At 37.4% G+C, this 68,504-nt stretch overlaps 4 protein-coding genes across 4 annotated transcripts; 3 read left to right on the top strand and 1 right to left on the bottom strand.

The window, feature by feature from the left end:
* Positions 1–573: 573 nt before the first annotated feature.
* On the bottom strand, positions 574–936 carry LOC108670541. Its single transcript, XM_018158007.1, has one exon. The coding sequence runs from the start codon at positions 934–936 to the stop codon at positions 574–576; it is 363 nt and encodes a 120-aa protein (XP_018013496.1).
* Positions 937–18,930: 17,994 nt separating this feature from the next.
* Positions 18,931–42,852, top strand: LOC125178217 (gamma-aminobutyric acid receptor subunit beta-like). Its single transcript, XM_047881438.1, has 7 exons — positions 18,931–19,033; positions 19,602–19,736; positions 27,303–27,494; positions 29,428–29,496; positions 35,669–35,961; positions 36,932–37,063; positions 42,664–42,852. Exons 1-7 carry the CDS (start codon positions 18,931–18,933, stop codon positions 42,850–42,852), a joined length of 1,113 nt encoding a protein of 370 aa, XP_047737394.1.
* A 12,035-nt stretch (positions 42,853–54,887) lies between these two features.
* LOC108670540 lies at positions 54,888–56,309 on the top strand. The gene is made up of 3 exons (XM_018158006.1): positions 54,888–54,963; positions 55,470–55,682; positions 56,041–56,309. The coding sequence occupies exons 1-3, from the start codon at positions 54,888–54,890 to the stop codon at positions 56,307–56,309; spliced, it is 558 nt and encodes a 185-aa protein (XP_018013495.1).
* Positions 56,310–63,394: 7,085 nt separating this feature from the next.
* LOC125178216 lies at positions 63,395–65,880 on the top strand (the record flags this gene model as incomplete). The annotated part of the gene is given in 3 exon segments (XM_047881437.1): positions 63,395–63,725; positions 64,959–65,171; positions 65,787–65,880. Coding segments are annotated over 3 exon segments (638 nt in total), but the record flags the coding sequence as incomplete, so codon positions are not given.
* Positions 65,881–68,504: the final 2,624 nt, after the last annotated feature.

Raw genomic sequence — 68,504 nt, 5'->3', positions numbered from 1 at the left:
GTTTTTGTGCTCATCTGAAAGTTGCAATTCTGCTCTTTCCAATGGTACCACTGCCATCGCTGTACGCCAATATTTACGTTCATGACGTCTCTTTAAAGGCTGTCTCTTATACACATCTAGATGTGTATAAGAGACAGGCTGTATGTTCACCATCAAATTTCCAAAATTCGCGTGTTGTGTGCTTTTCGCTTTAATCATAAATCTGCCCGACACACGTTTTTTGGGGCGAACCATAATTTATTTTCAACTTTTTAGTCCACAAGAAAAACGTGGTTTTTTAAAAAAGTTTTTTTAAGTATTTTTTATCAGCAATGTTGCCAGTGCGCTGTAAACGGCGTAAGGCTCGTTTCCTTCCTAGGTTTGCGCAAGCGCAGTCATCACCATGGGACACGGTGACGGACAGCTCCACCTTTGGAGCGATGAACCGCTATATTCGTTGCCATTAGGATGGTGTCTGTGAAGTCTCTTGTCATTTCGTCTACTGTCCAGTTCTAAGTCCAGTTCTGGTTTCGTCCAGTTCTAAGTCCAGTTTTGCCCAAGTCCAGTTCTGGTTCCGGCATGCGGGTTAGTGCTCTAAAGGTCTTTCAGTCGGCTCTTTTCATGATGTATCTGGGCTCTGGGTAGGGGCTGGTGGATCGCGAAGTCAATCTGTATAGGGAAGTGGTCGCTGCCATACGTGTCGCTCATCACCGACCAACGGGCGTTGTTGACGATGTCGGGTATGCATAGGCTCAGATCGATGGCTGATGTTGTGCCCGTCTGTACATGCAGGTGGGTGGTTTCGCCCGTGTTCAAGAGGCAGATGTTGCAGTTTGTTATAAAGTGTTCAATAGTCCTCCCTCTTTGATCTATGATGTTGCCCCAAGCAGTGTGCTTGCCATTGACGTCTCCGAGGATTAGGAAGGGTCGCGGCAGCTGCTCGTGCAGGTTCCGCATCTCCTCTTGGGTCAGTCTGTGCCCCGGTGGGATATTGGTATTGCAAATTGTATGGATTTTTTATTTATATTTGTTTCGAACCTTATTAGAACCTTAACTTTGAAACATAAATCTAGGGATAAACCTAAGCCAGATTCAAATGCTGTTAAACCCAAATCATTTCCACCTAAGCCTGCGAATCAAAACGCAGGTATTGCCTCTCATTCTAAAGATTTCACACGTAAAGTTTTGTAAGTTTTGTTCTGCTCCTGACCATTCCATGATGAAGTGTACTAAATTTCCAACCTTACAGAGTAGGTTGGATAGGTGTAGGGAGTTGCATCTTTGCACCAATTGCTCCAGCTCTAAACATCAGAGTCTGGAATGTAAAACCAAGCTAGATTATGATTGTGTCATTTGCAAGAGTAAGAATCACATTTCTGCTTTGTGCCCCAGGTATCGGGTTAGCCTTCAGAAGAACTGGTGTTTGAACTCGTCTTCTGCCTTCTGGTAAGGATGATCATCTTTTGCCCACCATTACCGTCACCCTTTCTCGTGGCAAACTTTCTACACCCGTGAGGTGTTTGATAGGCACAGGGTCCCAGCTATCTTATGTCAGTGCTGCTTGTTTAGATAGGATAGGATTTCCTAGAGGGTGCGGGTGAGAAGGATTTTGTAGTTAGTTCTTTCCTTGATAGTGGAGTACGTAAATTTGCTGAAGCTAGCTTGTGTCTGAACTTGAATGATGGGTTGGGTGAATTTCAACTTCCACTTTTGATAGATATGAACTTTGCTATTGAATTTAGCGTAGATTCGTTAGATGTTGCAGTCAATCACCTCAAGAAGTCTGCTACCTTAGCTGACGTTGCGTTTGAAAACCCGGCACATTTTCAGACTAATAAAATAGACATCTGAGGAGAGCAGTAGTAGTTGGACATCGGCGAGCTCTCGAAGCATAATGATGAAAGTAAAAAGAATTGCGAAGGAAGATCGAGAATACGAGATAGAACTGGAAAATTTGATAAAGAATGCAGTGAAAAGAGCTAAGAAAATAATTAGCACACTGCAACAACATGCAGAAGAATGCACTAAACTGTCAGGAGCAGAAGTAGTTTGTATAATTTAGAAGAAGAGTAGTTTGTATTGAAGAGTAGTTTCAAAATATTCCAGCTCTGAAGAGTAGTTTCAAAATATTCCAGCTCTGAAGAGTAGTTTGTACAATTTAGCGCGAACGACCTCTCGCAAGATTGGTTAGTTCACGCAAATGGTCTCTAGCAATCTTTGCTTCTTTAGCTGCTCATTGATGCGTTCTTTGTGTCTAGTGTGAATATAAATTGGATTAATTATTGGCGTATTAATATAAATAATTTACCTTCGAAATCGGTTTTAGTCATGACAGTATTTACCCTTGTTTCCACTTTTTGATGCAAATTTTTCGCGATCTAGGTGCTGAGTGGCCCAGTGGTTACTGCTCAGAATACCGTGACTGAAGCAGTAAAGCCCCTTGTGAACAAGGCGGCTAATACCGCCAGCGTAAAAAAAAACGCAGCGGTTCAACAACTACAATACAACTCTTCTGAAGCCGTGGCAAGGTAACATGGACATTCAACCGTGCGGATCAAATGAAGCAATAGAATTCTACGTCGCAAAGTACATGACTAAGGCAGAACTTACTGAGCTCGATGCCAGCGTAGCCCAAGCAACAGCAAATCCGCAGGGAAGAGAACATCGCACGAAAGCTCTTCAAGATAAGCATGCGGACACTAAATGAACAAGTATCGGCGTGTGAATGCGTATATCGTCTGTGTCATCTTCAGATGCAAGACAGCTCAAAAAAGACATGTTTCTGAACACACGCAAGCCTGAGCAACGCTACAGAATGTTTCAATTCAATGAACAAGGACTTGCTTCGCAGAATATGCTAAGAAAATCTTCGATCGCTACGAGCAAAGACCAGACGCACATCCGACTATAACTTCGACAATGTGAGCTTATTTGAATTTGCAATACTCTTCTAGCCTCATTGTCAAAAGCAGCAGAATGATAACGAGGAAGGCATTTATGAAGCCGCGTATGAGACTGAGCCAGAAAGCTGCAGAAGAAAGAAATTAATCACGCTCACGGATAACACGAAAATGGTAGTCAGAAATGTTGTAAGAGTCTCATTGTTCGTAGCAGCAAATGATACAGAAAACTACTACTACAGTCTCCTTCAGTAAATGCCATATCGCCAAGAAAAAGAATTGAACGAAGACCACGTCACATCGAAAGACACATTCCTAGCATGAGAAGAGCGATTGAAGGAAACAAGTCGACATACAGAGAACGAGATCGGCAATGGAAAAATGCATTCAATCACGTCTATACATTCGAAATACTCGAACATGAAGAATAAGAAGTAGCTGACAATGCTATCACAGATAATCAGTTCACAGCGGCACAGCGAGACATGAATAATAAACAACGAGAAATATTCGTACACATAACTCGCAGCATTCATGAACAAATTGATGGTAATACAAACCGCGAGAAGCTATTCATCACAGGAGGTGCCGGAACTGGAAAGACCTTGTCTTCAACCTACTCAAGAACCAAGTCAATAGATGATATGGAAAACATGCGTTTAAGTAGCAGCGTTAACTGGCGTTTGAGCACGATTAGTAGGCGGGCGGACATTACATAGCCTACTGAAGCTTCCTGTTCAGAAGACTGGAAGAGTTAACAGCTACATACCAGTGATATCACATCTCACAGGCAACTTCTTACGCACAAATGAGACTACAATGGAAAGATGTAGAGTTCTTCTTCATAGACAAGATATCCATGGTAGCCTATGAGATACTCTGTATGATAGACGCACGCCTGAAACAACGAAGAGCCCTTCTGTGCTATCTATGTCCTAGTCTTCAAAGATTGATGCAGCTCCCTCCAATTGTAGCCATTCATTAGGTGTTTGGTCAGCCACAACATATGGTACCAGCTACACATCTATGGCACATTTTCAGACTAATAAAATAGATGCAGAATATGCGACGGCAATGTGATACGACGTTCATCGATGTACTGTATGCACTAAGAATCGGAGAACTTCAAGCACATCACATGGGCGTACTGATGGGAAAAGTTAGAGAAACCCCTGGAGAGGTCTCCACTGAACGAGCACTGCGCATATATCCGACAAAGAAGCAAGTCGACGCACACAATCNGCACTCCAATAAGTGGGCACACTAGAATTCAAAACCACCAAACAAAAATGGTGAGTTTGCGTCGCAGAGATCGGTTCGACAACCTCACTCGTCCTAGTCCATATCACCACTGATCAGTAATTAATCAAGGATCGTCACTCTCGTGCTTATATTGTACTAAACACTGTTGTTAAATGTTAACAATTAGATTGGGGTTATTTCATCAAGCGGAAAACTTGCGGGTCCAAATATGGCGGGAAAGCTCTAGTCGCGCCGCTCTGAAGGTAATCTATATAATTCGCGCCTTCGCTGGAGGAAGTTCAAACTTCCGAAGTGGAACTTAATGCAGTAAGCCAGAAAACACCAGAAAAATACCAGATATAGGCAAATATACCAATATACCAGATCTAAAATATTCATACCAGACACCTTCTGAAAATACCAGATTGTGAAATTTGGTATAGAAATATACCATCTGGCAAAGCTGCTGAACTCGCCTGGCGAGACTCGAGCCCACTACTAGGCCCGCGGCTCTGGGCTCCTGCTCGGCGTTTAGGTGCGCTTGTTAATTTTAGGGGAGTACAGTCGAACTGAATAGTTGCTTCCATTTGTCGAAATTCCCTGCATACGCGTACAAGCTTATCTTCAAGCTTGCATCTCGTGACCTTGAGGATGTATATTCAAGACCTAGGTATCTTATGGCGAATTGACAATATTTATGGGAGATCTCAATTTACTCAGAAATATTTTAACTGAAACGAACGTGTTCAGAGCCTCTCAGCAGTGACACTCTTAACTACATTCTCGCGTTTAGGCGCACTTCTGAATAAACACAAAAGTTTTTCTCGCCATCCCATGACTGAAGCAAATGCAAATTGTTGACGAGTAACGTACGCACAGAATTTTTTCATGGACAGTCACGTTACGAAGCTGCACTCGCCAAGTAACGTAACGCTCAAGCAGAAAAAATTCGTTGGTGCATTTTAGTCCAGACTTGACGATGAACTACTTCTTCCAGTTTCAGTTAGGGACTCAACCAGAATTAAAGCTACTTTATACATGAAGATATTGGCGAATGAATCGCACTGTGGAGTGACTCTTTCGGTATTTCAAGTCACGACTATTTTTTCTATGCATCTAATTTAATTCTATAAATACTAATTTTTTATTATTTCCATGAGTAACGACAAACTAAAGTTTAAGCATTACACAGCTAGCTAGGCATACCTTGCAACGGCACGCAATACCGTAGAGAAGGGTTAAGGAACTCGACGGAAATAATTCATGACAACGGAAAGGCTTTCCTGCAGAAGGATTAACCCATGGAAGCATGGATTAACCATGTCCCCAATTTACGTTAGTCCTCATCTGGCCTCGTATTAGATGGAATAGGAATTGGGATGCGTGCTGCCATCCGGTCAAGACCTTTAAATCCGTCATTCACGCTGCATAAAAAACTTTTTACTATCTTGAAAAAAATTTTGAAGTTCACGTCGCACCCTGCAGTTAACAAAACATCAATTAATATGTATTCACTACAACCTAACAGGATTGGGTTCTGGCTCGTTACGAACCAGACTTCAACAGATTACAAATAATCGAAGCAATCCTAATTCAGCGCAGAAAACCACACCTAAATGACCAGTCGACTGGATATGAATGCACTTAGAAACTTCACAACTAGACTGACTGTACCCTGCTACAGGACTATACAAGAACCTTACTCTTGCTTCTTTTGCAGTTTTGCTGCGCCAATTAGTCGTCTTACAGCAGCCACCGTAGAAACATCTAGTCGGCTCGGGGGCGCTGCTGTAGGCCAGAAATGTTACTCTTAAATCAGCCCTGGAGCCAACGTCCAGGTTCATCATGCATCATCTCCGTAACCCTGACAAGCGACTCACACTCGAAAGATATAGCGCCGTAGTTCATCAGCCAATGCTTACGCATATGCTCCCTCATAAGCAGGCAGTTCCCCATCCAGCTGCACCTACTCCGACCTAACCTCTTCACGCTGTCCATGTTCATAACCTTGATGCCAATGACTGTCTCTACCAGCACACTTGAACCGCATTTCTAACTTTCTGCAGCAAATGAGGTTAGGTTAGGCCCGTTCAGGTTTGTTTTGTGTGGAGAAATGTTGCAATTTGTGTAGGTTAGGCCGGATGCAGTATGGCCATGCTTACCTTTAGCCAGATTATTTTGTAGCTTTGGCCATCCGGTGCTATGGCTTTGAGCACTTGACTTCATAATCTGTTATACTCTCCAGTGTTCTTACCTACGGAAGGAAATATGAACTAAGTGTGAAGTTTGGAACAGCTTGCCTCCGCCATGCGCCCCGTCTGCTCAGCTGCTCGACTAGCATGATATTTTCTGCACGATAAACAGTCTTTTACAATTTTCTTGCCGAATTTATTGCCGCCAATAATCCAATACTTTCGTCGCAAATGTGACAGCATTGTGGCACGGCCGAGGTGCCCGAGGGTGACGTGGCTGTCTCTCATCATCAACTGGACGATAGCAGAAGAGCCAGGGAGGATGATGGGATGCTTCGTCTCGTATTTCATTGAGCAGTTCTTAAGTCGGCCTCCGACACGGAGAAGGCCTTTTCGTCAGTGAATGGGTTCAAATTTCGAAAGATTTTGTTCATCGCGGATCGACCCTTACACGAAATTGCGGAGGTCAGTTCATTCGTTTGCACAAATTTCCGAATCGCTTCTTCCGCTTTGGCTATCTCATGGACACGCAGCCTGCCAAACTCTTCATTTCTTCCCCTCAAATGATTTACGAACCTTAGGAACCAGGCGACGCGACACCTCACACCGTACCAACTGGTGCTCGACTCCAGAAGAGTTTGGAATGGGGGTTTCACCGTGCATGTTGTGCATACCTTTATGTCCGACTTTACCTCGCAATCAGAGTCTTGTACGTGGTAAATTTGTGGGGTAGCTTCAAATTCAATTTTTGACAAGAAATCTGGTCCCTTGTTCCACAGATTAGAGCTGGCCAAGTTGTCAGGAGTAACTCCCCGGCGGCCGGCTTACGAGGTCAGCTGGGTTTTCCTTCGATGCCACATGGAACCTAGCCTGATTATTTTGTAGCTTTGGCCATCCGGTGCTATGGCTTTGAACATTTGACTTCATAGGCTGTTATACCCTCTAGCGTTCTTACCTACGGAAAGGAATATGAACTAAGTGTGATGTTTGGAACAGCTGCACCCGTCCCGTCTGCTCAGCTGCTCGACTTTCATCCCTGAAGTTGCCCAGTGATGAGCGAAACGCGTCGCCGGATTTTGAAACCTTTCTTGCGAAGAAATGTTAAGACTTGTTGATCCTGCCACTGTAACCATTATTAGAAACTTAACTATATCTATACTGCATTTACTGGCACAAACTTGTGCAGAGGTTGGCTGCGCGCAGGCACTGCTATTAGATTAAGAAAATATATTTGTGACGAAGCGATTTGGACCGCTGAAGATACTGTAGCTGTTTTTGTATGTCTACATTAAACTGCGTTTAACAAACGCAATCATATCAAAATGCATTTAATATAATTAGGTAGGAATATGCACAAATAATTTTTTAATGACTGTAACAAGAGGCCGCAAAACTATATAAGATTTGTAATGTTTCTAACTTCGCTAAAATTTAAATCTAATTTGGGCACATATATATTACCTCAGCTATAATTGTCGCACTTCAAACCGTTCTCCAATTATGCTCGAATCTTTTGTAAAGTCATTCCTTTACTTTAAATTCTATTAATGTAAAGATATTTCTTGTCAGCGCAGTGAATTTTAAGGAATAAGAGGAATTGATGAGCAATTGCTTCTTATACGCATCAAAACCTTCAATACGAATGAGTGAGCTAAAGTGTCAGGATAAAAGTCATCTTGAACAAATAAATTTTATTGAAATCTCCAGTATATTAATGATTATTAAGTCCCCAGCCTGCCTTCGACCGCACAGGACACGTTGCCGAGTGCCGTGGCCATGCGAAGAGGTGGAGACAGAAGTCCTGTACCTGTACTTCTGACAGCATGCGTTCCCCCGTATTCGCAGTGTTTTACCTGGAAATATAAAGCCCATAAACGATTTTTACCAATATGCACGACTAAAAACAAAATTACATGATGTCTCATGGTGTGAATGGGAACAAACGGACTTTATTCAAATGAATTACACATTTGTTACAGCACTTTCATACAAGTACAACCATGACCCATAAATAATAGATACAAGTAATTGAATAAATATATGTATCATCTAACCAAATTTTGTTTTCTTTAAGATTAAAGTATATGTTAGTTGTTATAGATACTGGAATTTCAATAGGAAAATGAACATTAGTGACAGCCCGGTTGGACCTTTCCATATTTAGTAGGAAATGCATACAACCTTTCCTCCGTCTAGATTCCAGACCAAGGCCTATACTTTCAAAAAAAGTTAAGAGATCGTAAGTTCATCAGCCAATCATTGGCGGCCTTTCGAGCAAAATCACCAATCATAGACTATCAAGAAAAATCATAGACAAGAAAATAGAGCGTAAGTACTTACATTCACTTAGCCAGTTTTGAAAGTATGGCCCCAAGGCCACGAGGTCCAAGACGGTTGCAGGCACAGCCGCTTAAAAAATCCGAAAAGTAACGATTACTGATGTGGCTCATAAAAAAGGGAGCAGTTTTAAATAAAATATATTTATTATAGATAAATAGCCATCTCCAAAACCAACCTGTTTTCTGCAACTCGCAAGGTGGCAAGGTCAAAGGTGCATTTAAACCGTACAACCATGAACCAGAAGCTAGGTAAGTACACAATCTTGCTTTATTAGTAAAGCATTTTTCTTAGCTTAAAAAAATTATATGATACTACAATGAGTACAATATAGATCCTAGATCCAAACGTTACACGCTCCGTGAAGTCAAATTACTGCAGCAAAAGCGTTAATTATACTGAGCTAAAACATACAAACAATACAAATTAAAACATGCAAAGAGAAGCAAGTTCTGTTCAAAATATGTTACACACGTGGAGCCTTTTTTCTAGCAGGTGATAGTACGAGATATGAAATATTATGAATATTAGCTATTTACGAGATATTCATATATCGTAAGATATATTATAAGTATTATATATATTGTGAAGAGTTTTCTCATGTGCACTTGATATACAATTTTGGATTCGTCCTATTCTCTAGCACGCGTAACTTAGGTACTTAGGGCGTTGCGGTTAGCATAGGCCGTCATTTACGATGGTTTTACGATTGATAATCTAAGATAAAAGAACAATAGGAGGCCTTCGATAGTACGAAAGTTACGTCGTACGAGTAATATCTTTTCACTATTGTACTACAAAATTAATACGACATAGCAAAAAATATATTGCTTAAATTTCATTTTGATGCAAATTCCACAGCAAATTCTAATGTTGAAGACGACGGATTTCTCAACGTCCGTTCAACCAGAGTATGACTGCTATATAGGGTTATACATGAAATGTTACAAAGTATTGAAAAATTCTTAACTATATCAACTACAAGTTAATCTCACAGTTTAAACAAACAATATAGCTGAAACTTTACCTGATGATTATATTATTACATCGGACAAATGTTTCGGCTCAATTATCAATTAAAGGGGATAGCAATTCCATGCAGACTATAATGTGAAATATTGTTCGTGCATGGTTGATGGGAGGATGATGCGTCTTCTCTAAATCGCCCTCACTACAATAATAGACATCATGCATAAATATGAATGCGTTTTATAACTTTGTGCAAGTTCGTTCGCCTTTACGATCAAATATGCAATACAAATAAATAAATGAATTGCAAGTAAATCCAGTAATAGATCGGCGCTATATTGGTGTGTGTTGTTTTTTAACATGAATCTCATTAAAGATCATAAAAGTTACGCTGGTTTGCTTCTAGTACTGAAATTAATAAAAACGCTGACAACATCAAATTTACAGCGCGACAACATCAAATATTTTATGCATTAAAGTGTTATATTCAACAAAAGTTAATGGTTGTATTGACACATAAGTCAATGACACGGCAGATAAAGGAGTTAGTCCCCTTTATCACATAAAATAATCAACATATCCCACTTTAAACCTAAATATACCATAACAATGGTAAAATCTGAGCATCGTCCGGGGATAAAAGGCGTATTCTGGCGAAATGTACTTGAATCATCCGAAGTCCTTCCCACCGAACAGGAAAACCAAATACAATGACGAAATTAACAGACTAGTTTAGAATTTTTTCTTGACAAAATGACATATCACGAATATAAAGCAAAATCGGAACATTTTGGAATTTACCGGACATAAATTACATGAATCTAGGAGAAAGGCCTGGCGACTGATCGTAACTTACATTGGGTTCGAGGTGTGCATGTATTCAACGGAATTAAATTTCGATACTACGACAAAGTTGGTTGGTCATCTGTCAATGGCGGCTCTGAGATGAATGAAAGCTATTAAGTAAGATAAACCTAGACGCTGCTATAACGCCAAGTTGATGGTTCTCGGCTCACACAAGACTCTAAAATTCATAATCAGCCACGCCAGTGTTTATTAAAATATAGAGAAAATGTATCAGAATAGCTCTTAATTGTTTCGGAGAATAGCTCCCTCTTTAATTATAACACAGTGCAACAAAACACATCTTTATAATATCGCGCTTTATTGCCCTTCAATTGTTTTAAACCAAAGCATCAAAAGCGAATTATTCAAAATATTTAGTTTTAACAAATATAAACGCTTTCTTTGCGTCATATTTAAAGACAAATACTGTGCAGCCTAAGGTATCTGCAAAACTTATTGCTCTAACTTTTCTGCGCAAGTCTGACAGCTGACGTCTTCATAATATGACAAACTTCAGATTTATATATTTTCAGGAAATGACCAAACAAGGCTATACGGAAGGAGATGAAATTGCGGAAAAGGCTTTGTGGGCAAGAAGGCAAATAGTTATATAGAACTAATTGAATCCTTGGTTAAATGCATCTCTCTCAGCTTCTTCCGCGAATGATGCTTCGGGCCGAAAGGGTTGTAAGAGGTCCTATATAGAATAATCGTATCTTTGATGCTCATATTAGGAGCTTCGGGAAATATATGCTGGCAAGTTGAAAAGAACTAATGACATGAATCCGGCAAGACAAAATGCACTTTGAACGAAGATATCAGGAAAATTCTACCTCACAAGCGCAAATCTAGAAAACTCCCATATTTTCCCACTGAAACCTTTTTAAGACAAGAAAAATATCTTCTAGATGACTTTTTTGCATTAAAATTCAATAAATACTGAAAAAAGTCAAAACGTAAATTTTCTGTAAAAATGTTTTGAAAAAAAGTCTATTGTGAGCCTCGAAAAGTGATGGGAAATTTTTGTATCTACATTGGGTGTAGTCACGTAGAGATTTATTGGCTACGAGAACCGGTCCTCCCTTTGACACAAACTAAAACTTGTTTTGCATGTCATCGCATGACATATAATTGGAATAAGTTACGTCGTCGATGGAAAATTCCATGAAAGAGCAGTGAGCCGAAGTTTTACCAAACTGACAGTGATGAATGAACTTGGATTAAAACTGCGTTAACGATACGATTCCCGAAAATTAATAAAGTGAGGACCATTCAAGGCACATTCTCTTATTACGCAAAACTTGAACAACTCGCGCACACAACGCATATTTCAAGGTTGCAGATGATCAAATAAGTTGAGTTTGCGTTTAACTGGACCGACGAGAAGTTACCAAGTATGAGCTTAGTGGCGTTGGATGTGTACTCGTACGACGGATGTGGTGCCATGCCATCCATGTAGGGCTGTAGGCCAACTGTTCGTAGCTGGAGAAGTTCCCGGTCGCCGGGGCGGTTCCAACACGAATGTCCAGATTTTGAAACGTGTCCAGCCCAGCAGTTGAAAAAGAGACCATCGCTACGTTTCTCACGCAACAGTTCGACTCGGGTTGAATACGATGTAAAGGTTTGTGTGGGAACTGTCGCGAAATATTCGTCGCGATCTCCAAGCAGTGTATACTCCGTCGAGTAAGTGGGAGGGGTTGCGGTTAATAAAAGCAGGGGCTCGGTTATATGGACGTAAACGAAGATCCCAGACTGAGCTGTCAAGATACTTGCCGCTGCGAAAATATATAGTAGCCAACTTTTATCATGGGACACCTCACACACGAAGCGAAATTTCCCCTTCTTCGATTCGCGCGAGTTCGCCGAGACCCAGAACAATGACACAGATGCCTTGCTACTTCCGTTGACTAATGCTTCTCCAACTTTCAAGTCTTGTCGAGGCTGAATCCAATCGAAACAATGGCCAGCAGATGCAGGAGGTGGGCAAGGGTGGGCATCATTTCTCTAGAATTGTTAAAACTCTGCCCTTGGCCACGTCACGCGCGATCGCTGCTGACGTTCACACGGATTTTTGCTCTATAGTGTCCTGAAAAGAATCAAAGGAATATTAAAAGCACTTCACAACTATGTTTCAAGTGAACACGTGAGAGAATGATGTGATCACAACCAAATTGATTGCAATTCTAAAGTGTATTTGGCCGCTGAACCCGATACGCGATGATTGTTTTACTCATCATATATTTTTGAGTCGCTCAAATTAATATCAAACCTAATAGTGATTTGAAGACACTTAACACAGAAAATTGCTAATAACGTATTTTCTTGTTTAAAAAGTTTGTTCCGCTTTCAAGGTCTGCGATAAACATGAACCGCTATCATAATGCAGAGACGTTTCATTGCTTACACAACTCGCCGCGCTGGCTCACAATAATTGTTTGTCTGTCAACACGCTTGCAAATGCCACGCTCCCGAAATATTGAACAGTGGACCAGAATAGGCCAGAAAAAATTTTTAATAAACCATTTGCATAATCCTCTGTATTTTCAGTACAATTTCCGATTCTATGTTCACCAGAGAGAAATCTTTCTCCAAATATCGAGAGTGGAGACCACTCTTAACTTCTTTCATTGATATTTTCATGAATTGTTTTTTATAGACTTTTCGTTACACATGCTTCCTAAATAGAATTATGGATGGGGCACAAATAATTTATTGGTGACGACTGGCAGACATCATCTGTGTTGTATCAATGTGGCTTCGAATCGGTTGTCGGCAACGTGAGCCCCCTTTTACAGTCCCATAATTACTTATGACCCCTCATCTTGGCCAACTTTTCTACCGGCGATATTCAGACTTCGCTATTGATTGGGTATCGATTGGTCATCAGTGGTTACCTGTCGCAATGATCAGAGAAAATACTTCTGGTGAAATAATCATAGATTGCCTTACCGTCTTGGGATTCCAATTCCTAACTATCGAGTGCGAATTTGGTAACAAATTTCACGCTTCAACCAACCCTGCAGGGGCTTGATTACAGTTAGTGACCAGCTTCAGCACGCAATAGCTACTCTTAGCCACTGAGACAGAAGCCGCAGACCACATCAGGAAACGGCAAAGTTACATCAGATCCGCACTGCCTAAAGCCACGGGAGTAGAAAAACACAACCACTACCTTGGAGTTAACCCAACTTCTCGGAATTAAAGGCCATCATGACTCACTTTGCCAAACATAACTGAAGAGAGGGCCATCATCTAAACTTCCAACGACTTTTCACAGTCTTTCAGCCAAATTCCCGGATCTACCTCAGGTTAGGTCCAGTAAGGTAGGAAGTTAGAGTGGAGGTGGGGCCGCCCTGCAGTTCCTTTCAGCGAAGCGAGGCCAGTCTGTCTTAGCATACACCATTTCTCAGAATACAATTAAAGCAACGTTGCTTTGTATTCTGAGAAGTGGTGCATGCTTAGGCAGAGGCTATTGATTTAAGGCTCCCGTGGCTATAAGCTGTTTGCTTGAATGCTCTCTTGCATGCTTGCCCTTTGCAAAACTATCTGAACTGATAGAGAATTTTGACATATCTGGCCACTATGACGCATCACTACTTGTCGATGTCGTGCTCCTTACTCTCTTAGTGCTGCACAATATCCAACACACCAACACCTGCCACCGCTGCACAATATCCATAACGCTGGCACAAACTTTATTTGGCTTAGCCAGCGGAGGAATTAAGACGCATTTTTTCGAGCACTTTCTTAGGTTTTCCAATTTTTTCCGTTGCCGACAGGGTTCAAATGAAATTTGTAATATTTCCGCTAATTTTCAAACGCTCTATGAACCCTTCACAAACTTTTCCTGAAATTTGTTACACATTTCCGTACTGTCTTCCAAGTATTTCCCACCTATTTCTATTACTCTGATATCAAGCACAATAAAACTTATTATGCATTATCATTCCAACTGACTGGAATTTCCCGTAAATTGCCCGCATTCATACTTTTTTAATTAGTCATGCATTTCCTTCATGTTTCCTAACTTATACCTCACTTTTTTCATCCATCTTGCATACATCTACAATTCTACATGCATTCTGTACGTATTCATGTTCTGTATTCTCCATATAATGAAATTTGCTAGAGATAATAACACGATACGAATATTTTCCTCATCTGAATAAGATCCGGATTACCATAATTCCGAAATGATCTGAAATTCAGGATTATAGAGAACATAATAAGAGTATACAAGCATTTTGAATACAACTCGAAAATCATAATTACTATGTTTTCATTGTCATTATTTTATTATTATTATTTTAATTTTAATTTTGAATTATTGTCATCAATATTTTTATTATTATTATTACTATTATTGTTAATGGTAGAAGTATTCGGTCCTAAGAAATAAACTTCTTGAATGCGATTCGAAAACTATACTTTTTTACCATATCAGTTTTTCTTGTCTAAGGAAGAAAATATGTTTTTCGCCAGTGTATGTTTGCTTGAAACCTACCTTGTATGGCATCAATGATACTACGGTAATATTTCACTTGCCCCTCTGGACTGAAGCTGCCACGATCATTTACACTGTGCCGCGCTAGCACTCGTGTAAATATTTAGTATCAATTATGCAACGTAAAGTGTGAGCTTTGAGCCTGCAGGCAATGCATGCGTAAATGCGGGTTAAACGAGCGCGTATGAACTCTGTTTCCGCAATGGGATATTAAAGAATTTTCTCAGTTTTAAGCTTTGTTAGGCAATCACGATGCTTCTAAAAGCCATGTGGGCTGAGGGCAGGTTGGAAGAGAAATATAAGTACAATTACATATAGAATATATGTAATTGTACTTATATAATTATAACATTGAACCCTAATTGTGCGATAAAATAGGTTTCCTTCATTTTTTACAGCGATGGTTTATTGCGTCTATTTTTAAACAGGTATTTGAACGAGGTTCTCTTAAATCGATCGTTTACGAAATAAAAGTTAACGCTCATCGAATTGTTTCATATGCATATACCATTGTTGGTGCTTTTTCGTAAAGTAGTACCTATCCACATCAATTTGACCAGAAATATATACCATCACGAAGCTAACAGATAGTGTAGAGGTTGTGATTTAAACTATTCGCAACACACGACTGAGTGCGACAATGGCGATATAAACGAAAAAAATTAGAAGCTGAAAAAATTATGAAGATAGCTTGCAATCTAACGAATCATCGTAGAAATATAGCCAGAATAAAATTAATAATAAAAGCATAAGCTAAATAAAATATTTATTGCTCTTAAATGAGCGTGGTTTCAAACCATGCGGCCGCACACGATAATAGCAAAAATGACTTGCTGCTAAAAATTTTAGTTTTTCTAAAACTGTTACAATTACCAGAGGTGGTTGTTGTTACATAGTCTCCTGAAAAAAATTAATGATTGAAAAGTTTTAAGGAAAATCTCTCACACTGATACAAACAGTGTAGACAATAAATTCACACTTTCGACTGACCCCTCAATTAATGAGATGTAAAAGACAACTAGAAATAAGACGATACAAATTAAACCATTTAAAATTTAATGAACTATAAGGATTTCCATAACATTGTTCCCAACATCCAAAAAAAATCCGCTAAAAGCCGCGATACCATCATTCGTGTCAATCTAATAAATTTCGTGCTAAAATTCATTCGGACAAATAGCTACCAAATCAACATTTCTGTTCACAAACTCACTGCTCTAACTCTCGCATAAAGCAACGGAACAATTATGTAAACGTGAGAGCTTTTCCCCACGCCCGTCACTCGATGTTCATATTTGAAGTACGTGTTGATGGTTAGAATTTAATTTGAAATATTAACCAAAAAACATAATGCCTGAAGAGAATTAATCCTTGAATAAATATAAATTTTCATGCCCGTATTCACTAGTATGTAACTTTCAAATCGGCGGTTTATGCGTCTGTGTAGCTTTAAATTTGTCTCCTAATAAATTTAGCATAGTGATCAGTCATCCAATTTTGCATTTGAACAGCAAAACTTTTCACTTCTACTGAGAAATGACTGAAATATCGTTCTATCATGGGAAAAAATTTTTATCTTATGCACTGATGAAAACGGCACTGAAAAATATCAAATAAAAAGCTGCTGTGACCAAATGGATGACGGCTGCAGAAGAATGTCTTCGGATTCTTGACAATTTTTTAAGAGATCTACAGTTCTATCTTCAACGTCGATTCAAATCACTGGTTCCACGGTCTGCAAGACTTTTTCGAAGGACTAACAAAGATACAGATTCATCATTCCGCTGGATTGCGTGCATTGAATCCGTCTGTACTAGAAATTTTTTGCTATTAAAATTAGAAATTATTGCTACTCAAACTGCATTGTCTACCAGAGTCAAGTCTTCTTAACGTTCATTATTGATTTTAAGTTTATTAGCATATGCTTCGTGATTTTTCCACGCCGTCATCTGCAATTACTGTTAAATATTATTGCATAGTTATTGTATAAATATTTATTGAATATAATTTTTCTAGAGGTAACTGACGGAATATAGTTAAGGGAATATTTCGAATTCGCTTCGTATGTATCGCAGGAATCATCGTTTCTGCACTACAATTCTAGCTTATTCTAATAATAACGGAGCAACGCTCCACGTACACGACTGATGTTTGTCAGAGGTTCCGGCCATGTTTTATAACGGCATTAGTTTATCTGCCTGCAATTTTTCCAGATTATTTCAAGTTCCAGAGTCATTTTTACATAACTACATATCTTAATGCTTAACCATAGGCACCGGCTGCTGACCTCGCATCAGTCACATGGCGCCAGATGCTGAACAGACTGTCGTGGAGCCTTAGCCGGCATACAGGAATTCAAGAAACAATCGTATTCTTATATTCTCAGGAAAAATCGTGATTGGTTTTAATTGTCGCTTTCTGCTATGTAATGACGCTCGCTTTTTGATTTTGGATTGAACCATGGCAACTTCGCTTCAATTTAGATTTCATGTATAGACCAATCATGTGTCATACCATTCAGCAATGTTGAGAATATTCCATAAATGTAAACCCCATAATGTTTATTATATTTTGACAGGACCACCATGACAGCGCATAATGTTGCAGTTTGTGATTTAGTAATGCAATATATAATGTTATAGCGTGAAAGTCACACAAGATATAATGACATATTGAAGTTCCTACCAATTTTTCGCCCATAGGGGAGCCCACAATGCACATAAATAATTATATTTCTAAATGGATAAAAAATTCAGTTTAGGACCCAATAACAAAGAACAGCATCAGCACAAGTACCAAAAAAGTTTCTAGATCGAAGAACAGAACTCAGGACGTAAACATCTTCGTTGAAATGGAGTTTCCTTTGAAAAGTTGAGATCCAGAATTGCCTTGCAAGCCTTTTACCTTATCCGTTTAAGAGATAAAGTGACGACAGATTTTACTTGGACTACATTAAACTTCATATAAACATTTTAAACGGTTGAAGAAATAGCTCATATACTTTTCTTATCAAAAGCACAATTAGGGATCTTAAAGAGAATAATTATTATTGGCAGGTATCGAGACTATCGAAGCAATTAACTATGCGACTGAAATTATTTTTGGAAATATAATTTGTATTGCAAATGGTTATTATTTTGATGTTTATTTTTTGGGAACAAATTTTCACCCAAACTGTGTTAGGCTGTAATATAATATCGAGTCAATTTTGGGGTCCTTAATATACAAATCACTCAAATCAGGCAATCTTATATATAATTAGTATAATATAATATAATATATTAACATTTGTTTCATCCGGTCAATTGAACAAAATGTTTGTAAATTTGGCTTAGAAATGTTAGGAATTTTTTTTCGACATCAATCATAAAGGGAAAAATTTTGCATAAATGTATAGAAAATACCCGCGAAAATATGACGCAAATGAAATAGGTACAAAATGAAGACAAATTGTATTAACTGTAAAGAGGTTGAAATCAAGTTTCTTTGGTAGAACGCTATCGAACAAAATACATTACTTCAATTTCACTAGTAGAGAAAACCATTCATTACAGTCAAGCGGAATCAAAGCGACTCGCAAATTTAATAACGTTAATTCGTACGAAAATATACATGGTGTCGAAATCTGATCAATGTGGAAGGGTCTAAAGAGACCTCAGGGAAATATCACACGAAGCTGCGAGACATTAATTCAAGGGCAAATTAATGATTTTAATCAAATGAGCATCCACTTTGAAACGCTCATTCTTTGTGGGTCTCGTCTTTTATTCTAGGGTCAATGAAAGAATTACGACCTACAAAAAATTTATGATATGGCATGACTAAAGCGCACTAGCCGAAAAAAATGGTTCATTGATATTGTTTGCTATTGAATTTTGCAATGCTGCAGATTTGAATCCGATTATTTTATTGAAATAATGCTAAATATTTAGTAAAGCAAAGTTATATTTTCTTGGGATCGATGGTAGAGAAGGTCGAGACTTTGATGGACGAGCTGCTTGATCCTGAGGATGTTTGGTGCCCTGAAATCCTTCTCAAGCAGGATAAAGACTCGGCCATCAGATGCTGGATTTTATATTGTTTATCCACTTCAAAATACTAGCTGATAATAAACAGATTTGCGTTTAGGCTGGCGTTTAGGGTGTAAATTCCCCTTTTGATAAGCTAATCAAGCTATGTGAACATGTGATAAATTTAATGTATTAAAATTTCACATTGTAATAAAGAGATATAATCAAGTAAATCAAGTACTCATTGCCATATGTTCTATAATACCCACCTGAAAATACAAGGATTATTTCATGATTAATCTGAAATTCATCATTACTATGTGGAAACTTTTGGACTCAAGATATTCATCTGTTTAATAATGTCCCACAAACGATTCTGTATTTGCTTATCCATTAAATAAGACGCACGGTGAAGCCTTACAAACAATTCGGTACTTACTCATCTATTGTATACTACGTTCAGTAACATCGTATAAGTAATTCTGCACTTACTTAAATATTGTATCCGATGTTCTGTATCAAATTGTATATTTTCTTCCAAAAATCTTGACAATGAATACAATTAATAAAATATGAAATAATTAAATACTCTCTGTCTAAACTCACTTCCTTTTCGTTCCAGTTTCGAAGACCATGAAGGAGCTGGACCTGCGCTGGAAGAAGGACGATCCTATCAAGATGTACCGGGACCTAAGGATGCCGCAGTTCGAGATCACCAATATCGTCGATTCCATCTGCCAGGAATCCTTCCACATCGGTGAGGGGGGTGGAGAAGGAAGCTCTAAGTCTAACCTAGCTTAGTTTTCAGCTGTGAATTGCGAGGGGAAACCTCTCTAATAATTTGTTCAACATCGATGAGTGGTAAGTGTGGACATCTCAACTAACTTGCCCACGCCGGTGAGTGGCGAGAAGGAAACATCTCAACTAACTTGTTCCGTATTAGGTGAGTGGCGAGAGGGAAACCTTTCAACGAACTTATTCTAATCGGTGAGTGGCGTGAAGGGAACTCTCAATTTACTTGTTCCACGTCAGTGAGTGGCGGATTGAGAAGAAAGATTTTAACTGTCTTGTTTCTTACAAGTGAGTGGTGAGAGGGAATGTATCAACTAAATCAACACAAGTGCCTCTCAACTAACTTGTTTACATCGATGTGTAAATTTTATAAGGCTGTACGGTACACAGAAAATGAATTCTGTAACTTAAGTGGGCGATAAAATTACAGTGAATGATAATTTGGGTAACCGCAAAGTTCCATTAGGTATTAGTAATGGTTAGAAAGGTATTGCAGATAATAATGTCGTAATTAATAATGGAAAAAGAGTATTAGCTGAGAGCAATGGAGTGAAAATTTGTTCGAAGAAGCGACAATATGGCAGAATATATGCACAAATTTCACGTGAAATAAAATAACGCAACTATACGAGTGAATTAGGTATTCAAAGATAATAGTGTGATTGTTGTGTAGAATATATTATCCACAGATGCCAATATTTTGCGGCAAAAAAGGATGAATAATATGATATAAATTAACAAAATAGTCCGCAAAATCGAAAATATTAAAAAAATTCATGATACCACGATATTAACATTTCCAGCAGTCAAAAGAATTTACATGGGAAGTTTATGGCCCAGGCAACTGATTATTCAAGCAAAAAGTCTGCGATGAACAAAATGCTAACAAGAAAGAGATGGTAAATATTAGTAAATGAAATCCGCATGAATATTAGGCGCTCATGCACCAAACCCAGCCAAACAATTTAGGTGTTAACCGAGTTCAAATTAAGTTATATATACAATTCATTAATTCATTTATGCGTATGAGCATCTTACTCAGGAAGAATATGAGGAACAAAAAAGTATACAAATTCCCGACATTATTAAGCTGGAGACGCGCTTAGTCATAGCAAGTCATCTCACTAATTAAAAATGAAAATTTTTTCATATATTGATGATGGGCAGAGCTAATATATATATTTATTCTCACAAATGGCAGAAATTTATGATCCTGATGCTTGGGTTATTATTCAAAAATGAAAGATGAAAAAAAAGAAATTATTTTCCTCAATGAAAAAATATTATCGCAAAAAATCATAAATCAATACATAGTGAATATAGCATAATTAAAACCATCGATGAATATTTCTTATTTCGTATATAAGTATAATCCTGCCCATAAAACATCTAACTACCATTAGTAGAGATTCACGCCTTGACTTATTGCGATGGAACATATCACAAAGTCTACGGACTTAGGTATGCGCATTCAAGATTTTTCTTCAGAGTTTATTTTAATTTAATTAACGTATTGGCTTTACTTTTCCGGAAAAAAATTACGCGAAACAAAAAGTTATGAAACTAATAAAGAATAAAATTTATTTATTTATTTAAAACAAAATATGTAAGTAATAACTATACTATAATTAATATACACATAAATAAAAAAATATATATGTACTTATGTATCAGTAAATGATAACAATAAATATATATAATTGATGTACAGCATTTTTTCATTGCCTCTGTTTGTTACACTTATTCCTGGATTGAAAACCATGATATGTTCAAAGTTTTAAAGTCAGCAGTTTCATTCAATATATGAACTAAATGAGAAATTCATGTATATTTATTCAGCTCTCATGCGTAATTGCACTCTCTCCTTTTATTGCGCGCTCTCAACACGATCGAAAAATCATGAATTTATTCCTCTACATGAAAACTGTATCGACCCTGAATAATATTACACAATTATTCTGTTCATAATAAAACTGAAAACTCGAGTTTAAACACTGTTAAACTTCAATGGCCTGCGTTCCTGCGAGTTGTCGAGTGAGAACTTTTTCATCTTCTTGATTACATTGTGAACTCCCCACCGCAATTCAACTTGAAAGTTGTCGCTAATCTAGAAATTTATTCACTTCAAAGCGGTTAAAAGAATGTTAAAATTTCTCGACAATTAGTTCAGCCGCTTCTAAAATAGAATTAGTATTCATAACTCCTGAAATTAAACTCGAAAGTTCTCGCAAATCTAATGGGCTTTTGCAACACCAATGTTCGGAAATGGACGTGTTTAGAGATTGCTCTGTGCATCGTCACCATGCTAAGTTACCTCCAACGATATTTTCAATTAGTATCATTCAAACATCAATGTAAAGCGAGAATTTTCAACAATGACAAAAAATCTACATTCATCCGCACTCTTGAAACTTATTACGCTATATTCGCCTTAATAATATTATTCAATATTTAATAAATTATTTATTATTTCGACGAAAAAAAATTAAATAAATCAGTAAATCTTCAATTTCCGGTTATCAATCAATTATCAATCTTCTCTTCATCCGGTCATCAATTCCGGCCAACTAATTTCCCAGCGTAAAGTACCTAAAATGTAGAATATTCGATTTTCTTGTGTATATTGGACCACAATTGTTTTTGTTTTAGCTTTGCTTGTTTGTTTGTTTTGTGTTGTTGTTTTGTTCTTTGTTTTCAACAATTGTTTTTGGAAATAGCTTTTTTCTTGCTAAGAAAAATACCAATGGAAGCGTTGGTCCGAGCGCACTTCTAACAAAGGATTCTATCCAGAAATCTAATATATTTTGCCCAGCAGCAACATTAGGTTTACCAGCGCGCAACAAGCTGCGCAACGCGTGCTTCTCAGCATCAAGATCAAATTAACCGCTATTGCTTCTTCGCCGCGGAACAATGACTATAAATATATTGTCCATTTCACCTGTAAATAAACAACCTAAAATCACTAGAACTCGCTAGCTGGACGCCTAATGCAAAGAAAATATGCATTGAATTCAATCCTTTTTACCAAATCTGCTTGAGTTTGGAATAATTTTAATTTTTCTTGTATAGGAATGTGCTTTTAAAATGCCTATTAAGAGTCTGATATACTAGGAAAGAACATCTCAGAGAAGCATAGCAACAAAGCTAATTATTTAAAGAAAAAAAATTGAATAAATTTTTTATAAAATTAAATCCGAAGAGATTTATTATTGAACTAGAAATCACGAGTTTTTTTAATTTATCCATCCAAGTAAGTTGAAAATAAAATTAAAATCTCACATGATCCACCATGCATCCATCACCAAACCACAATACCAAATGATCAAATGCAGCCCGGCGACCTAATCCAATAAAGTTCTACTGCCGCCTCAATCGGAACAAGTCTTTGTGTGGCTTTAACCCTCAGAATCGTCCCACTTGCATGCAAATTCAATTAACTAATGAATGGCGAACGGCGTTTCATTAGAAGAGCTTGCAATCACTCATAGGCAACCAAATTGTGGAATTTACTGCTTTTGCTTTAATACTTTACACTACTTACTCGTGATGGTTAAGTGAAGGACGCAAAATAAATTATTCCACATGAATTTAACTTTTTCTCCTTTTTGAATTAAGATAGTAACATTGATTTACATTTGATTCCATATTATTCAACACAAGTGAGTGGTGAGAGGTTACGTTTGAATATTTAATTTATTTTGGGACACAATTTCAGTTATTACAATAATACATTACGTAGTTCGATGGGGTATTCCTTTACTTAATTCCATGTCCGTTACTTGCCTCGTATTTCGTATAGCTCTAAACGTGTGGGAGGGAAATATTATAAAATTCAAGGTGCAGTTAATTTCTCGGAGATTTTGGCGGTAACTTAGGCGCAGCCCCAGCGGAGCCTAAGATTCGTTTTCTTTACTCAACTCTTAAAAATACGTTATTCACGGTCATGCAGCGTTGGTTTAGTTTACTATTAAAAGTTTTCCATCGTGTCTCCTTGCACCTGCGCAGTTTAAGGCCATGTCGCATTCCATTTGGTTGCATTAGATTGAATTTGGGAAGAAAGTGAACTCGTTTTTGAAGCTGCAGTTGGTTCTTTTTTCGGAATCATATTGAGCACTTTTTTTGTCCCTCGTCTGTATAGAATTACCAAGGTAGATTTCTGAATAAAATGTTATGTTTTACCCATACATTGCTTCCCCTACTGGACCACTTACGATTCGTTAAGATTTTTCTAGTGTAGCAGACCACATGCCGAAAATGATTCAGAATGTTTCTGAAGTTAACTGGTGAAATTTCGGTTAAAAAAAATCGTTATGATTAGATATAATTACGGAAACTTACTCCCACATTTTTTTACATACAATAAAAAATTTAGTTGCACTCTACTATCAGTGAAATGACAATATCCATCTTTTCAGAATTGTTTCAAACGTACCATGTTAAATTATTGATCCGTAAAATAGATAAATAATCGTGATAAGCTGTTAATTTTTCCCAATTCACCCACACTTATTTAGATTAAAGATCCGTGTTTTTATTTTATCGGAAGTCGTAGTTTTCATACACCATGTATAAACGTTTATTTTAAATTTATTAAAAAACACTACGAAAGTAATATGTATAAAATGAAACTCATGCTTTTATGTAAGAAAATTACGCGTGTGTCGAGAATAAAAATATGGCGAACTTTATGATGGCGACTTTCGCGCCACAAGGGAAACAATGTCTATTAACCGGCCGGCCAATATAATATCATTAAAGTAACTTACGCAGCTGTTATTCAATATACCCTCTAACGAGCCGTTTTAATGACATAAAATTAGAATGCGCAGCTGTTAATTAAAGTCTCCGATATACCATTCTATTGACATGGAGAAAACATTTGTTGCTTTTCAGATTTGAAAATTCATTTTTCATATTCAAGTATCAACAATTGAATTGCAAATACTTTTTAAAACTCTCTAAAACCATATATCTATATAATTCTTGTATTGATTTCAGTCATGTACTCGACAAGCGAATGGAGTGAAGCGTAGACAATTAAGCTTGCAATGGTATATAAGGGCAAAAAATATAACTCAGTACTCACTGCAGTGAGTGACAGAGAGCACATTTTCTCGTCGACGAAAACGTGAAGTCACGGACGGACGGACAGACAGACAGACGGACATGGCGAGCACAATAGTGCATTTTTTCCATAAATGATAAAATGCGCTAAAAATACCTACTACATGTATGAATTCTGTGGAGTCTAAATATATATATATGAACATAACACCGGGAGTTCCGAGTTCGAGTCCTAACTTTTAAATCTCCACTAACGACCAAACTCGCTGATCTCTTTAACAAAAAATTATCGAAGTTCAGATTTGCGGAGAAAATTTTGCGAAAGAAGAAAATGTTAGAATTGATGATAGAAGTTTAGAAAACAGATAATATTGACTGCTGATAAGTAAATTTGGCAGTTGATGAGCAGTGTACCTGCTCATCACTTGCTTGGTCCGTTCAAAATATTAAATGTGCTAGAAGAATCGCTTATTTAATTAAGAGCTCTTAAAGAAAATAGTGAGTACAAAGAGGAATACGATGCATTTTTTGATTAATCTAAATTCAATAACCGAGTTCGTTTTATTACAAATAATATCGTACAAAATAATTTGGTTATAAAGAATCGCAATAGGATAAGTGTAATTTCTCGTCTGAAGTTTAAATTTATCTATTTTAAACTAGGATAAAAGATGCTGTAAATTCAAACTTGTGGAAGACAATACATTCAAAAATGCTGGAAATACACAGATGCTGATGAAGAAAACATGAGGCTTCATCTCTAACGGGTTGAGAGACTGAAATTCATTATATAGCAGCTATAAAGAGCTCTAAATGTCGGAAGAAACACCTTCCAGAGTGGAGATTTGCATGGGTTTGAATTCAGGATAACTTTAGTTTTATTTTTTTTGTGCTCCTTTTGAATTTCTTTAAAAGTTTATTTATTTATTTATTCATTTATATTATAGAAGCCTTCTGAACTCGCGATTTGGGTCATAGTTATACCCTATACAAATATTTTCGGCCATTCCATTTAACATTAGTGTTATCAGCAATGGAATTATAGCTATGAAAAAATATTGTTTCATCACTTTTTGTCTTCAAAAAGAGATAGTTTTAATGAATAGTTTTTAATTTTTATTTTGTTATATTATATTCGAAATTATATTATATTAAGTTTTAATTATATTATATTAACTCATGCTAGTCAGCTCCGGGAACAATTTTTCTCTTATAGCAAAGTGGGATCTAACTGCGCGTTTGATGTAAATATATATGTTATATAACATTCCTCTCTCCAGTGAAAAACCCAATATTTTAAAATATCGTCCACGTCTCGTTACTATAACTCCCTGAAATCGGACTACCGCTAATATAGGGAAATCCTGCTATTTATTTATCATTTTAGCATCTCCAATGTTATAATAAATTGAATCCGGATCATTTTTGTGGTTATCGGAATTTTTTTTTGCATCAGTACAAAGATAACATTAACCTCTAAACCAAATACATATATTTGTAATCTACCTTTTTGACATAAGTCGCATAACGTTATGCGGTCTACTTTATTTCGATAAATAGGTAAGATATACGATCATGTTTAACACCAGCCTCTCTAACACAAGCATTTAACCAAGCCCCACTCGTCTCCAAATTTTATTTTAAAATAGATATTAGGGGCAGCTACTTTATTATATGGCACTAATATGAGAATATTTTCCAAAATACAGGTCTTGAAATAGCCGTATTCTTGCCACCGATAAGGTTACTTGATTTTCACTTACGGTGCCCAGACGCATCAATTCCTGAGGCAGGTTTATAGGTTAACCCGCTTAATTGATCATTAGAGTTGAGATTGATGGTAGGAGCAGAAGCTGCCTTAACCGGAACCTAACCGCCATGACGAGCGCGTACTGAACTTAAATTGGCACCTTCATAATAACGAAAATAACTGTCAACATGCGATGATAATTATACAGACATACAACACAAGTGGGTTATGATTTAATCATGAATAAATTTCCCTAAAAATTAAAGAGCATTAAAAGCGCGTCCAATGCAGCCGACCCGCTCAACATCTCCCGATCATTATTGTTTAAAAAAAGTAATATGTGATCAATGATAATGCAATTTCCATGTTTAGTCATTTACTTTATACTATTTATATAAATGTAACCATTCCAGTTTCGAAAGTTTTTCACATTTATATTTATTTTTTTACAAATTTTGTACCTTTAAATCTACTTTTTTAATGTTAGTGTTATTTCATGTTATTTTTATTTTTTATCGACTTTTATCGACTTTAGATGTCGCTCGAAATCAATTGGTCACTCAGCAACAACGCAAATACTCATAGTTTCTATGTTCATTCTCCAAAATTTGAGCCATGCTATCAAAAAGAAATATTTTGATATTTTTTATCATGAACATTTTTCCACATTCATTTCTATATACACGTTCGTGTACATAGAGATGATCATCATTTCAGGCAACTACAGCTGCCTAGTTGCAGAGTTCCACATGCGTCGGTCGCTGGGCTTCCACCTGGTCCAGTCTTACCTGCCTACCATCCTCACCGTGGCCATCTCCTGGGTCAGCTTATGGATGGACATCGGCTCTGCGCCAGGCCGAACTACACTCGGAGTCACCACGTTGCTCACCATCTCGTCTAAATCATCAGGTTTATTTTAAACATTTGCTTTCATTTATTATTATTGCTGTTGCTCACTATCTCGTCTAAATCATCAGGTTTATTTTAAACATTCATTCGCGTTAATTGAATCTTAATGCTGTTGCTCACCATCTCGTCTAAATCATCAGGTTTATTTTAAACATTCATTTGCGTTAATTGAATCTTAATGCTGCTGCTCACCATCTCGTCTAAATCATCAGGTTTATTTTAAACATTTGCTTTAATTTATTATTATTGCTGCTGCTCACTATCTCGTCTAAATCATCAGGTTTATTTTAAACATTCATTCGCGTTAATTGAATCTTAATGCTGCTGCTCACCATCTCGTCTAAATCATCAGTTTTATTTTAAACATTTGTTTTAATTTATTATTATTGCTGCTGCTCACTATCTCGTCTAAATCATCAGTTTTATTTTAAACATTCAGTTATGTTAATTGAATCTTAATGCTGCTGCTCATCATCTCGTATAAATCATCAGGTTAAGGTTACGCATTCCTCTGAATAGCTTGAGCAAAAATTATTCACCCCACTGCCAAACATTCTGCCAAATCATCATGGTCCTTTTTAATTCATTTGCATCAATATAATCTTACTTCGGGTCACCTCTCCACCGATGATCTCGTCTAAATAATAGGGTTAATATTATTTTATTTGTTTGTATAAATAACACAATATAACACTAAGCATAACACTAGAAATAACAAAATCTCCACGCTATTTCTAATCTAGGTTCAATTATCTGGTTCATTATAAACATTTGTGTAACACTTGGTTTAAAATTACGAGCTTATTTTTTAGCGTTATTTAGGATTTGGCTTTAATCTTAAGTCTAATTTTTTTTAGTTTGTTCAAATAGCATAATTAAGTCACACTCCCTGACGTCACATTATTTACAACTTCGGTCTAATTCCACTTTAAATTGAACATTGAATAAGCCACTTTCATGTTATATGCGTGAAATAACCATACCTAAATTATACATCCGGAAAGTATTACAATCCCCGAATAAAATTCGCCTAAACAGCGCTTAGAGCTTTGTTTGAAATTTGTTCCTTGATCAAAACTGGAATTCATCCGACATTCGTGGTCTCTTTAATATCGTTTACAATTACCCTGGTGAAGTTGATGTGTTTAAGTAATATCAAGCCATCAAAATTTAAAGAGTAAATGGTCATAATTGAACATTCCACAGAGACTTCTCTTGTGTTCAAGACTGTTATGTTTTGAATATCACAAACAATATCACAACATGAAGCCCTGACGAGCTTCATGCAAATCTTCCCTTATTCGATATGTTGTTCAGTCTATGCCACAAATTTGTGTCAGTATACCAAAGTTGATTCTCATGATTCTCATGACACAAGAAAAAATTCTCATGACTTGACTTGATGATTCTCATGATTCTCGAAAGGATGACACAAGTAGGTTTTATCGTTTCCTCTGTAATCATAGTATAATTAATTACTTCATTTTAACATTAAACGATCCATTTTTCGATATAATGTTCAGTCTATGCCACAAATTTGACGTATCTGCAGAACTCAACTAAATCATCTTTCGAATTTGTTCCAATTCAATCTTTACTTCTCGATTGCATACATTTCCAGCTTGAAGTTTTCTACATGTAATCGTCGTGACTTCTGAGGTAAGTAATCAACATAACTCATGATTCCCATGACCAACTCTAAGTCAGGATCTACCTGAATAAAATTACAACTTAAAAGCCGTAACTTTCGATTTATCCATTTGACTAAGAATCAATTCAGGTTTACCATAGAATTGGCCTAAGTTTAAGATCACATTCAACTAGTACGGATCCATTCAATGCATCGCACTCGGTATTTTAATTTGTATTTTATTATTCGGAACTATTATTTCGAACATTTTCTTTGTTGTATTTAGCATTGTTCACCGTGCAGAGATCCAGGGCGACCTGCCGCAAGTCTCGTACGTCAAAGCCATCGATGTCTGGATGGGTGCCTGTACAGGTAATAAATTCCGGAACAATAATAGCTAAAAAAGAAGTAATGATAAAAGTAATAACGCTTGGGAAAATATACTATACTTATTTAATTTGTACATTAACTAAATTTATTTTGAATAAAAAATTACTTCTGAATTATTCGGATGAAAATTCAGTGCCAATTGTGAAGGTATCATTAGCAAATTTGTCCGAGCTTCCAATTAGTTCATCCATGGGTCGACGGTTCAACATTCAATAGGTTGTTTTCATGCTTCCATGATTACCATTATTAAAAAAAATGTCGGCAAAATAAATCGTAATATTTAGTTCGATTGACTATTAAATTATTTTATAATGTAAGAGTTACATTATCATTTTTGCGTTGTATTAATAGATTTCGCATATTAGCGCAAATCTTCCCTAAATCGATAAAAAATATATGTAATCTCAGCTCTTAGAAGATGCTCAAGCTTTCAGCCGAAGCTTCTTCAAGAAACGAAAATTACCTTACAAAATATGACAATCGAGAATAAATTATTGTATTATCCATAATAGTATGTGTTTCTAGTAATATGGAATTATCGATATATCATTTCAAAGATGTGGGCCCGCTCCTCGCTCGCGTCACAGCTCAGTGACCCTCGGAGTCGGTGTAGGCCACCATCAGAGGCGTTAAGGTCTCGGCCCTGATCATTGACATGAATCATCAGGTTAAGGTTCCGCATTCCTCTGAATAGCTTAAGCAAAAATTAGTCACCCCACTGCCAAACATTCTGCCATATCATCGGGTCCTTTTTAAGCATTCATTTGCATCAATGTAATCTTACTTCGGGTCACCTCTCCACCGACGATCTCGTCGAAATAATCGGGTTAATCATATGTTATTTGTTTGTATAAATAATACAATACAACACTAAGCATAACACTGGAAATAACAAAATCTGAACGCTATTTCTAATCTAGGTTCAATCATTAGGTTCATATTAAACATTTGTGCAACACTTGTTTTAAGATTACGAGCTTATTTTCTGTCGTTATTTAGGATTTGGCTTTAATCTTAAGTCTAATTTTATGAGTTCGTTCGAATAGCAAAATCAAGTCCTCTCCGCGTCGTCGCATTATTTACAACTTCGTTCCAATTCCACTTTAAAATGAACATTGAATAAGCCACTATCATTTTTCATGCATGAAATTATCATACCTAAATTATACATCCGGAAAGTAGTATAACCCCCCAATTTAATTTCCCTAAACAGCGCACAGAGCTTTGTTTGAAATTTGTTCCTTGATCAAAACTGGAATTCATCCGACATTCATGGTCTCTTTAATAGCGTTTACAATTACCCTGGTGAACTTGATGTGTTTAAATAATATCAAGTTCGTGGTCTCTTTAATATCGTTTACAATTACCGTGGTGACCTTGATGTGTTTAAATAATATCAAGCCACAAAAATTTACAGAGTAAGTGGTCATAATCAAACATTCCACAAAGAGATTTCTCTTGTGTTCAAGACTGTTATATTTTGAATGTCATAAACATTATCACAACATGAAGCCCTGACGAGCTTCATGCAAATCTACCCTTATTCGATATGTTGTTCAGTCTATACCACAAATTTGTGTCAGTATACCCCAGTTGATTCTTATGATTCTCATGACACAAGAAAAAATTCTCGTGACTTGACTTGATGATTCTCATGATTCTCGAAAGGATGACACAAGTAGGTTTTATCCTTATCTCTGTAAACTAATATAATTAATTACTACATTTTAACATTAAACTATCCATTTTTCGATATAATGTTCAGACTATGCCACAAATTTGACGTACCTGCAGAACTCAACTAAATCATCTATCGAATTTGTTCCAATCCAATCTTTACTTTTCGATTGCATACATTTCCAGCTTGAAGTTTTCTACATGTAATCGCCGTGACTTCTGAGGCAAGTGATCAACATAACTTATGATTCCCATGACTAGCTCTAAGCCAGGATCTATCTGAATAAAATTACAACTTAAAAGCCGTAACTTTCGATTTATCCCCGTGACTAAGAATCAATTCAGGTTTACCATAGAATTGGCCTAAGTTTAAGATCATTTTCAGCTAGTACGGCTCCATTCAATGCATCGCACTCAGTATTTGAATTTGTATTTTATTATACGGAACTATTATTTTGAACTTTTTCTTCGTTGTATTTAGCATTGTTCACCGTGCAGAGATCCAGGGCAACCTACGTCAAAGCCATCGATATCTGGATGGGTGCCTGCACAGGTAATAAATTCCGGAACAATCGTAGCTAAAAAAGGAGTAATGCTGAAAAGTAATAAAACTTAGAAAAAGATACTATATTTATTTAATTTTGTGAATGAACTAAGTTCATTTTGAAAAAAAGTTACTTCTGACATTATTTGGATGAAAACTTAGTGCCAAGTGTAGGTATCATTAGCAAATTTGTCCGAGCTTCCTATTAGTTCATCCACGGGTCGACGGTTCAACATTCAATGGGCTGTTTTCATGCTTCCATGATTACCATTATTAAAAAAACGTTGGTAAAATAAATCGTAAGCTTTATTTCGATTGACAATTACATTATTTAATAATGTAAAAGTTACATTATCATTTTTGCGGTGTATTAATAGATTTCGCTGATTAGCGCAAATCTTCCTTAAAATCTGATTTTTTAAATCGAAAAAAAAACTTATATATATAATCACAGCTCTTAAATGATGCTCAAGGTTTTAACCGAATCTTCTTCAAAAAACGAAAATTACCTTACAAATATGACTATCGTGAATAAATTATTATATTATCCATAATATAATGTGTTTCTAGTAATATGGAATTATCGATATATCATTTCAAAGACAGGTAGATATCTTTAATACATTAGGAAGGCACCCTAGGGGCATCGAATAGTTCCAATTCAAAATGTTTTCCTTCTACAACTTTGGCAGAAGAAATAAGAAATTACCCGAGTTTGTTTACTTAGTATTTTGTTTCATCTCCTCTGTTGGCGTGAAGTCTATTTTACGAGGGTCTGAAGAACAAATCTCATGGATATCTATCGTTACTTTATTTGGAAGCTAGCATTTTCATTGTTATTGGAATTATTTTTAAAAGTCTTCATATTTTGATTAAAATAAATAGTTCTTTACATTACCATCAAATATTTCTTTAGGTAACACAAGTAATGATTGATCGATCAGTCGGAATTTCTATTGCGAAAATTGTGGGAGCAGTTCTTTTTTTAGAATCAACGAAACTAAACAATATATAACTCATTCATCCCAATGAATTTGATTAGTTCATCACAATCATTGTGCTTTTCATACGATTCGACACTACATTCGAACTTATCTAACGATCAAGATTCGAAAAACGGTAAATAAATTATGTTAACGCAGCGAAAAACAAATTTGTAAGCGAACAATTTTCCTTGTTGCATATAACGCCATATTTACTTTACAAAACATCATTATTTCGATTTGTTTTACATAAAATTTTTTTTCAAACTGTGGCATTCCCTCCGAACATCATCAAATGCTCCAAAGTTACTCCAGTATTCCGTCCCCGAAATGATAACGCTCGCTTGCAAACACTCAGTGATATTCTAGGATATGCCAGCAGCAGAAAGCAATTAGGCTGCTTCAAGTCGTACATGGCGATCTACTCCAGCAAAACGACCTGCAAATTCACACTGCTACTGAATTTTGGATTTAAATGAAAGCAAGAAACTCTGCGCAGCGAGCTGTGATTTGGCAGCGAGTTTGGGGCACTGTGCATTTGCCTCGGGTTCATCGTGCCTCTCTGAACTCGCGTCTTACACAAACGAATGGCTTAGTTACATTAATTTTCTGTTTATTAAAGTTTATTAGCAAATTTCATTAGAGAACTCGGGTTGACTTATTTATCTTCGTGCTCTGCCAGCTCAAAGATTGGCAATGTTATTGAGTAAAAAACACAACATTCATAATTAATTTAAATTCTTTGTACTATAAACTTAATGATAGATTATTTATCAAGATATTACTATAAATAACATTAAAACACTAATATTTGAATGATTGATACAACTTATATATATTGAATATTCGCTTTCCAATCAGTAACAATGAGGAGAATAATTTAACTGATTAATTAAGTTTCATGAATCAATTTTTTACTGTAATATTGATTGCTTTATTCGATCTTCAATTAATAGGATTTAGTATATTCCATTTACAAGGCCCTGCTAAAATCTTGCGCGCGTCCAAAACTCCATTTTAACTAAAACAGTTTTTACAAATTAGAGTCACACATTTTACATTAGAGTCACAGTTTAGAGTCACACTTGGTTTGGAGAACCAAGATGCCAGCGCTCCCATCTGGTACAGGTTGACCCAATCCCCCCTGGTCTCCTATACAACCAAAGGCCTGCATTGACCCTCAATTATCTGGAGGTATAGATCTTGCTTGCAGATTTAAGACACGCTTGACGGCAAATTATCCACACCACTGCAAAATCTTCTGTGATGGCTCACGGCAGGGAGACAACTCATCGACGGCCTGTGGAATATTTATTCCGGAAGAGGCTTGGGCTGTAGCTTGGCGCCTCCGCTCGATGCATGGTATACTTTTTGCCGAACTATATGCTATTCTGCAGGCACTTGTCATGATATCTGAGAGGGCGCCGGCACAGTGGGTGATATGTTCTGATTCCAAGTCAGGCTTGCAACTCATAGCATCCCCAAGCACATCTTGCACTTCTATTGTATTGAGATCCGCGCACGCTTACTGGCTCTGCAGTCTACACCTGGGGTGACTGTTGACCTGCAGTGGGTAAAAGGCCATGCTGGAATACATGGCAATGAAGTGGCTGACAAGGTTGCACAGCTGGGTCACTCACTTGACTTCTCGGTGCTCTCACACATTGAGCAATCGGATCTCCAGAGTTGCCTACGAAGAGGATTGCGTGAGCACTGGCAAAATTTGTGGATGAGGGAGGTAAATGCAAATAGAAAGGGAGTTCACCTGACCACAATACGCAGCAACTTGTCTCCCGTCCCATGGGTGGTTGCACCTACCAGTAGAGCTGCAGTAGTCCTGGCCCGACTCCGCCTGGGCCATGTAGGCCTTGGTGCATATTTATTTCGCTTTAGTATGTCACCCTCTCCAATGTGTGGCAACTGCAACGTGGAAGATACAATCGAGCACTACCTTCTCATCTGTGGACTACATCGAGAAGCTTGGCTGCAGCTGGAAAATGCGGTGGCCACCTATGGTATAGATCTTCTTACAGTCCGTGACCTGCTGGGTGGAGGAGACTTCCCACGAAGTGCCCAATTTGCAATAGTAAAGGCCACAGTTGCGTCCATCAAGAGTACAGGACGCTTAAACAACCTCTGAAAGAACAGCAATATTTTCCTGTGACATCACCCTGACCTAATGGAAAACTGTTGAAGATCTTTTGATTAATCCAGGTGCAACATGTGCCCTGTTGAGAGCAACACCAGTCACCTCAAAACGGATAACAACAACAGAGTCACACATTTCCATTTTTAACGTAATCAGAATTTCATAACTAACATACAGTGTCACCTAATAAACACACATTTGCGAAAATAATGCAACTTGGCAAGAAAATCAGTTGCCTATTCCGCAAAGGAACAAACGATATCGTATATTTTTTAATAATTTCATTAATCGGAATCAAATAAAAATGGGAATCTCATTCGTCTACTCAATAAATAAATTCTTCCAATTTTTTCACAAATAATCAAGTATTTGAGCTACGACACGTAATTTTGACTCTATAAAGCACCCCAGATGGCGTCCGGTATCAATCAGGTGCCTCCTAACACATCGTGTGGATTTTTACTACACGCTCCAAATCATCACCTAAATTGACACCTCTTTGCGGAAATTCTTTTGTTTCGATTATCTTATTATTATTGTTGGTTACTTCTGTGATCAGATTCGGTCAAAGGGGGGGATGAAGCTTCCACAACTGAGAATTTAATTTGATTTAATTTAATTTTAGTGCGTTTATTCGGAAAATTAGTTTAATATTTTTTGTCTGCATCAAATCGGAGCATGGATTATCGGAGTTTTTCAGTAAGAAAATCTTCGGGTAGTAGGAAACTTTTCGGCCTTTAGTTATCTTCCATAAATCAAATATGCTTAGCTTTCATGTAACCATCAAGCTTTTATCCGCAGCTTTCGTGTTTTGTGCTCTTCTGGAGTTCACCCTGGCCAACTACATGTGGAGGAAGCCCCCTAAGGTGCCGGCGCCCAAATCCATGGACGGCCTTAGGAACATCAAAGCACAGGATCTAACCCACGACTGCATGCCGACCAACACCTCCAGAAAGACTGCCAGCAATGCTTCAACAGCAACGGCAAGGCTGATCTCGACCAGGGCATGGACCCCAATCTCTTCGCCGTCCCGCAAAGGAACATTACGGTTTGTTCTTAGCCTCTATGGCCATCGTCGGTCGATGTCAACTGGAGTAAAAATTCGGATTTTAGTAAAAAATTGTTTGTAACCCGAGTTTGGAAATGGTCATGGAACCCTTCCCTGTGCTGTCATGAAATTTTTTTCACTTTATCCTAACGGGTTCATAGCCCTTGGGGACGACGTCGGTCAACTGGGATATAAACCCGGATAAGAGTCAAAAATTTATTATGTTAAATTGTAATTGGAGTGGTCGTAGACCTTTTCGCCATGCATTTGTGAACATCATTTCAAATGCTCCTGGTGGGAATAGTGAATTTGGTTACAATGTAAGTAGTTTTTAGTATGTTATGCATATGATATCGATTTTTGAATGGCATATCTATAATCTTAATCTTTGTTTCCGAGCTCGACAAAAATTTCCATGCCACTATCTTCTTCGGTTTCATAAAAAAATGGAAAGAGGTGACTGGAAATGAAAAGGTGCGCCTTGTAGAGAATAAACAACATTTTCCATTGGCGAGCTGACGCAAATCAATATCATTATGTGTATATGCAAATCAATAATATATACAGCTTACGAAATGGAACTAATTTTTTATTCAGTGGGTCCTTACGGCGTAAAAATTTTACCGATTTTACTGTATAAGCGCTCTACGCAAGGTCTTCGAATGATTATCTTTGGTTTATATTGATGTTTAAAGCGGAATATTTTGTGCTGGTCGCACACTTAATAATATTTTGTGCTGGTCGACAATTTTTTCGTGGTACGGAAGTAAAAAACCCTCTTATAATGAGCAGCAAGTTACAATGACTTTGATTGATTTTTCCACCCCTCCCTCACTTATCAAAACGGAATCATAAACAGCTTTTTGATTTTTTGTTTGATAACTCATGTCCAATATGATTTGTTTGATACCACATGTCCAATATGAGAAAAAAGGTTCATATGGCCAAAAGGACAGCACCCTGCATGTGTTTTCATCAATCGACATTGACCATAATTAATTAAGTTACCCTTACAGCACGTGAGCGGACGAGTGCCTATGGTAAATGACCTATCGCTGCTGGCGCCTCATCTGCTCGCGAACGTTAGCACCAACTCCTCCAAGGATCTCGCTCTCGCCATTGACTCTCACTGCCGCGTCCTCTTCCCAGTCAGCTTCGCGATCTTCAACGCCTTCTACTGGAGTTATTATTTCCTTTATTAGAATGAATGCATGGCTTTTTCTTACTGGCGGGATTATGAGACACTAAAGACTCGTGATTTGGGAAATTAATCACTTGATAGCCATTAGCAAAATTTTATCTTAACACAACTGTTCTAATTCCCACTATTATTTCAATTGAATATCTTAAGCCCATCCGTGTGCATAATTTAATGTGAGCAATTTTAGTACTTCCCATCCTTTGATTATCTTGTTAGTGGTTAAGAGAATGTTTCCTTGTGTAATGATTTACGTCGTGCGACAAATGAGGAAAAATTAACGCTAATGACAGTTGAATAAAACTAGCATTTGAACAAGTGGGATAAAGCATTATTCAAAAGAGTAGAAGAGGCTAGCTTTCATAAAAGTAGGAAAAATTTGCATTTACAACGTGGAAGTTTGAAACCTAAATCAAGATATTGGACTTTTCATTATTAATACACAAATGGGCCTCCATGTACAAACTTCTGAAATTCCACCCAAACATACAATTGCCTTAGTATTCCTTAGTATTTGTTTGGGACGTAGCAGTCCCAGGCCACGATGGATCGCCGCCTCTGATTATCGTTCATCCGCCCTCATTTGGGCCACCTGATGCACGATGCTGTTGCTTGCTTCTCGCCGCTGGTAGTGTTGCAGGGGAGGTCGATCTGGGATTGTGCCCAGGAACACGTTCAGTTATCTGTTGAAGGTCTCCAGGGTGAACTCCCCCACTCATAGATCCATTGGTAGGGCATTGAACAGCCTTGGCCCTGCCACGGAAAGTGATCCTTCCCGCAGGGATTGAAATCTGACTGCGGATCTGTTACGTAATGATAATGTTATCATTATCATGATAATGATAATGTTGCGGGGATCTTTGTTGTTGCTGAAATTTCTACAAGTTTTCACTTGAGAACAAAAATCTAGTGTCACTTAACTTCAATATTGTATAGATTGACGTTCGGAGCAAAGCTTGTTAAAAAATCTTGATCTTTCCGAATCGAACTATTTCATGCAATAATACGCCTTAGCTGAATACGCATGGTTTTCCAATGAATAAATATTTGCATATTATAATTGGAAATTATTGTTGCATGAGAAATATTTCGCATGCTATCTCTCTCAAGCAGACTTTTAATCGAATAAGTGGAACATATTGAATACACATGCAGAACTGAAGTAAACGTTTGCCATACTCTTAAACTATGGTATATTTAATTTCCACGAATTATTATCTAAAAAATTCAAGCGTTCCTCTATGTTTAGTTGTACAATATTGTCTTTATTATTTAAATGTTATTTTATATTATTTATTTAAATGTTGTCTGCAGCAGAAAGACGTATGGAGTGTATACAGAACGTGATACCCTCCCTTGCAGTACACCACCGTTAAAATAAATATGTTAGTATGACATCCGAATGACCAACCCAGCTCCTTGTTCAGCCCGTTTTGCTTCTTGGTGTTCAATCAGTTCTGTCCCACCCTGTATAAGCTAGCTAACACATTTAAATTGTACCTATATTGTAATTAATATATAACAAATGGTCAAATAGTTAAGACTACTTATAGCCTTATAAGAATTAGCTAAGCTGCTAGCTACGTACAATGTATTGCACTCTTGATGCCTCTGTACCAAAAACATTCCATTTATTAGAACCTAATACACACTAAAGGCAACAAGTTTATATACAAATTTGTCATTCATAGTACATTTATACTAAACCATGAATAACAATACCTCAATATAAATTGAAGACTGCCACTCAATATTTTTAAATACATGAAAAAATCGAAAAAATAAAAAAAAATCGAAAAAATAAAAAAAAAATAAAAAAAAATCATGATTTTTTTATAAAAAAAAATCAAGTGATTTAATCACATGATTTAATCATTTTGATTTAATCACTGCCAACCCTGGATTGTACAGATTAATATTGAAGTCGCTACAAAAGATTGCTTTATTAGATCTCCTAATTGGAGAGAGTGAAATGCACTAATTATATCCTAATTATCCTAAACCAATTGTATCCTAATTGGAGTACAAGTGAAATGCACTGAAATTTACTAAATTTATGAAAATTTTAAGGTCATATTTAAAAAGAAATCATGCAGATCTGTGTTCTTCAGAAATTATACACAGAAATCGCAGGTAAATAAATAATAGCAAATTTTAATAGACATATTCGAATGCTTGCAATTTAACATGCATAAAACTAAAGTATACATTCTAAGAAATACCAATGTGAAAAAAAAATAAAAAAAACTTAGAATAATAAAGTGGGAAATAAAACATGTGAAAACTCAACTAAAATATTCATTAATAATTCACTTTCAAAACATGACTAGACTCTTTTGTTACATTCCACTCTCGAAAATACGAGTCCTAAGTTTCAAGGTGTTTCACGTAATGTGTAACATGCCTTCATGCTCCTACATGAACCGATGCTATTTCAGAAGATTAGCTGTGGCAAAAGAACTTGGATCTCAACCTAACTCGAAAAGTGTGTAAACTTTACACGTGCACAGAGGCTGGCTAAATTCCAGGGGCGCGAGTTTAGTTCAAGAATATGATAGATCAGCGAGGAAAACTAACTTAGATCTCAATCAAAATAAAAAAATTTGTAATTTTACACCGGCGCAGTGGCTGTAATGATTTCAGTTATGTAGTGTCGGACGTCTCAGAATTAGAATTAGACACTAAGTCCATAACTGTCACAAACGCAGTTTGAACTCCGCCAAACTCGAAAAAAGGTTAGTATAACACTGAAGCGTGGCTGTAATAATTTAATGAATGTAATTTCAGCCTTTTCTAATTAAGGCGATGAACCAATAACTGACGCAAATTACCTTGAACCCGAACAGGGACAAATAGTATCAACATTATCACCTTACATTTCTACCAAACATAAAAAATATTATAAATTTACACTCGATCATTTCAGGTAGGTATATAAGTTTAGTCGCTTCAAAATTAGGTAATTAATCTATAACTTCCATTAACGAACTTGGACCTCTGCCAAACTCGAGAAAAATGTTAACTCCACCTCTGCGCAGCGGATGTGGTAATTTCAGGTTTGTGATCTCACTCGTGGACAATTTCCGGCATAAGCCTCAGTAAAAAAGACGTCGATTTTGGTTGAAAAATAATATAGAGTCATAGAGGTTGAAAAATTATATACAGTCATAATATTACTAGGTCCACTAACTTGCTCTATACAGTCATTCAGAACATATCGCAGAAACATGAAATAAAAACAGCAACGACAAGTTATCTTCCGTCTCAATTTGTATTTTTTCACATTTTGTATCATCATTGCTGGTGAGATGAACATCATTGAAGATTTTTGTAACTGTTCTCTGGTGATTTTGCGTGAAAATAAGTTTAACATCGTTTCAAGTTTTGAGTTAATCTAATTTGCATAATATTAGGGGAATAGAAAAAGCACATTAGCAAAAAAATACAAAATTATTTTTCAATAATGTTCTCTCATATACTGTGCTTTTTGAGACTATAACTTCATTTTCGATTATTTAACTTGTTTGAAAGCCAATAAAATGTATTTTTTTAAACTTGGTCATAATTAAATGCCCACAGACAAGTCTATAGTATGTGAGGAGAGTATAGCAGTTAAATGAAGAGAGTTAAGTAAATAGAGTTTTGACATGTTGATATTTTGCAAGAAGTAGACTAACAGCTCAATATAAACTCTATTATTTTTCCTACCGTTTGCTGGTGTTTAAAGAAACGATCACTTTTAGTATGTGTTCTTTTTCATACCGCAGAGAGATGTAGTTGGAAATTTTCTTTTTCTTTTATTGATGTCGAAGGGTTTTTGCTGCAAAAAACGTGTGGTTTCTTTCGATTCTGATAAATTTTGATTTCATTAAAAATACATTTATAAATGCAAGCTTGTAACTTAATGTGCATATGCAATAGCAAGAGTCCCACGTTTAAGTTAAATTTCTAAAGTGATAAAGCTATTTCTTCATAATTTATGGGGAAAAAAATTGTAGTCATTCACCAGTACCGATAAATACGGTAAATGAACGTGGATCTCCAACAAACTCGAGAAATGTGTAAATTCTACATCAGCAAAAAGGCTGTAAAAATTTTAGGTATGTAGGTTTAGTCTTTTCAGAATAAGAAAATTTTGGATAACTGCCAAAAACGAACTTAGATCTCAACCAAATTAAAAAATTGAGGCAATTCTATTTGCTTGCAAGCCAGATAATATATTTTACAGATATCTCGTGCCTACCAGAATAACTCCACGAGACTTGACCTCATCAATCGAAGTCTCGTCGCTCAATCTGAGCCTCTTCCCTTCATCAATGTCGGCGGCAGATAAACATTTTTTCTTTGGTGAGTTTGCAAAGTCGTTTTGGTGTTCCTTCCTATCGTGTAGGACCACAGTAGGTCTATTGCAAATACTGAGGGATTTGTTCTCGGCCAAGTGCAGTTTGCGGTGTTGTCTTGACGGAGATTTTGGTTGGTGACAGCCCCGGTGACGCCCGCACTGAGGCGCCAAGGAGTCAGGGTGCCCCCAATGTGGACGATGCATGGGGTAACATTTGGCTGCCATTTTTGCGCCACAAATAATTCACTAATGTGAACTCCAGTAATGCAGAGAAGACGTAGGCTGTAATAAAGACAAAACTATCAATGTAGTACTCGTGTGTCGCTTGCATCCTTAAATTTTGCATATGTTAATTTATTTAATTGTTGTTATTCACAACTAGAAAAATGGCGTATTACCATACACTGGGTCATAAGAAATTACAGTTTGTTTGATATAATTTAGTGTCCCATACGAATTTGTATCATTGTAATTTGAATAATACTGTGACGTTTATGTGTTGACTTGCAAAATTATTCCATAACGATGAAATATAGATCGTAGGCAGCATTTCTTCCTAAGTTTTTTTATTGATAATTTTGATTTGTAATTATGGTTTATAATTATAGTTCGTACTTATGATTGCAATTATGGTTTATAAATATGGTTCGTACTCATGGTTTGTACTTATGGCTTTAACTAATTATGGAATTTAACATTTTAATTAATTATTCAGTTTGATGATTTCATATTTGTGTGGAAGCTTATAAGCTTCAAAAATGATTCACTGAATTTTTCGCAGTAATTACTGGAAAAAATGAAATTATTATTAGAATTATACCCACTGGCTCGATTCAGCTACAAGACTGAAATTTTTAATCAATGTTTAAAATTTTAAAACTGATATTTCGAATATTTATATATTTAAAATATTATTTATTGAAACAGCTATCATCTGAGGAAACAATTAAACACAAAAAAATGAAATCCTTGCGAGTAATTGAATCAATCTCTACATTCATTTGATGAATTCTAAATTACCCAACTGCGAAACTTTTAGACAACAACTTTCCCGGCTCTGCGAAGGACAAAAAAAGGTTCATTGCAAATTCTGTGCAATATAGGCACCATTGACAACTAGTTTNTGTGGGACAGCCCCTGTCTCTTATACACATCTAGATGTGTATAAGAGACAGTTGTTGGCCCCCTCCCACCTTTGCGTCCTCCAGTTCAACTGCAACGGGATTCAATCCAGTACAGTTGAACTGGCCACTTACCTCGCCGAGAACGACGTGGCGGTTGCTTGTCTCCAAGAGACCAAGCTATCAGCAGCATCACGCCCCCCTTCCTTCCCCGGATACGCGCTGGAGCGCAGGGTCACCGCCCCGGAGGTCACGGCGGCGGTCTCCTCATCCTGATCCGCCATGATGTCCCGTACACCGGACGAGACATCTCTCCCCTCCTACGTGGCGACACCACCATGGAGGCTATAGCAATCTCCACTCCTCTTAATGGCTCACCTCTCTGTATCATCAACGTATACATCCCACCGGCCTCCTCCTGCCCTCCGGGATACTCCCCGGAGCTCGCGGACATTATCTCCTTCCCGGAAGACTGCCTGATGGTGGGTGATTTTAACGCCCACCATCCCTCCTGGTTCTCCCACACGGAAGACCAGAGAGCCGCAGCGCGAGGAACCACAATTTATTAATTTCCTTTCACTGCGTACTTTACAATTAATGTAATAAATCTTCTCTCTAACTGATATATTAAATTTTTCTTTCCCGTAGGATTTTAATTACAAATAAAAATAGCGGAAAATCCTTGAGGCAAATCCTAGAATCCACAACTGGAAAAAGGTAAAAAAACCTATAACAAATCGTGAGATCGAAAAAATTCAAGCTGCGTATTTTTGTTTTTAAATTATACAGATAAACTGTGTTCATATTTAGACGGTATATGAGACTCTATTTGGGACCATACTTTTATAGTAAAAATAATATAATATTCATATAGTAGTGATAAGACACTTGATTGATCGGTCAAATAGCGTAAAAATAATCACTGTGGTATGAGGTAGTGGATTTAAATGGATAAATAAATGAAATTAAATTAATTAAATAAAATCAAATAAATTAAATTAATGAAATTAAAGTTTTTAAATTAAATTAATTAAAGCGCAAATGTTTCGTGGCATTTAATGCAACGACTGGTGCAACACTAGATGCAACACTAGATGCGACACTAGATGCAACACTAGATGCAACACTAGATGCAACACTAGAAGCAACATTGATATTGGGCAGTTTTTCAATATATTTTCTAATTCTATCAACAAAATCCTGACAAATATCAAACGAAAAAAATCAAAATTAAGCATCGTTATTTGTTCACCTGTAATTAAATTATGAATATATACCTGTATATGCAAAACATTCACTATACATGTGAATAAATGCTCAACGTCACCACGAGCAGTGCTTCGTGGTGTCCACCATTTTGTCGTGTCCACTATTTGTCATATCCACCATTTTGTCGTGTCCACCAGTTGTCAAATCCACCATTTTGTCGTGTCCACCATTTGTCATTGTCCACCATTTGTCATGTCCACCATTTTGTCGTGTCCACCATTTTGTCGTGTCCACCATTTTATCGTGTCCAGCTCCCACCCCCTTTTCATGCAGACGTTCTTCTTTAGTGCCGGCGATGGCAGTCATGGCACGCCTACGCATGGCATTCTTCATGGCACTCCTGGCACAGGCCACAGTCCTCATTCTAGGCCTACGCGCCCTACAGGCGTACAAAATACGCCTGAGCGCATCGGACCTCACCGGAAGCGTGGTGGTCACCAGCTACATGGGCGCGGGGTCCAGCGTTGTGAAGTGCGCGGGTCTGGCCGCCGCAAGTGGTGCCGCCGCCACACCCGTCTTCTGCATCACTCTTCAGCAAACCTGCTTGGTCACCAACGCGTACTTCCCTCCCGGGTACACCAGCCCGGAGCCGCCAGTGCATCAGTGCTACACCACCGTAGCACCCCTCTTCGACAAGGGTTTGTACTAAACTGTAACAGCCCTCTTTGACAAGGGTATATACCCTCCTGTAGCTCTCCTCTCAGAAAAATGTATGTACTGCAGAGTAGCACACATCTGCGACTCGACAAACCTCTGTACTTCACTGCAGCGCTCCTCTTCTACAAGGGAATGTAGTATGTACTACACAGTAGGTCCCCCTCTTTGACAACGGTAGGTACTCCATTGTAGCCCTCTCTTCTACAAGGGTATGTGCCCACTGTAGCGCCTCTCTTCGATAAGTGTATTACACTGTAGCTCTCCTCTTCGACTAGGGTATGTAGTTCACCGTGGCTCCATTCCTCGACAAGGGAGGGTACTCCACCGTAGCTCCCTTTTTCGACAATGGTATGTACTCCACCTTAGCTCCCTTCTTTGACAATGGTATGTACTCCACCGTAGCTCCCTTCTTCGACAATGGTATGTACTCCACTGTAGCTCCCTTCTTCGACAATGGTATGTACTCCACTGTAGCGGTCCCCTTTTACAAAAGGATGTACTCTACTTCAGAACATCTCTTCGACAAGGTTACAAGGGTGTATGAAGACGATGCATGTGCAATGCAATGCAAAACCTGCATCATCAGTGGCAATTGGGTGGTATTTCGTTTGATGCTGGTAACTCTAGCTACCAGGTATTTCGATAAGAGGGGTGGACATTCAGCTAATATAATCGCTGAAGAATAGTTGTAAAACTTGAAATCTTGACGAATTTCAGATGGTCCATGGTCATTCTTCGGGATTCTGTAAAACTGGAACTGAGTCTGTCCCTAACCTAGACAAGCCTAATCTAGCCTAGCCTAACCTAACGTAACTTAACCTAACCTAACCGTGGACACGAACAACTTTGTAGAAGTTGCATTTCCTCGCACACGGAACCAAATAACGATTTTGAGACCATCACGTTTTGCGTTCGACTGATCTGTAAATTTGCCTCATTTATTTCATTTGCTGCCTCCTGAAAAACGTTCCAACCAATTGATTATGCTTACGCAATGGCTAATCCGGCATCTAGCCACAGCCCCTGCACCGCTGCTGCCTTCTGTTCAATCATCACCGTTAACTAATCACATCTACCCAGCGGCTGCCCTGGCAACTTGCCCTGAACAGTCCGGCTGCTGCCCTGGACTTTTCAAGTCGGTGAGCAACGTTGGCTGCATCTACGCTTACACCACCTTCTTGCCACCGAGGCCATTCGCCACAGCCAGGGCCATGTGCCAGAGTCTCTGGCCCACGGCAGACTTGCTTGTCAAACCTGCCTTCTGGTGGAGTTTGGACAACTACTTGAGTGATCGAGGTGAGCGAGGCTTGAACTAGTCCTTCATCCTTTACTAGTTCGGACGACTAAGTGCACTTCCCTTCTATCTCATATCTCACAACTAAGTTCAAGTAACTTTTATTTGGTACCATATATAAAGTTGACTTCTCTATTATTTCGCACCGCACCACTAAATAAAGTTACCTCAATTTTCATACCGTATTACAACGTTAACTCTTACATACCGGATGACCAATATAATGTGACTTCCCTTTCTTTCCACTCTCACAACGTCATGTCATGAAGGAGTGGAAGGACCATGGCTGGGCGCCACAAAGAACACCACAACATCGCAGTGGCAGTGGGTCGACGGTACCACTGTGTCTACCTCCAGCTGGGGAAGTAAATTGCTGGGTGGTCTTCTCAAATCGCAGCCTGATGATCAGGGCGAACCTATCGATGGTTATCCCACGAACTGCGGGCACTTCATGTCCGCAGTGGGCCTGCTTGGGGTTCAGAGAATGGGTGACGATGCCTGCGAGCATCTGCGCCCGGCAGTGTGTCAAATCAAGTAGATTGTTGACAACCACATTCACCAAAACAGTGTTATATTTCACTCACAGAGTGCAACTTTGCCCGAGCTCTTTTGCCCTATATAGTGTGGGTCATTTGACCCAATTAGACGCGGTGACTGGGCGCATAATTGTTTCGTCACTCTCATTTTGTGCTGTAGGCATAAAAGTGAGTCTCAGGTTTGACAATATGACCCATCCTATTTCCTGAGTTCACTGCAATGACCGGAGTAACAAATAGGCTTCAGTCTTGACTGTTATATTTCCCTGAGTGATTGAAGTGATCAGTTTGTCCCAATATAATAAATACCGTCATCCTGAACGTCATATATATTCGAAGTTAATGTCAAGTATTTACCGGAATACTATCGTAGGTGTTGCTAAGAAATGAACTTAACCCTCTACCGCCTGGCATGAGTAACTGGAGCAATATTAGTAGTATATTAATATTACTACTATAATATAATGATATTAGTACAGTTAATAATATCAGTAACCGGAGCAATATTGTCACGCGCCTCATGAAAAGATATAATACAGCTTTACCCATATTTTCCAACTGTATTTTTCATTACCTACTTGCACACTGAGTATTTAAATCTAAACATTTCACTCGATTAAACAGATGCTGTTTTTTGTATTAACTTTGTCCTACCAGGAATAAGACGATGTCTTATGAAAAGTCTAATACCAAAGTATTTTGCAATATTATCTAATGTAAAGAAATATAATCTTGATGAACTGAAACATCGACGTACGAAGAAAGAATTTAAATCCTGATATAGGTCCATGAAAATGAATATATTGCATATGAAGTTTGAATTAATAATTAAGTACTTTCTTTATTCTTTATTCACACAGGAGCATACAAAAAAAATCATAACAAGAAAATGGCAAAAATTTGGAGGAAAAAAATACAAAATGCTTCCATGCGAATGCCCATATAAGCTAAAAAGCTTCACAGGCGACATTAGCGATATTACAATCGAAAAACAATAGCATATAATGACGATGGGATAAGACAAAAGGGAACTGAAAGTGACTAAATTGAAAACATCCTGATAAAAACTAACCTTTAGTAAAACTGAAATAAGAATAATTAGCATGGCGACTAAAAATGATATTCAACAAAGGCAATAACAACCCTACCTAAAAAAATTAAATACAACTAAGACGAAAAGTCGAAACAATGTTGTCTTACACCATATTATTTTTCAAAAATATTATTGAGAAAAGGCAATTACCAAAAATCTTACGAAACTAATCAGNTGTTACTGGTCGACGCTTATAAATAAATAGCTGGGTAAGTATGGAAAAATCCATATCGCCATCTCATTTGCGAGTGGAGTAAAGTCTATCCTAATTAGTGAAGAAACGCTTAGGGAAGAGCCGAGCCTGTTCGAAGCCTCTCGGTTTTCAATCAGGGCCTTAAACTTCAGGTGTGACTCACTTGTGGTATGACTCACCTTCATGATACCCTTCACAGTTTGTCGTTTTCACACTTATTGTTCATTTATAAATAAAATATATCCAAATTAACAAAATTTGAATAATTTAAAATTAAGTTATTCAAATTATTAAATTATTCAATTAAATAAATAGCAATAATCTTTGAAGAGAGCAATATTAATCAAAATAACAATTAGTGAAATAGCAAAATTATTATATCTACCATATATAAAATAACAATTATGTTATATTATAGCTACAATACTCGTGGGACTATATTATTATATATTTTCTTATATATGTAGAGTTTAGAAATATATTGCATTCCAAGTTTGGCCTTTTGTTATGTACGTAATATGTTTAGATAATATACTCGATATATTATTTTTATTTGTGTACAAGATAATGGATTTAGTGCAAGACAAATTAAAAAAAAATTCCCGGCTTAGGATTATTAGAAACAAATTCGCTGCTTAGGAAAATTCTAAAAAAAATTCCCGGCTTAGGTTAATAAATGAAAAATTCCAGGCTCAGGAAACAAAAATTCCCGGTTTTGGGAAATTAGAAAAAAAATCGCGGCTTACAAAAAATTCATTTGTTATCTGAATTGATGTACGTCATACAGCCTTATGTTTCTGTGTGGTAAAATATACAATATCAGGATTTTATCTTTTTTATATCCTATTAAAAACTAGTAAAATGCAAATTTTCGTTTCTGGTCACCGAAAAAACTTAAACATTTTTACAAATTGGAAATTGTTTTACGATAAAGCCTTTAACGGCACCAGTAGCAATTCAATGATATGTATTCACATCATTTGTTTTCTAAAGTAACTGTACCGCCTATTTCAAATATACAAAATCACTATTTTATCTTTTTTTTTGTCCTTCTAAAAAACTAGGAAAAATGTCGGTTTCCGTTATTGGTCGCCGAAAAAAACTTTACAATCTTTTCAACTTCAAAATTTATTTTTCAGCGGTACCATATCATGCAGTAGCATTCTAGTGATAAACATTTATATCATAAGTTTTCTTAACTAGAAATTTCATCATGAATTCAAAAGCGAAAAAAAAACAACGAGTAAATTCACCGTAGAATTTAAAAGGAAAAAAAGTCAATTGAGTTCACCATATAAATTTTTTAAACAATTAAAATCAATTCACCATGAAAAAACGAGATTATGCATTCAAAAAATACCTCATTAACACGACTTTTAATGCTCTGTTTCAGACGGGCTATCATAATAGAGAAAAGTACAATGAATAGTTTTTCTACGAATAAATATCAGTAACTAAACAGTAATATCAATTAGTTATTAACGCTTTAAATTATTACTGTATTATTTAATTAATAATTATTTGGATCTATGAATAACTATATTTTTTACGGAGAACAAAACCAATCATTGATTACTCTACCATTTAATCTATTCTATTATTTAATCTATTATTTTAATTATACTATCACGATCTATGAATAAATATATTTTTTTGGAGAACTATACTAATTATCGATTACTCTAGATTTAATCTATTTCATTTTATAGATAAACTTCCTATATCATCAACGAATATTCCATTATATTGATAATCATAATATTTTGTCGACGAACTTAACATGTTATTATTTAATCGATAACTTTTCTATTTTAATTATCACTAAAATACTTCATCAGTACCTGTACTATTTCAATGATAATTATATAACTTTACTGATATAACTTTACTGTTTATCAATAACTTCACCATTTTGCTGATCTGTAAAATTTATGTCGATAATTGATCACTTACTTTCCTAAAAAATAACGAAACAAAATTTATCTTCATGATTTGCTACGAGTAGAAAAATATTCATAGAAAGAACAAGAATTAACGAATAGACTAAAAGTGGGCGCTTTAAAAAGTAAGAATCTGATTGTATAATAATACTTTAAAATTCATAATAATTCATAATTCACATTAATTCATAATTCATATTAATACATTATTCATAACAATTCATAATTCTTATAATGATTCATAATTCATAATTCATGATATTCGCAAGCAATCATTTCCCCCCACCTCTACTGCAACGTAATTTCTTTCAGTGAATTAAATCACTAAAATATATTAATTAATTACTAGAACACTTTAAATTGGATGTCCTAATAGATCTAAAATGTAACAGTGAAAAATACGAATGGATTGAATTTAATCAATGTTAAGACTGTATCATGGAATTGGCCCATTTTTTCCAAGAGAGACGCCCAACTGTACTTATAGGTCGCCTTTCAAAGTGTAGCCTTAACCCTTTAGCGTCCAGCTGTACTTATATGTCGCCTTTCAAAATGTTGCCTTAACCCTTTAGCGTCCAGCTGTACTTATATGTCGTAGTGAGGCGACCAATCAGAGCGCTGCAATACATTCAGGCGACGGTGATTGGTGGATGTGGTAGTGAGGCGACCAATCAGAGCGCTTCAATACAAGGGCCGCTGCATATCGAGCCGAAATAATTAGGTTTATTTTCCAAATTTTGTAAACTATTCGCATTTATCGGCACGGCCTGTGTATTATTGTCCTATTTTGTCTGAAAATTATTTGAAGTGTCAACTTAGAAGCTAATGACTCGACAGGCTAGATGCAAGTAGATATTAGTAGGTGTAACAGGTATGCAAGTAGGTATAGTAGGTATGCAAGTAGGTATAGGGTCAATAGGCTAGATGCAAGTAGGTAGAGTAGGTATATTCAAGTAGCTATAGTAGATATGCAAGTAGATGTAGTATATATGAAAGTAGGTAAAACTCTACTTGCTACACCAGCTGTTCGTAATGTTCAGATTGTTATAAATTACAGTGAATAAGAAGGCAAGATGGACAATGTTAGGCATGATAATCGGAACAGGAATGATTAAATTCATGTAGAACCGGCATTAAAGATTAATATTGCGATCATATAGACTATATAGGATACAATACTTACAGCTGTGGTTAGTCCGTTGATGCAAAAACCAAAATTTTAATGAAATTACACGGTCGAGTGTGGAAAAATCAACCTGTACCATGCAGAGTTCATCGCTTTGAGGTGAAGTGGTGAACCTGAAAGTTTATCACAGAAGTAATAAGATTCCAAATTTTTTTATACAATCAATACATATATTACTCATATGATCATTAATAAATTGAATTATTGATGTTTCACCTTTACAAAAACCTTTTAAAAGCGAGTTCTTAGTAAAGTTTCAATCGAAAATTTTCTACAATCAATTCATATATTACTCCTATCTTTATCAATAAATTGAACTATTATGTTTTCACCTCCACTTCTATCTTCATTATTACGTTGAATTATGAAGGTTTTACCTCTAAACAAAATTTTAAAAGCGAGTTCTTTGTTAAAGTTTAAATTCACGGTATTGATATAATAAAATTTCTCACAAATGCTGGGTTCAAACTGAAACACTTACTAATTATGGACACGAATGGTTTTGTTGCTGTCAGACACGCCATCTGACAACTCATTTCGTCTGAAATTCAGATATATATTTTCACCGGAAAATTCTACCGATACCGAATAATGATAGAGAATTTCACGGTAATTTTTCGAAAAAAGAAATTAGCTTATAATTTAAAAGTATAAAGCAGTACATTACAAAACGGGGCAGGATCTTTAGTTTTAATTTGTTCGATCCGACGAAAAAGTCGCACGTCTTATTCGTGTCTTTGTAGTGAGTGTAATTCATGTAGTGGGATTACCAGTGCACTATATACTATATTTAAATACTAAAATTCGAATACTATATTTAAAAAAAAATATTTAGAGAATAGAATGCTTAAATTTGAATGCTATATTTGAATTTGAATTAGAATATTATATTTATATTCGAATAATATATTCCAATTTGAACAGCCGCCGTCGGTGGTCATAAGTTACGCGGCGGTCTTCAGCTCAGCTATTGTAACAAGAAGCACTTGCGTAATAAATGATTTTGAACGTAAGTACTTTTATATTCATAAATTCTGCGGCTATCGTATTTTTAACAACGATCGTAAGGCCTATAACGATCATCAGTTACACTATGATTGTAAATTCAATATTGCTGTTTTACTTAAGATGGTCGTAAGCTTACAGCTAAGGTATTCTTAAATAAAATAAATATTCAACCTGAAATATATTTTATAAAAAAATTAGTTGGAAGTTAAATTTATTTTCTATCGTAGCATTGATTTTAATTCATGTAGAACTTCTTCATTGCCTGATTAATGTTTAAAAATTATAATACCTGTTTATAATGTCGACTGATTTGTATTGACATTAGTGTTGATTTTTATTCCCGATCTAAGCTTTTTTAACGGAATTGACTAGAATTTATAAATTATTCAAAATGTGTGAGTGTGTTGTTAGTTGCCCAGAGAAGGAAGGAGCGTGTAGCGTCTAGATGTAATTAATAATTGTGTAATAATATTTCAGATTAGAATCAAATGTAAAATTAGATTTATTGCTAAAACGTGAACGTCACAACTTTGAAATCAGCATTTAGTTTAGTTCGTTCCGACCTTCTGTGTTTATGTACATTGATTAACAACCTCTCATTAGAGTAAGTACTGCATGCATTATACTTTCATATAATTTCCTTATTTATAACCTGATTCTTATTAATTTGACCAGTTAAATTGTTTATTTCGTGTATATGTATAACTTGTAACAGTACTTTATCCAAACAGGGTTTAAATAAATGTAATCAAAAACGTAAAACTTGAAAGAGAAGTGTCTTCTTATACCTCCATCCTATAGCTAGCATCGGCCACTGGCCTGCGTAGGCGCTGGATTCACTCCAAAGATGTCGGAGAAGATGGGATTTACGAGAGGAATGCCACAGTCGGACCAGGGACCGGAGTATCAAATCTTCGTAACTTTTTGTACTTACGACAAAAAAATTACGTGTTACGTAAGTGTACCCTAATTTTGGCATTATCAAAACATTCGTACCCAAGTCTTACAAAACTTCGTAACTTTTTGTACTTACGACAAAAAAATTACGTGTTACGTAAGTACACCCTAATTTTGGCATTATCAAAGCATTCGTACGCAAGTCTTAGCTAAAAGCGTATTATCAAACCCTCTGGCTAACTGACCAATCAGAGGCATTGGATTTGCTCTTCCTATAGCTCCAGTAAGCTCCTCTCGAGCAGTGCGCAGTGCGCTTGGACGAGAGCAGGATGTGTGGTGTCTGCGGCATTTGCGGTGCATGACTGGGGTGTATTTGGATAAATGAGCGAGACGTTATTGAAATAGCAATGCACTTGTTGTGATCATTAACCGAATTTCTTGCAATAAGGGCAAATAAATGCATTATTCCATTCAAAATTAGAAGAATTTTTTAGAAGGTTACAAAGAATTTAGAAAATTTCGTGAGTTGGAGTTGCGACTGTCATAAAAAGAAATAAATTAATTTACAGAGAACTTGGAAAAATGGTTGGCTTGTCAACCTCAATATAATTTGAATAAAAAATGCATCAAGAGGACCGGCTACCCCTAAATTTTCAATTACGGCGTTTTCCGGTTTTTGTGCTCATCTTAAAGCTTACTTTCTGACGCATCGAACGGTACCAGAATCATCTCTCTACGTCGAAAAATGATTTCGTGACAGCTCCCTGAAGGGGGGCGGTTTTGAGGGCCCTTCAGTAAAGTCTATGGGATTAATTCGATGGCTGGACGCACTAAAAAGGAACGTCTGACGTAAAGCGGCCAATTATGGCATTATCTGGTGCTTATACTCATCTTAAAGCTTACTTTCTGAAGCGTCGAACGGTACCAGAACCATCTTTCTACGTGCATTTTGACATACACAACGCCTCGTGGAACGGGGGGCGGTATTGGGCGGCCTTCACTAATTCCTATGGGCGTAATTGGAGGGCGGGACTATAAATACAGCCTGCTGCCGCCAAAGCAGTCAGTGCCCATCATGACAGCAAGGTGAGAGGTATGTAGCCAGTCGTTCTATGCCTTGCTGACTTGGTTTGAGGCTTAGTTAAGGTATCTAGGCTACGTTACGACTCTTTTACGTCATTTTACGTGCCGCGCGTAAGTTTTTTGGGCGTGGTTAAAACCTCCTATTGCTCTCACGGCAAACCTATCTCATCCTACAGTTTTCAAGCTACAGCAATGAGACATATACCATTCGATTCGTAAAGACCATACCTATAAACAAACTTATCATTTTTTTGAATTTGTGTATGGTTCGTCTTATATATGGGGAGAAGGAGGGGGAGGGGGGAAAATGAGAAAAAAATGGGAAAAGTGGGAAAAACGCGCATAAAAAAAGCTATGGGAAAATGAGAAAAATGATCAGATAGTCGATAGGTATTGTCTTTACGAATCGAATGATACGTGTCTCGATGTTGTAGGATGATATTAGTAGGAGGAGATAGATTTTCTAAAGTACCCTTTTTTAGCCGTTTTCTATGAATTTCACGTTTTCTATCAATTTTTTCGAAAAATTCATGTGAGCAAAATGTTATTGTTTTTACATTTTACGTATGCATGTGAAGTTTCATGATGATCGGATAATAACTGTAGAAGTTTTTCCGGAGGGTAGCCGGTCCCCTTAAGATATTGTTCAATTGAATGAGTTGAACTTTAGGATATGAATATCAACATTTGCTTGTAAATTATAGCACATAAGGCAATTGACATTTTTATCCCAAAAGCACCGTTTAGCACAATCACATTATATGTCGGATTATTGACAATTCTATCACAAGTCAAGATGTTGCTACTTGCTAGTAAATCAATAGTTTCCTATTGCTACAGCAGACACTTTAAACTTGTGCGGAACTCCACTTACGACATCTCCGAGCAGGCGTATAGTTACGTTACGTATTTTCCAGCGCTAATGTTTTTGATAATACCACCGCTAGAGTTACGTCATCATATCAGCACTTACGCCACTCGTAAGTCGATTTTGCGTACTTACTCTTTCCGGAAAGGGTATTTACGCTACTGTACCGCCTATTATCAACAAGGTTATGTACTTCTGTACCGCCTCTCTCCGGAAAGGGTGTTTACTCCATTGTACCGCCCATTTTCGACAAGGTTATGTACTCCCATATACCGCCTCTCTCCAGGATGGGTATTTACTCCACTGCACCTTCCCGTTTCGACAAGGTTATTTACTCCACTAAACACCCCGGCTTCGGCAAGGGTACGTAAAGACGAACGTTTATAAAAATTTGATGCATAACAGATATCATTAGAGGAAGTTTGGCAGTATTTCGTCTAATGATGGTATTTCTAGTTCCCAGTTTTTTGGATACGTAAAATATCTGTGTTGAGTATTTCAATCGCCGGATAAGGGTTGCAAAACTTGAGTTCAAAACGAAATCCATATATCAACGATCTTCGTTTTTCGGTGGTCTGTAAAACTGGAACTGAGACTGCCACACCTGAGGCAGACCTTAGCCTAACCTAGCCTGATCGCGAACACCCTGTAGAACATGACTCTGCACTCAGAACTTAATGACGAGTCTGGGACCACCATGTCTTCTCGTTTGTAGGTTCGTCCGCTCTGTTGAATGTTGCTGTCTCCTGAAAAACATTCTTACTAATTAATCACGCTTGCACAATGGCTAATTGGCATTTTTCTGAAGTATCTGTCCGGCTACAGCCGAACACCGAAATCATCACCGTTAACTAATTACGTCTACACAGCGACTGCCCTGGCGACATGCCCTGCCCAGTCCGGCTGCTGTCTTGAACCTTTCGAGTCGGTGAGCAACGTTGGGTGCATCTACGCCAACGCCAGCTTCTTGCCACCAAAGCCATATGCCACAGCCAGGGCCATGTGCCAGAGTCTCTGGCCCACAGCAGACTTGCTTGTCCCCTACGCCTTTGGGAATTTGGACGACTACTTGAGTGCTCGAGGTGAGCAAGGCCTGAACTAGTACTTCTTCCTAGACTAATTTGGACGACTGCTTGAGTAGTCTTGACGAGTCAGGCTTTAAGTAGTCATTCGTCCTTTCCTAATTTGGGCGACTAAGTACAGATCCTTTCTATTTCATGGCTCACAACTAAGTTCAGGTGAATTTTATTTAGTACCATATTTCAAGTTGACTTTATTATTCGTACAGTCCCACTAAGTTAACCTAACTTTTCTTTCGTCAATATAACGGAGTTAAGTTACCGTCTCTTTCGTACCGTATTACATCGTAACTCTTACACACCGAATAACTAATTTAAGGTAACTTTCCTTTGTCTCCACTCTCAACGTTATGTCATGAAGGAGTGGTAGGGCCCTGGCTGGGCGCCACAAAGAACACCGCAACATCGCAGTGGAAGTGGGTTGATGGCAGCTCCGTGTCTACCTCCAGCTGGGGGAGTAAAGTGCTGTTGGGTCTTCTTACATCGCAGCCTGATGGTCAAGGCGAACCTATCGATGGTTATCCCACGAACTGCGGCCACTTCCTGTCCGCAGTGGGCCTGCTTGGGGTTCAGAGAATGGGTGACGATGCCTGCGAGCATCTGCGCCCAGCGGTGTGTCAAATGAAGTAGATTGTTGACAACCACCGCGCTCGGGGGTGTGTCAAATCATGTAGATTGTTGACAACCACCGCACTAAGGGGTGCGTCAAATCAAGTAGATTGTTGACAACCACCGCGCTCGGGAGTGTTTCAAATGAAGTAGATTGTTGGCAACCCCCGCGCTCGGGGGCGTGTCAAATCAAGCAGACTGTTGACAACCACAGCGCTCGGGGGCGTGTCAAATCAAGTAGATCGTAGACACCCACATTCTGCAAGAGAGTGATATCTTTCACACGGAGTTTATCAATAATTATCTTTCACACTAAGTCTCAGTCTCTGCTCGTGTCATTGTCTACTTAGCCTAGCACTTTTTCTCTCGTGTGAGCCATACAAACTTAGTTCGACCCGGCAGAAGGGTGTAAAACGCAGTCATTCTCTTTTCGTGTAGTGAGTAAAAAAGTGTGGTCAACAACTATTTGGACAAGGTGACCCATCTAATTTTCTGAGTTCACTGCCGTGACTTTCGGAACAGACTCAATCTCGACTATTAAATTTTCCAAATCGGCTGAATTAATCAGTTCCCTCTATTGTACTAATACAATATTATTCGCTTGTTCGCTATATCCTTGTCGTGAAATTTCTGTTGAAGCTCTCACATGTACATCGTATTCCGTACTACATGTAGTTTATTCTAGTAAGTCTAGTTAGTATTCTCCAGTTAAATAAAATTTAGATCCGTCTCAGCTTCTGATACCTAGAATCAGAAGCTGCCACGCCTCTGAATTTGGTTAAGGTCGCTCTAGAACTAATGAATTATAGCTCGGCTATAATACATATATATTATGAATTGGCTCGGCTCTTGTACGTTCAAGACCTAGAACTACTCTCCTCCTTGTATTCTGTGATTGGTTTCTGTATGTGTAGGACATTCACAAATAAATATATTCCCTTCACATTGTCGTGTTACTGTTTAGCGATAATATAGGAAACGGTAATATAAAAATATATGTATATTTTAAGATAACAATGTTGTTCACATTCTCACAATACTTGGAATAACAATGACATTTATATATACATATATTACTTGAAAAAGCGATTGCATTCAAACATATAATATTCGAAAAACTGATCAATTTATAACTATGTTGTCTGTATTACAATAATATATATAGCTATAAATGTTAAGCTTGGTTAACTTTACGAAGTTTGTCCTTAATGAGGTAGGATGCAGGAAAAAATTGGTAGGTAATTCATATATTTCTTTTTGTCTGAAGTTTCATATATAACGCCTCAGTAAGTGTCATTTCTTTGAATTAAGTTATATCTCATACAGAAATAATATACGAGCCATACAGTTTCAAGCACTGTGTGTTCAAATAAAAAACTCGCTTTTTTGCCCTACAAACTTATTGGAGGTCCGGCGATTGGACATTTTTTGTCGCCGAAAACCGTCGATTTACCATAAAATTTTCATGGGTATCTGAAGTATTTCATTGATAACGTTACAACTTCATTGATAAATCTTTTGTTTTATCGGAAACTATGCAAGTTAATCGATAACTATAATATTTTATTAAAAAGTTTGCAGGTTAATCGAAATCTACTATATTAATTGGTTGAAATGTATACAGTTTTATACATAACTAAACTATTCATGGATTACCATGCCATTTTAGCGTTAGCAAAATATCGATACCGTAGCACTTAATAAATCAATTTAATACTACAGTGTTAAAAGATTGTTCAAATTTTCGAATCACGGCCATTAGAATCACCAGCAAAATTGACTGCACATCGGAATTAGTGCAATTTTTTTCTAAATAGATATTTATATAAGAAGACAGTAGATATATTAGGTCGTTGATGAAGATTCTATGCAAGTTCCCCTTAGCGGTGCATTTATACCCGAACAAAATTTTAGGTCTGTCCTGGCTCCTGAATGAGATAGAGTCGCCACGCTCGGCTTGGCGGTAGCTTGGCTTTCCGAATTGATGTATAAAAATGTAAGCTCGGGTAAATCCGTGAGTCATATTGTATAATTAAAGACACATTTATTGCGCGTAGCACTGATACGTCCTTATAAAAGGCCAAACTCGGTCAGAATGACCCACACAGCGCAAAGTGCGTCAGGATGACCCACACAGAGGCAAAGTGCGTCAGGATGACCCACACAAAGGCAAAGTGTGTCGGGATGACCCACACAGAGGCAAAGTGCGTCAGGATGACCCACACAGAGGCAAAGTGTGTCAGGATGACCCACACAGAGGCAAAGTGTGTTAGAATGACCCACACAAAGGCAAAGTGTGTCAGGATGACCCACACAGAGGCAAAGTGTGTCAGGATGACCCACGCAGAGGCAAAGTGTGTCAGGATGACCCACACAAAGGCAAAGTGTGTTAGAATGACCCACACAAAGGCAAAGTGCGTCAGGATGACCCACACAGAGGCAAAGTGTGTCAGGATGACCCAAACAGAGGCAAAGTCTGTCAGGATGTCCCACACAGAGGCAAAGTGTGTCAGGATGACCCACACAGAGGCAAAGTGCGTCACGATGACCCAAGCAGAGGGAAATGTTTGGGTCTCCCAACCAACTTCGTCCTGCCGCTCCCTAATCCTTTTCGTCTGAAATTAGTGAATGATACAAGACGCAATTCTTTTGGCCTGAAATAATCCTCTGATGCGAGTCTAAAAACGACATATATGTGGATAAAAAGTACATCACTATTGGACAAATTTTCACCATTTTCTCTGAGGGTACAAGCGGATGGTAAAATGATATTAAACCAAAGGAATCTGACGATTGAAAAATTGAGTTTAATCGATTAAAAAATATGTACGCGATCACCCGCGTACGCAATCATTCTTTCTAGGAACAATTATTCGACCGCTAATCAATAATTAATAAAGAAAATTACTTCCCAGTGTAATACCTAATACCTGCTATCTTCTTTGTATACTGGCATGACCTTTCGAGTCAAGCTTATAATATGCGGATAAATAATGCCTACGGTTGAATTAATTAATAAAAGGTTGAATTCCTAACTAAAATGCACCTAAATTACTAAAACCATTTAAATATTTTCTTCCAGCTGTCCTTGCTTTAACCCTTTAGCGTCCAGCTGAACTTATATGTCGCCTTTCAAAATGTCGCCTTAACCCTTTAGCGCCCAGCTGTACTTATATGTCGCCTTTCAAAGTGTCGTTTTTTATATATGAAACTCATTCGTTCGAATGGACATTTAAACATGTCCGCCTTTAATTTGGGGCTGAACTATATGAACTGGGGGACGTTTTTTTCATTTATCTTCCAATCATTTTCCCAATATTGCCCGAATATTTATAAGAAGAGAGTCTAAAAGAATATTTGAAGACAAAGAGATGGAAAAACAGGCAATTTCACAGCTGAGAAAATCTTGAAGCTTTTACAATAAAATTCTGGCAATGTGTAATTGAGTTTTTCGTCTTCAATAAAAAAAACTTCCATCATACCTCTACTTAATAACCATCATACCTCTGCTTAATAACCATCATACCTCTGCTTAATAACCATCATACCTATGCTTAATAACCATCATACCTCTGCTTAATAACCATCATACCTCTGCTTAATAACCATCATACCTCTGCTTAATAACCATCATACCTATGCTTAATAACCATCATACCTATGCTTAATAACCATCATACCTCTGCCTAATAACCATCATACCTCTGTCTAATAACCATCATACCTCTGCCTAATAACCATCATACCTCTGCCTATTAACCATTATTATGACCTACAATCACCATGATGGTCTACGCTTAATAACCATTCCTGCTACCATTGATTTGGTACAAAAAACATATATATAACCTCTTCTTGACTGTTAAACTTAACCATTATATTTCTCTTTAAATGATCGTGTTTTTTATCATCAAAGACAATCGCACAGTTCATAGGCGAAAAAATCTGCGTGTGTATGATTGTTCTTTCGGACAATGTGATCCATTGATATATTTGAGTGTACGTATCATCAAAACTGTAGTCCAATTGTCCCAAAACTGCGGAGCACAAAAACGTGAATGGCTTACACTGAAAAAAATATGCGTTGAAAAATTACTTTTTAAAGACAACACTTCTGAACAATCCAGTGTCTCCGATTTTACACATGTACAGTGAATTTATAATTCTAGTATCATATATGTAAAAAATTTAAATTTTATTTTTAAATTTAAAAAATATAAATTTTGATAATTTAAATTTAGACATACAAAGAAACAACAAGATGTGAAGTTAAAGAAAAGTGTTGTAATAAAATAAAAAATAAGTGTGAGACTAAACATGTGCTATGAATTTTTTTGTACAAGCTGGAGCTTCTGAAGAATATCACTCAGGTAACTTAAGGAGATTATGTCTAAATATCGATCTCTATCCAAAATCGTATTATATTAAAGCGATTTTTATTTAACTTATATTTCCTAAATTATAATCGTATTATATTATATCGATCTTTTTTTCACTTACATTTCTTTATTTAAAATAATACCTATTTGGTTACATCAATCATAACTTCATTTGCATTTCTTTATTTACAATCGTATTTTATTATGTCGTCTTTATTTCATTTCAATTTTTTAAATAAAATAGTATTATATTATATGTATCTTTATTTAACTCAGATTTCTTTATATAAAATTTTTTATTCATCTAATCGATCGTAAATCATATTTAATATTTTATATTAAATCGATGACAAAATAAACTGCGCCTTTCTCTTGCAAAGTAAATTGAGTTTTTTTTATAAACCCAATGACATTTAACAACTCCAACAAAGGTATTTTTTTCTATAAATCCAATAACATTTATTGCAGGGGTAAGGGGTTAAAAACCCCCATTTAGTGGGGGTTAATATAGACCCCAAGGGTTCGACCGCTCGGGGCCGCAGTGCAGAGGCCGCGACCCGAGGGTAAACAGCCCTCACAGACCAGGGTCTTGTGAGGGTTAAATGAGGGTCTTGTGAGGGTTAATTTGAGGGTCTTGTGAGGGTTAAATGAGGGTCTTGTGAGGGTTAAATGAGGGTCTTGTGAGGGTTAAATGAGGGTCTTGTGAGGGTTAACTTGAGGGTCTTGTGAGGGTTAACTTGAGGGTCTTGTGAGGGTTAACTTGAGGGTCTTGTGAGGGTTAAATGAGGGTATTGTGAGGGTTAAATGAGGGTCTTGTGAGGGTTAAATGAGGGTCTTGTGAGGGTTAACTTGAGGGTCTTGTGAGGGTTAAATGAGGGTTAAGTTGAAGGTTAAATCGAGGATTAAATTGAGGATTTAATTGAGGGTTTAATTGAGGATAACATTGAGGGTTTGATTGAGGGTTTAATTGAGGATAACATTGAGGGTTTAATTGAGGATAACATTGAGGGTTTAATTGAGGATAACATTGAGGGTTTAATTGAGGATAACATTGAGGGTTTAATTGATGGTAATGTGAGCATTTAATGAGGGCACAGAAGCACTCATTGTACATACAGTATCAAATTATTATCATTTGCGTCAACTCCCGTGTTACTGAGGACGACAAGCATTACAATATTCCTCTTTTGATGTTATTCCAATAATTCCAAAGAATTTAAAAACCAAATAAACGCTAAATGAATGCACAATATCTTAAATGAAAACATTTCGGAGACCAGCGCCATTATCAGTTTACATCAAAAATTTATATTGTACAATTTTATGTATATGGTACAACGTTATATTGTATAACTTTAACTTTATAATATGCAATTTCATATTTTAGAACTTTATATTGTACAAATTTATTTTGTAGAACATTAAAATGTGTGTTATTGCGTTATTGGCGGCTCGGAGGCTACGGACAAGAGTAGATCTTACTTCGTCGTCGTTTAACGTCGATAATAAACCTTGTCCATTCACAGTATATCGTTGTGGGTTTTAATATTTGCTATTGTATTTTATTATTGATAAACGCAGTATTACTAAGATTTTAATCGTGTTAGGTGCAAATGCCTGTGCTGAATCCTAACAACTAGTCTATGTTGTCTAGACTACCGACGAAATATTGTAATCAGAAGCGAAGTGTGGCCTTTAAATTACCTCATTCTAGTCTGCGCCAATCTTTGTTAGATTATTTAATAACCGGTCGGTATGCCTCAAGTAAGGATTCTTTTTCTATTGTCATTTTTAGGCTGACAAGAGAATTAAGGGAAAGAATTCGCCCAAGTTCGTTTTTTTGACTGCCTCGGTGACATAGCCTCTACGTGAAACGCCTTGGACAACCAAAATCAGTTGTGAAAATGAAAATATGGATGAAAAATATTAGAACTACAAACTTATCATTTTAAGAGGATAAGGACTGTAAACGTCATTGTGACATAGTTTCATTCTAAAAAAACCTTTAATCCGAAACACCGGAGGTAGAACCTAGTATATTTAAATCACCCCCGTCGTATTGTTCAGTGTGAAGAGGTACTGCAGAGCGAGCGAGTCTAGAAAGTAGCAGATTCGAACGAAATTTCTTGCCGCGGTGTTCAGAAACACGGAGGTAGAAGTTACGTGACGTCATTCGGACCTACGCTGATGCGCAACGCGCACAACTAAATTCGCAGACTAGGTTAGATCGCATCGGGGCAACCTTCAGGTTTAGTAACTTTACAATCGAGAGGCGGTGAATTATTGCTGACTTCCGTCTCCATTGTAAATTCAAACAATGGATGCTTAAGGTAGAGATAATCCAATAAAAGAGTCGCATGAGAGATGCTTGAAGATCCCCGGAAACGTTCTCGTTGAAAATTTTGTGAACTTACTGGACTTTTGTTTGTTTTTAAATTCTTGGTGAACATGTGAGTTGAGCAGTATAATGATATAAGTACTTATATACGACGTCCACAATTTACTGTGAATATGTTGAAGATGAAGAACTAAGTAAGTGATAGCTAATAAATAGATAAAAAATTATCCCCAAATTTTCGTTGCTTGTGTGACTTTACACGCGCCACAAGCAGTGGAAACCTGTGTAGCGGCGTGTCCACCGTCTCATTGTTTCTACTGCCTCGTCGCGTTCAGCTTCCACCCGTTTTTCTGGCAGACGTGAGACTCTTCAGTGCGGCGAAAGCAGACATGGCACGCCTTGTGGCACTCTTCGTGGCACTCCTAGCACAAGCCGCTATCCTTACCAAAGGCCTACGCGCCCTCAAGGCGTACAAAATACGCCTGAGTGCATCGGACCTCAGCGGCAGCGTGGTGGTCACCAGCTACATGGGCGCGGGGTCCAGCGTTGTGAAGTGCGCGGGTCTGGCCGCCGCAAGTGGTGCCGCCGCCACACCCGTCTTCTGCATCACTCTTCAGCAAACCTGCTTGGTCACCAACGCGTACTTCCCTCCCGGGTACATCAGCCCGGAACCTCAAGTGCACCAGTGCTACACCACTACAGCTCCGCTCTTCGACATGAGTAAATATTTCACTATAGCTCCCCTCTCGACAAGAGTATGTACTCACTGAAGAGCCCCTCTTCGATAAGTGTGTGTACTCTACTGTAGCAACCCTCTTCGACAAGGGTCTGTAGTCCAGTGAAGCGCTCCTCATCGACATGGGTAGGTTCTCCATTGCAGCGCCCCTCTTCAACAAGGGTATGTTCTCCACTGTATCAACACTCTTTGACATTGGTAATGGGTTTAACTACACTGTAGCGTCCCTCTCGATAAAGGTATGTACATCACCTTAGCGCCATTCATTGACGATGGTATGTACTCTTCTACAGCTACCCTCTTCGACAAGGGTATGAATTCCGCAGCGCCGCCCTCCTTCAACGATTGTATTTACTCCACTGCACAGCCTCTCTTCGACAAGGGTATTTACTCCACTGCACCGCCTCTCTTCGACAAGGGTATTTCCTGTACTGTACCGCCCATTATCGACAAGGTTATGTACTCATCTGCACCGCCTCTCTCCGGAAAGGGTATTTACTCCACTGTACCGCCCCTCTTCGACAAGTTTATGCACTCCACTGCACCTCCTCTTTCCGGAAAGGGTAATTATTCTATTGTACCGCCCATTTTCGACAAGGTTATGTACTCCCATGTACCGCCTCTCTTCGGAATGGGTATGTACTCAACTGCACCTCCCCGTTTCGACAAGGTTATTTACTTCACTAAATACCCCCGCTTTGGCAAGGGTACGTAAAGACGACAGTTTATAGCAATTCAATGCAAAACTGATATCGTCGGAGGAAGTTTGACAGTATTTCGTGTAATGATGGTAACCCTAGTTCCTAGTTTTTTGGATACGTAAAATATCTGTGTTGAGTATTATAATCGCCGGATAAGGATTGCAAAACTTGAGTTCATAACGAAATCAAGATATCAACGATCGTCGTTTTTCGGTGGTCTATAAAACTGGAATTGAGGCTGCCACACCTACGGCAGACCTAATTTAGCCTAACCTAGCCTGATCGCGAACACGCCGAAGAACATGGCTCTGCACTCGGAACTTAATGACGAGTCTGGGACCACCATGTCTTCACGTTTGTAGATTCGTCCGCTCTGTTGAATGTTGCTGTCTCCTGAAAAGCCTTCTTACTAATTAATCACGATTGCACAATGGCTAATTGGCATCTTTCGGAAGTATCTGTCCGGCTACTGCCGGACACCAAAATCATCACCGTTAACTAATTACGTCAACACAGCGACTGCCTTGGCGACATGCCCTGCCCAGTACGGCTGCTGTCTTGAACCTTTCGAGTCGGTGAGCAACGTTGGGTGCATCTACGCCAACGCCAGCTTCTTGCCACCGAAGCCATATGCCACAGCCAGGGCCATGTGCCAGAGTCTCTGGCCCACGGCAGACTTGCTTGTCCCCTACGCGTGGGGGAATTTGGACGACTATTTGAAAGCTCGAGGTGAGTGAGGCCTGAACTAGTCCTTCTTCTTAGACTAATTTGGACGACTGCTTGAGTAGTCGTGACAAGTCAGGCTTTAAGTACCCATTAATCCTTTACTAATTTGGACGAATAAGTACAGTTCCTTTCTATTTCATGTGTCACAACTAAGTTATGGTAAAATTTATTTAGTACCATATCTCAAGTTGACTCTCTTATTCGTAACGTCTCAATTATTCTTACCGTCCCAATACGTTAACCTAACTTTTCTTTCGTCAATACAACGGAGTTAAGTTACCTTCTCTTTCGTACCGTATTACATCGTTAACTCTCACACACCGAATGACTAATTTAACCCTCTACCGCCGTATGTCACTCTCCGGGAACATAACTTTCAACCTAAATCTTACTTATGTAAACTATTGAGTGTATCAACCTCAGGACGTTTGTACGCAACAGAGAAAATTTTACAGTTGTACGAGGCGGCAACCATCAGTGCAAGTCATTTTGCGCTCACTAGAACGTATCCTTTTTGGGAAGTGCTTGTGACAATATTGCTCCAGATACTCATGTTAGGCGGTTGAGGGTTAAGGTGATTTCCCTTTCTTTCCACTCTCACAACGTCATGTCACGAAGGAGTGGAAGGGCCCTGGCTGGGCGCCAAAAAGAACACCGCAACATCGCAGTGGCAGTGGGTCGACGGTACCACTGTGTCTGCCTCCAGCTGGGGATATTGTATTAATTGGTTCGTCCTTGTCGTGAAATTTCTGTTGTAGCGCTCACATGTACATTTTATTCCGTACAACATGTAGTTTATTCTAGTTACTTACTTCGCTCTAGAACTAATGACTATTAATTAGAATTGGCTCTTATACGTTCAAGAACTAGAACTACTGTTCTCCTTGTTTTCTGTAATTGGTTTCTGTATGCGTAGGACATTCACAAATAAATATATTCCCTTCACGTTGACGTGTTATTCTTTATCGATAAGATAAGAAGCGTTAATATAAAGAGAAACAGAATATTTCAAGATTACAATATTGTTCAAATTGGGAAGATACATGAGAAAGCAACAAATTTTTCATCTATAATATTTGTAGAAGCGATTGCATTCAAACATACAATATTTGAAAAATTGATCAATTTATAACTATGATGTCTGTATTACGAATATATATAGATACAAATGTAAAGATTGGTTACCTTCTTGAAGTTTATCCTTGTTGAGGTAGGATGCAGGAAAAAAATTGGTGGGTAATTCATATATTCCTTTATGCGTTTGAAAGTTTCATGCATAACGCCGTAGTACGTGTCATTTCGCCGTAGTACGTGTATCCTTGCTACATTGAGTGCCTATTGCGATGCTCGCGGGACTGTCGCGTTCTCCTGAACATTCACACTTATTGTCACGGAAAACATATTTGCTCCTAGAGTTTTAAAGCTACAGCAATGAGACATACACCATTCGATTCGTAAAGATCATACCTATCGAGGAACGAAGCTTTTTTTAGATTTGTGCATGGTTTGGATTCAAAATGGGGGGAGTGGAAAAATCTGAAGAAAATGAGAAGAAAACGGGAAAATGCGTGTAGAAAAACTAAGGCAAAAATAAAAAATCGTGCTTCGTTACTTGATTGGTATGGTCTTTACGAATCGAATGTTATATATTTCAATGATGTAGCTTGAAACTGTAGGAGGAGATAGATTTTTAAAGTACCCACTTTTTTGCCGTTTTCTATGAATTTTCCGTTTTCTATTGATTTCTCCGTAAAAATTATACGAACAAAATCTTCTTGTTTTTCGGTTTTACATATATGTGTGAAGTTTCAGAAAGATCCGTTAGTAAATGTGGAAGTTTTTCTGGAGGGTAGACGCCCCCCCCCTTTATTAAGTTATATCTCATAGAAAAATAATATATGAGTCACACAGTTTTAGGCACTGTGTGTTAAAATAAATACCTTGCTTTTTTTAACCTACAAAACTTCTTGGAGGTCCGGCGATTGGGCATTTTTGGTCGCCGAGAACCGTCGATTTATCATAAAGCTTTCCACGGGTATCTGCAGTATTTCATTGATAACGTTACAACTTCTATGATAAATATTTTGTTCTATCGGAAATTATCGAAGTTAGTTTATCGACAACTGTAATATTTTATTAAAAAGTTTGCAGGTTAATCGAAATCTACTTTATTAATTGGTAGAAATATATGCAAATTTATTTATAACCAAACTATTCATGGATTAACATACCATTTTAGCGATAGCAAAATGTCGATAGCAGAGCCCTTTAATAAAAAAAATTAATTCTATGGTGTTAAGGGGAGCGTCTGGGTCCAAAATCAACAATTTTGGCTTTTCCGAGTTTATGTCTCATCTTAAAGCTGACATTCTGACCTATCCAACGGTACCAGAACCATCTCTGTACGTTGATTTATGCGTTCATGACAGATCGCGAAAAAGCAAAGGTTGGTGGAGTTCTTTAACATTTAACATAGGGAGTAAATGCCGAAGTGCATCTTAAAAAGCTAGTATTCACACTCTCCGCTCCAGTTACCCTTCAACAGTCGTGTGGGATGGTTCTTGCTCTGTCGTTTCCACCATCCTTGACAGAGATTTAGCTCCAGTATCGTCTTGTCTTGCATCCTTGCAACCTTGAATGCCGATTTCGAGGCGCCCGGGACTTAGCCGGGCTCTACTGGACAATCACACTTATTGTCACTGGAAAACTATCTCCTCCTACAGTTTTGAAGCTACAGCAATGAGACATATACCATTCGATTCGCAAATAAAAGATTTAGAGATTGGTCGTAGCTTTTTTCAATTTAGTTATAGTTTTTACAATATTTTGAAAAAGAGGGGAGAGGAAAGGGGGAAATCGAAAAATTTTCGGAAATTTTACGAAAAATGCCCCCACGCCCGGAAAAATTCGAATTTCAAAAAAAGCTACGACGAATCGATAGATATGGACCTTACTCATCGAATGATATGCATCTCGATGTTTTAGCTTGAAAATCCTAGGAGGAGATAGTTTTATACAGTACCCCCTTTTTGGCCGTTTTCTAAGGATTTCATGTTTTCTTTCATTTTTTTCGAAAAATTTAAAGTGATCCGTCCGCAAATAAAAAAGTTTTTCTAGGACCCAGACGCTCCCCTTAAAAGATTGTTTAAATTTATTAAATCACGGATTAGAATCACCAGAGAAATGGACTGCATATCGGAATGAGGGCAATTTAAAAAAATATATATTTATCAAATAATACAGTAGATATATTAAGTCGTTGATGAAGATTCTATGCAAGTTCCCCTTAGCGGTGCATTTATACCCGAACAAAATTTTATGTCTTCATCCTTGGCT

This window comes from Hyalella azteca, unplaced genomic scaffold (assembly GCF_000764305.2).
Source record: "Hyalella azteca isolate HAZT.00-mixed unplaced genomic scaffold, Hazt_2.0.2 contig7976, whole genome shotgun sequence".
Classification (NCBI taxonomy): domain Eukaryota; kingdom Metazoa; phylum Arthropoda; class Malacostraca; order Amphipoda; family Hyalellidae; genus Hyalella; species Hyalella azteca.
Note: the sequence above shows the minus strand (reverse complement) of the source record. Positions and strands in the feature narration are given on the sequence as shown.

Excerpts from the sequence above, each read along its gene's own strand:
- LOC108670541 (XM_018158007.1), bottom strand. The coding sequence starts at position 936 with ATGCGGAACCTGCACGAGCAGCTGCCGCGACCCTTCCTAATCCTCGGA.
- LOC125178217 (XM_047881438.1), top strand. The coding sequence starts at position 18,931 with ATGGTAGAGAAGGTCGAGACTTTGATGGACGAGCTGCTTGATCCTGAG. Across the intron at positions 35,962-36,931 it reads GTCGGTCGATGTCAACTGGA|CACGTGAGCGGACGAGTGCC; the intron begins GTAAAAATTCGG and ends TTACCCTTACAG. Across the intron at positions 37,064-42,663 it reads ACTGCCGCGTCCTCTTCCCA|TTCAACTGCAACGGGATTCA; the intron begins GTCAGCTTCGCG and ends TGCGTCCTCCAG.
- LOC108670540 (XM_018158006.1), top strand. The coding sequence starts at position 54,888 with ATGGGTATTTACTCCACTGCACCTTCCCGTTTCGACAAGGTTATTTAC. Across the intron at positions 54,964-55,469 it reads ACACCCCGGCTTCGGCAAGG|CGACTGCCCTGGCGACATGC; the intron begins GTACGTAAAGAC and ends ACGTCTACACAG. Across the intron at positions 55,683-56,040 it reads CGACTACTTGAGTGCTCGAG|GAGTGGTAGGGCCCTGGCTG; the intron begins GTGAGCAAGGCC and ends TATGTCATGAAG.